This window comes from Cupressus sempervirens, chromosome 9, assembly GCF_028749045.1.
Source record: "Cupressus sempervirens isolate cs-2001-9-10 chromosome 9, ASM2874904v1, whole genome shotgun sequence".
Classification (NCBI taxonomy): Eukaryota; Viridiplantae; Streptophyta; class Pinopsida; order Cupressales; family Cupressaceae; genus Cupressus; species Cupressus sempervirens.
In genome coordinates, this window is record NC_143126.1 from 700941932 (window position 1) to 701014020 (window position 72089).

Below are 72089 nucleotides of genomic sequence, written 5' to 3' on the forward strand. Positions count from 1 at the left end.
ACACACATACTTCACAAAACTTTGCATGAGAGCACAACACAAATACAATCAACACCCTTCCATGGCTTGCACAATGATTCTCCACTGGAATCATAAAATGTTGGGTGAAGGTGGGCTCTTCAAAGAGGAGAAATTCTAACAACATAAATAACATATTGCTAATGCATTTTGCCTCTCAAGGCCACCATAACATAAACAACATATTGCCATTGCATTAGCCTCTCAAGGCCTTCAAAACAAATCATCTCTTCCTCATCCAGAAAACCTCCTTGTACCTCCCAAACAACAAGATTCATGGCCTTAATGGAGCCCATACTCCATGATAATAGCAAATCCTCATCATGAGGTAAATTTTTTTTCTCAACTGCAATGTCAAACCCAACTTATGCCCTTCACCCAAAGCTTCTCTTCCCTCCCAAGGGTGAGTGAAGCCTTCACACCCATAATCACAATCAACACTTACATTCAAACAAGAAACAAGAACAAAACAAATGAAGATCAAACAAGGCAAAACTAGGGAAAAATCTCCAAGAGCACAAGACACATTCACCTCTCTACAACACAATGACAAAACTCATAATACAAATTTCACAATGCAATGCATACTCCATTGATAACTCTTCACACTTGTAGATTTTCTTATCCATGCTAAAGAAAAGAAATAAAAGAACATGTTTGAGTCACCAACCTTGGTCCAAGCTAGGGTAAGGATAGTTATAGTAGAGCTCCCTTAAACTCCCTCCAAAACTTAGTTGTCTCTAAAATTAGAGAGTGGGTGAACAACCCACTAACTTGCCACTCCCCCTCTAAAAAGACTTTCCACTAACCCTTTTTTAGTAAGAACATCAAGCCTCCCTATCCTACATTTTTGCTTCTCCAAAATAAGAAGGTTAACCAAGTGGGGTTGTGAGGGTTCTATCATGGAAAAACTCAAATTTCGACTTGGTCCACGTTGGCTTTGTTTAAGGGGTTCCCAAAGCTAGGAAAACATTAAAATAATTAAATTTAGGAACCTAACATACTATACTACCATTTGGGTGGCTTTTTAACAATAAAATAACACTTTAGGATCCCATTTAGGTCCCCTAAACTTGCTATCAAGTTTGAATTCAAATTTCAACATGATGGTGACCCATCCTAACACCCTCTCCCAAATGGGTGTACTTAAGAATTAATTGAAAGGAAGGAAAAGGACCAAGATTGAGTGACCTTGTGACCAACACTCCAGGTGACATGTCATCAACACATAGACTATACAAGTGTCAAGTGACACATAAAAATACACTACATTTTTCTTGACATGCCCTTCATGCATCTAGGTTATGATTAAACATATCTACAAGCAAGCAACCATACAATTATGAAGAAAAATACTTTCACAACGAGGCTTTTGAATCTTCCAAAGATTCGCCTTGGTATTACTATTTTCACAAGATTTGGAACTTGTTTCCCCCAAGAATTTCCATGGTTCCACTTTCTGCACAATAAACTCGAGCATCAATAGTCCAAGAAGTCATATAACATATATAACGTAAATGCACATAGTGATAACCATAATTTAGGTAAATTTTCCTTTCCTATTTATTCTCATTTAAATCATCCAAAATGTTAGAATATCAAATTTGCATGTCATAAACCATTAAATAATCATCAAAATCAAAATATCATTTATCTATGTATCATAAATCATCATGATCACCTTTCTGCATTTCATAATCCTTTACCTCATGAAGCATCATAATCAAATTAACATTTTTCTATAAACCAAAAATCATCAAAATTAAATTAACATTTAGCATCGCATCAAAAAAAATTCTAATGGTATCATGTCATAAAACTACATCCATATGTTTTCAAACATTTCTTACACAATAACAGGTCCTAAGTGCATGTAATGATGTAAAACACTACTACTAAAATATCAAAATGCGTAGATAAAATAATCCACTTTCCATCAAGTCTCAAATATTTGTCAAAATATCAAGGTCTCAAGTAAAGTGTAAATAAAACATCCATGCTATGACGGGTTGGGGTGAGGCCTCACATTTATATCCAAAAAATATCCAAAAAAATGATATATTCCCCCCCAAAAAATTGCAATAAGATCCAAGTGGTGAAAACTTAGAAATAGGTGCTACTTGAGGCCTTTGTACCCTATTTCTTAGCATGTGTCCTTGACACTTAACCTTTCTCTATCATGCCTTGTCCTTGTTTCCTTGGTTTGGAATTGGTCTTTGTCTTTGTCTAGGGGCATAACTATGTTAGCTTTGGTCTCTTGAATACATTAGTCTTTAGGATACCTCACAAATGGTGTTTTTCAACACCACCCCAACTGTATTTTTCAATACAACCTCTAACATAGAGTGTTTTTCAACACTTATTGGTTTGGTCTCACCCAATTTTGTCATGTGATCTTAACTACTTGCAAGAATTTGATCCATATCCTCGAACTTAGTATCAGTTAACACACTTAAATTTTTAAAACACAAATACTTAATGTTTGAGCTATGCCATGATCTTTTTTTTGTGTGCTGATTGTTATTAATTTTCGTTGAGTGTTCTTGTCTAACAAGTCTCTCTAGTATGCATAGCTAGAGGACTTGGGGCATGGGGCATGTTCTTATTTGCTTTCTACTTGTGGATGTGGTCTTAAAACTCTAGAGTGTCTCTTGTTGTCCCCTTGAAACACTTAGGAGATTTGAGGCATCATCCTTGACTGTTTTTGCATAGCCATTCTTATGGTCATCCTGACATCTATGTCTTGATGTGAGTATGGTTTTGCTACATTAAATTGGGTAAGCTAACATCAAAGTCATCTTGACCTTTATGTCTTTGATGCTTATGTTAGAATCTTTCCACATTCTAGTCTGATATAAATCACTTTCATATCTTCATAGTTATGCTTGTGACTAGTGATGATTGTGTGATTTTTTGATGTCTGTTAATAATGGCCCAATGATGAAAAGAAGTTCCTTCACATTCTTTAATGAATGATGAACATAAATCCTATGTTATAGTTGCTCTATTGCAAGTACATCTTTGCATTTTCATGTAGCTTGCATTGTTAGACTTCATGTTACTTTGCATTTTTAGGTTGCATTATGAGTTTAGGAGGGTTTTCCTTCATCTTTCTTGTGGACTTTTAATCAACTATGGTCATGTCTTGATCTTTATTTCCTTATTTTCTTTCATGATCTCAATCAAAATTTTTTATCTTAAATAGTTGATTGATTTTGAGGCAAATTCTCTTTCTTCTTTCCATTTCTTTCTACCTCTTCCAAACTTCTATCTTCTATTTTCTTTCACCTCACTTCTTTTCTTCTAATTCAACTCTGGGGCATAATGTTTCATGCTTGATTTTATGATCCTTATATTTTTCATCTTACATCAAGAACCCTATCTTTAGTTTGATTTGATCAAATTTATCAATTTTTTGTTTCTCCTCTAGTTCATTTTGATTTCAATCATGAGGGGGCAACACCTATCAAACTTCAATCCTTGATTTAGCCTTATCAATTTATGTTCTACCTGAGATAACCTTGTCTTTGTCAAGACAAAATTGTTATCAAAAATTTGTATTCTTTGTCTTGATGTGTTCCTAAGTTGACCACACATCTATGTTGTTTTGTGACCCCAAATCAACCATACACTTCAACTGCATTCTTTGACTACATGTGTTTTCAAAATGATTACACATTAGTCAAAGAGGGGAAATGTATGCATCCTAAAATGGTCACCTAAACTATGGGCCCCATTCTTCAATTTATCAATTTATCAATTTTTCGAATCAATTTATCAATTTGCTAAATCAATGTATTACAATATTTTATTTAATCAATTCAAATCATTTTTCTTGATCAAATTGCAATTGATTTAATTATTTCAATATTTCCTAAGGTTTGATCATCTTATTCTAAGTCTTATTTAATTAAAAGAAAACTTCACTTTTAATTAAATAAAATAGCTCCTATTTAATCTATTTAATTAAAAGAACTTGCTCCCTTTTAATTGAATAATTTTCTCACTTAAATATCTATTTTCAATGAAAAAATTGAAAAAAAATTAAATAAAATTAAATAAATAATTTTTTTTCTACACTTAAATGCACATATTTCTAAGTGGGATTCTTTAAATTCCTCCTACTTTCTTGTCAAACACTCCTCATTTCTCATTGGTGGAATTTTGTCTCACATGGATCAAGCCTTATTATCCCACATTGGTTGTGAGAATCCTTCCACCTTCACAATTGACTATATAAGGAGCTCTCTCCTTCTCATTTCAGATGGAGATAAAAGTTTGTTTCTATAGTATTGTTAAGCTGCAGGTTTGAAGAGTGATTTTGGAGGAGTTTGAGCCTTAGGATTTGGACATTGGAGTTTCATTGCAATTTCTCTTTTCTTGTCTTCTCTCATGCATCCATGGCTTCCATCATCATTGTTTCATCCTTGCATTTTCATATTAGCTTAGAGTCATATTTGCTTTCATATATTTATTTTGCATTGTTATTTCCTTTCATAGATTATATTTACTTTCTTGCATTGCTTTGCATTGTTATCATTTAGATTAGATTGTATCTTCATTTGCATGCATATTTTGATCTTTGAATTTCTTGTTTTATGGTGTACTTGCATGGGCACAAACTAGGTCAAACTGAGGGCCTCCATTACAAACCCTTGCACTCCATGAATTGAGAGCTACGAGTCACTATTTGAGATCTCATTCTTGAGCAATCTTTGATATAATGACTCATAGAAGTTTGTCAACATTTTAGCACACACAGAGTAGAGCAAGAATGGTTAACAAGCTAAGATAGAAACTTGAGTTACACCCTAAAATGGCAAGAGAATAAGTGTGCACCCAAAATGGTAAATAAGGTTGTGAAAACATTGTTTATAGGGATACCAAATAAACTAACAACCCCTACAATGACCGTGGGTAAGTTGAGTGGGGCCACGTTTAATTTTGTGACCCCACATTCCTAATGCCTTTAATTTGATTATGAGTTGAAATGTAAGCTTGGTCACTTTATTTTATGTACTTTATTAATTTGAAGTTAGATTTTTTAGTAATTGATTTTAGAATGAATTACTGCTGATCTTCCTAGAGTATAGTTCAGAGTGATTTTTATGACCACTTTTGACCTATCTGAATATAGCAACTTCTAGCAAGTAAATCATTATTAGTGAAAAGATGAAGCCATAACTTTAAACAATTAAATCCCATACAAGAACAACTAAGAAGCATCTAAAAAATTTGACATATTTTGCTCTTTGAATTGAACAGGAAGTTTGCTAATGGGGTATCTTCCTCTCCCCTAGTCATATTTTTTTAGCCAACATGCTATTTGTGTGAACTTTATTACTGGAAATTAAATTTCTGATAGAAAATTTGCAAGAGTTTGGCTGGAAAATTTAAAATTCTTCTTGTTAATTATTTATCAGCCAATATTGATCTCCCTCCACTTTTAACTCTTGTTTTGATATTTATTAGTTGTTATCTCCGCTTTTAACTATTGTTTTTCTTTTTCTATTTATTAGTTGTGATATCCACATTTGCTCATGTTGCGATCTATTCAATTAATTTTTGATTTTTAAAATTGATTTAGATTTTAGTTTTTAAATTATTTTAATTTATATTTTATATTTGTTTAATTTTTTCTTTAAATATTATTTTTTAGTTTCTATAATTTATTTAGTCAATGGAATATTTATTAGAATTTTTTTTTTAATATTTCTTTTATTAAATTTTCATAATAGAATTTTTGATGAGTTTCTTTAAATAATTTTTTTTTCATATTTAATAAATTTTATTTAAATAAATAATATTTATTAATCTATTTAAAAGATTTTAGTAAAAATTAAAAATTATTAATAATCTAATTTGTTCATATAAAGTTATAATTTAAATATCCACTTTTTACTATTGTTTTTCTTTTCTTATTTATTTAAAAAATAATTACTTGTAATTTCCATAGTCGATTATGTTGTGATCTCTATCTATTAAACTTTTGATTTTTTAAATTGATTTAAGTTTTAGTTTTTAAATTACTTTAAATTATTATTTTTTATATTAGTTTTTTTTTCTCTAAATATTGTTTTTCAGTTTCTACAATTCATTTAGTTAATAGAATATTTGTTAGAGATGTTGCTATTTTTCATTTAAATTTTTTTTTTTTTTTATTGATTCTTTGTAATAAAATTTTTGATAGGTTTTTTTTAAATGATTATTTTTTCATATTTGATAAATTGAATTTAATTGTAAAATATTAAAATTATTGAACACATTTCTTAAGCAATATTCGAATTTCCTAAATATTGTAAATTTTATATCTATGTTTTAATCTTCAATTTTTATATTTTTATATTTTTATTTTAAAAAACTTATAACGTTTGTTCTACAACTTGAGTTGGCCTAGTGGTGGAGAACTTATACTCTTGAAAGAGAGGTCACAAGTTCAAATCCCACTAGGGTGTAGGGTATGTACGCCTCAGTTTGTAACGCCAAACGCCTTTCGAAAAAGAGTACGAGGTAGTCCCATATCACTGTCACCATATGTAAACCTCGAAAAAAGTACGAGGTAGTCCCATATCATTGTCACCATATATATGTAAACCAAAAAACTATCGCATAGTGTCATAGAATATAAAATCCACTCACTCACTCACTTATTCCTTATCGGCGCACTCATTCCTGTAGAAAGACGTGTGCAACTGCTAGTTAAAAGGTGATGTCATCAATTACATGTATAACTCAGGTCAATAGACCTACATTGAATTATATCACGTCAATAGACCTCGATTAAATCATATTCCGAAATTCCGCAACACACTTGCGCACTTCCCAGGAGGGAATCTCAGGCAGGTTAATTTAGTATTTTCAACGCAACCACATCAAATCTCCAACTGGCCTGAACCACTGCTGACGACAGGTAATGTTCATATTTGCAGTAATGAGTAGTACCCAGATGGACGTTTTGCTTTAACATGGTTTATAATTACCTTCTAATACTAGGCAAGTCTATGCACTTCTCTATTTGGGTCAATCTCTATAATATGTTCGAGCAAGAAATGAAAATCAGACGGAATTCTTGAATGGGTGCACTGAATTCTTGAACAAGCTGTCATAATACTTTAACACTTGTGTTTCTAATTGAAGCATGAGAACTGGACCTCCTCGAATTTGGAATGTTGAATTACTCTATTTCAATCTCTTCGTGTATATAGCCTAGAACAACATTCTTAACTCCATTTTACAGAGTATACATTTCTTTTTTTGCGCTTTGGGCCATCACAACAATAATTATACCTGAATTATACCATTATTGCCACACAGGGTTTTGAACTTGGGCCCATCACAGCTTTAAGTGCGTCATCTTACCGTTAGTAAAAAAACTCAATTCGTCTCCTGGATACCATATTTGAAAAATTCTATTATGTATCGATTTGTAGAGTGTAGCAAAATACAATTCACACAGTGCACCTAACTCGTGGACTTACATTGGGGAACATGATTATTTAATGCCAATGATTGACATGCTCCATAGGCATTATGTTTATTTAATTTCATTTCTCAAACCCTGTAATGCATTGCGTTGGAAAGAGCATCAACCCTTGTGACTTTATCAGGGGATTAGTTTAAGTCAAATTTTGAATCTGGGCCACCGAACTGGTAAGTGCTATAGTTTACTGGTAGACTAGCTGGACCGACTACATGAATACCATGTTCTTTGTTTATTTGAGATCCACTTATTGCGTGACCTTGGAGAAGGTATTGAACCTGCTGCTTTGCAAGCAAGTGTAACATCTTACGAGTAGATTAATACCCAACAAACTTCATGGGTTTTATATTAGCTTAGCTTTAATACTATGTGTTATAACCAGTTCTTCACCAAATTTTGCAAGCAATCATGTAGAAGAATCGCTGAGAATCAACTATAATGGACAAGGCTTATCAGTCTAAAGCTACGAGTTAAATCCTCAGCAGCCCTTCCGCTGTTCTGAGTAGTATTTATGCACGATAGATCTGAGCATATGAAAGGAGCCAAAATATACATTGAGTGCTTGTATTGCCTTATGATGTATTTGTTGTTTCTATAACATTATTTCTTTTTCAATATTGGATTTAACCTAAACTTCAACTCCATTACCTTCTCGTGTTTGTTGCAGTGCAGTCTTATTCAAGGAATGAAATTATAACAGTGTACCTGCTGGCTAGGAATTTCTTGTTCAAGAGAAACAGATTTGTTGTTTCTATAACATTATTTCTTTTTGAATATTGGATTCAATCTAAATTTCAACTCCATTACCTTCTCGTGTTTGTTGCAGTGCAGTCCTATTCAAGGAATGAAATTATAACAGTGTACCTGCTGGCTAGGAATTTCTTGTTCAAGAGAAACAGATTTGAGAAAACATAATAAGAAAATTCAATTGAGAAGTAGTAAGTGTGGCAGAGTTTCTGCATTGAAATAAATTAACAGAACAGCGGAAGAGTTCTGATACATGTGATACTTGATAGAAAAGCTTGCAAACGTAAATTGCATGACAGAATTTTAAATCCCAGAGAGCTCCCTCAGAACATAATTACTAAGAGTATCATATATTGGTGCATTGCCTGGTAGTTTTGAAGTGCAGAGAAAACGAGAGTTTTTCATAACCAGAGGAGTGTCAAAGTGGATGTTTTGCAATTACACAAGATCTGATTTGTTGGTTGACTCCCTGTCAGGATGCAATTTGTACTTATTGTTTTGGTATATTGATGTCAAGGATTTGGCAAATCTTTCATGTTCATAGACAATAATTCCAATTGGCACAAATTTTATTTTGCACAAGAAAGGTTTCAACTGCAGGAACATTGTAAATGCATAGATGATGAGCATGGCCTATAATCTATTGAATGGCTGGATGGATCCCAATTGGATTGAAAGTATTATGATAAGAAGCCACCATTAAGTTCATGAGGGATCTGAATAGACTTAGTATGACACTTTTTCCTTAACAAGAGGCTCAAAGAAATGATTTCAGTGTGTGCTTTTATGGCTACATTGACAAAAACTCAAATGATATAATGCTACCTCTCCAAAGTTGGCCTTTCTTCATCAGATTACTTTTGTTTTAGAAAGGAGAAGCTAATCACAGGTCTTGGAGTGGATTTGAATATAGCCAGTTTCCTCATCCATGATCCATATCACCGTGAAGGACAGTGTTTGGCTGGAGGAAAGAAAATCTGCAGGTTTGCTGAGAGTGTATTATTTTTGCCATTAAAGATTTCTTGTGTTTCCATGCCCAAGTTCAACAATCTGTATGTAAAACTAATATTCAAAACTCTGCTATGATTATATTTCCAATTTGTTCACATATATGGAAGGTTGGGGCAACGTGCATGTATAAGCTAGTTTTCTATGCTCCATTAATATGTTTTCATCTCTTACAATTCTCAAGGCCAAGGCCCAATATCAATTAGGATTTTTTTTCCTTCTTGTGCATAATTTTATTTTGTAGTTCACTGCTGTTGATATTGACTTTAGACCTGCCATTTTTTTGTTGTTTTACCTCCTGATATAATATAATATAATATAATATCTTGACATGTAGTGGCTTGGAAACGGTTCAATTAATTAAGCCTAATGGAGGGTCAAACTAAGTAATTGAACTGTCATGTTCTGTCTAGGTTTAAATGATAAAGGATAATTACTAGGTAACATTGGGCCTACTCCCTTTTTTGATAGGTAAGAGGCCGAAGCCAAGATTAATTATTATTTTGTATTTGTTATTATTAGTATTATTTATTAAGCTTGAGTAGACTTGAACCCAAGACCTCCCAGATAAGAGGCTCGCAATTTACCGTTGTGCTGTAGGCTCTTGCCTTTGGGCCTACTCCCTTTGATTATGAGAATAAAAAGCTAATTTTGCTTGCGGACCCCATTATTATCAAGACAAAAGCCATACAAAAGACTAACACAGCAATCTACAGACTAAACCAAAAAAACCCAGCAATTAAATACTAATAGCAGTGCTTATAAAAAGGGCATTAATATCTATATAGAGCAGCAGTTAATAACTTTCAGGCTGACCTAGGTATAGCCAACTTCAAGGTTAATTAATAAATAAGTGATTAAAAATCATGATTTATAGAGTTGTGTTTCATTTGAAGGGATGCAAATTACTTAGCATTTAAAGGGGGCGACTACCAAAAATATGCCACATTAAGGACATGACTCTTCCACCACAAGGAAGAGATGTATAATTCAAAAGGAATAGCATTCAAACATCATCAAACTCAAGCAGATCTGATTTAATGCAGCCTTTCTCAGGTATCTGAATATAATGTATAAATTGATCCCGAAGAAATCATCCTGCAGCAAAGCCATTGATTTTGACAAGTCTGCAGTGACCTCTTCCTTAAAGCAATTAAATTTCATGTGTAAATTGATCAGCAACAGAAGGAAACGCATGTTCAACGGAGATAATTGATCAGGACAACAGATACACATTAATAAGCAGCAGAGACAATAATGCACACAGCAGAAGGATTTATCAATAATCTCTTTATTATTGTGTTATGAAAGAATATATTTAAGTAGGCATTTATAACTATATATAGATGGGAATACATACCATTTGTATCTGATTATGTACAAATACTTGAATTTAATTTCTACAGATTGTCTCTATGGAATTTCGCAATCATTGGTATTGTTGAGGGAAGTAAGGGAGTGCAAGGAGGGAGAAGGGCGAAGGACTCCCATTAGGTACGGTACCTCACAAAGACAGTTAAAGACCATTGGTTAAAGACCACGAGGCCATCTCATGATGATGGTTAAGGACCACTGGTTAAGGACTGCATGAGACCAAGGAGGATAAGGTCCTACCTTGGGCCTAGGGTTGAGGGTCATGGACACCCTATTGCAGCTCCCCTAGTAGCTCACGTTGATCAATTGTTGAAGTGAGTCAATCATAAAAGGCAAGAAGTTGACATGATGGAGGAGAAAGGTGTAAAGTCCTCTCTAGGTATGCCACCTCAAGGTGATGGTTAAGAACCATGTCAAGCCAAAGAGGATAAGGTCCTATTGTTAGGCCTACGGTAGAGGACACTTGGGCACCTCATCATGTCTTCCATCACAACCCTTGTCATGATTGCCTCTATATAATGATTGGAATTTGTTGTGCAGATTCATGTGTATATTTCCTAACCCTAGAATTGGATATATTTTATTAGTTATATCTACATTATAGTCTTATCTGGTTGTAGGTTTCCAAAATAGACATATCTCATCTTATTCTTGAGTAAGGATTATATTTCTAACTACATTCTGCTCTTTGTTTCATTTGGACTTATGAGTATAGGGAAAATTATATGGTGATCCCATAAAGAGATGTTAACTATAGAATAAATATCTAGTTCATGCATGATTGGAAAGTTGTTGGTGCATTGGTTAGGCCACTTGATATCACCAAAATCTTGTTATGTCCGTAATGACACCTAAGTGTTGTCTAGTGCACGCCTTTATCTCTCAACTTGATTTGGTGTTACCTTGAATGAGAATCAAATTTGGAAGAGTACCTCGCTCCACGAAGTTCATCAATTCACTAATGAATCCTTGGTATGGGGTAGCGATTCTTGAGAGTTCTTCAATTAAGTGCTCTATAGTCTATACACATCCTCACAGTTTCATCTTTTTCTTGACCAATACTTGGATGATGCAAAAGAGTTGTGTTCTAAAGTTTTACACCATTGACCTGTTGAAAATGGGGACCCTTTCTTTCCCAACTTGCTCCTGTAGAATTGATGTCGAGAGGAGTAAGATCAGTAAAGCTCCTAATGTTTGACGATGAAATAGTTTGAATAGTAAAATGATTCCCCAAAAGAGGGTGGAATTCACTCTCTCATGAGGATAAAATCCTTGAGATCACTCAATTTTGTCCAACATATGCTCATGCTTTCCCATTCGCACCATGATAACATTTAGGTTGAGGAGTCATTTCAAAGAAGTATAAAAGTGAATTGAGTGGATGAAAGATGATTTGGATGAGGCCAAATATGAGTAAGTTTGGTATTTAAATTTATCCTTTGTGGAGGGCGGATTCCGCCCTTCCAAAGGATTTTATCCTCCCCTTGCCCTAAATTTTGTCATGAGTATATTTTTTAAATAAACAAAGGTGAATGAAGGTTTGAATTAGAGGAGTGGACAACCTAATAATGATCAACCAATGTAAGATATGAGGAAAACAAAATGAGGGGTGAATGATAGTCAATGAGGAAATTTGGTAATCTTGTCTCCTGATTGGATTCTGCCAAGAGTAGAGTGTAACATTACCATTTTTACTAAGCTGAAGGTAGAGAACATATCCTAAGATTATAACTGAATATCATAAAGTAGTTGAAAATCCATTCCATCATATAGAAAGGAAACTATTAGCTGAATTCATTATACAAGATATATAATCATAATTTAAGCAATGACTATATCCATTTCATATGAAAGACAACTAATTTAACTTCCATAGCGAGCTTCTACAATTACATTTTGAAAGAAACTGATTTTCAATTATACATTTCAAGTAACATAAAAAGTAATGTACAAGTAAAAGATTTAGAATTTATACATGGAACGTAATAACTGTCGATGTGTTGTGCAAACCGCGGCATTTGGTGAAGAGGAGAAGCATTGCCATAGGTTTAACCTCCCAACCGTGGACCTTAACATATCCCCACGCAATCTCTTACGAGAAAGGCCCTCCTTACCCCGGGTTTAGGCTTGGGGCACCATAGTCCGACCATTTGAGCATTCTGGTGTTAAGAGTGTCAGCTAAGCAACAACCAAGGTTGTAGAATTCCTCCACCAACCTCCCCTCTATCAGCTAGCACTCTGACCTCTCAAGTGATCAATTGAGGCAAGCATGCCTCTAATCTACCTTGGCCAAGGATTTAGGTGAGCAAATGGACAACCCAATCACCATCGCTTGACTTGACAACTGAATATACCTTGGATAATCATGAGCTGACATGGACTGAATAGTTCCTTTTAAATGTTCATGCACTTTAGTTACTGATTTACAATTTATTTTGCAGGGATACCTCTCCTCTTCACCCATCTATACTTGACTCTGCTGGTCATGGGTGCTTCCTAGGAGATTGCTGGTAACTATGTGATTCTTATCATTCAGAATTCGTGTATTCCAATCTGATTCTTGTCTCAACTGGTATATGGTAAATACCAGTGTACAAGTTAGATATGTATACTTTGTGCAAAGTGATGGGATTGTCCTTATGCAAATCGTACAATGTTATGCATTTAACAGAATTTGTGCATTCAATCTTAAGGGAATCTGAATGGATCAAACTCTACAGGTCTGCACCCGACATGCATAGATAAGAAACATATAATGTATAAAAATGAGGAGGATTGTGTTACAAATGTAAATGGCGGAGTATTTTTATTGATTAAACAGAGATCAAAACGAACAAAATATATAAAAGGAGATTAGAATAGAATAGAAACATTCTATTCTACACTACACCTAAATATTAGAAACATTCTAATATTTACAATAAACTACAATAGCAAGCATTAAAGATTATTCTAATACCCCCCCATAATGCTCAATCTATTTACTACACCAATAGATCCCTTGAATTTAACAAACTTGTCAAGACCAAGGGGTTTTGTGAAAATATCTGCTGGTTGCTTTGAGGTAGGGACATAGAGTAACTGAATAGATCCATCTTCTACTAACTGTCGGATATAATGGCAATGAAGCTCTATGTGCTTGGTTCATTCATGAAACACTGGGTTTTTGGCAAGTTTGAGTACTGCCTGATTGTCTGAAAACAAAGAAGTTGAACCTGCTTGAGAAATATGCATATCTGCAAGCATTTGATAGAGCCAAACTACTTCACAAGCTGCCTTGACAGCTCCTCTATATTCTGCTTCTGTAGAGGAGAGTGCATGTGCTTGTTGCTTCTTACTGGTCCAGGTAATTGCTGCAGATCCGATACTGAACACATAACTAGAAGTAGATTTCCTGTCATCAACTGAGCTGGCCCAATCAGAATCGGTGAATCCACTGAGCTGAGGAGTAGTACTCCTTGTGTAAAGAAGACCATAATCTGAAGTACCCTGTACATAGCGTAACACACGTTTTGCTGCAATCCAATGATCAGTCTTGGGGTTCGCCATGAACCGAGAGATGTAGCTAACTGCAAAACTAAGATAAGGTCTAGTAGTAGTAAGATAGATGAGACTACCTACTAGCTGCCTGAAGAGTGTTTCATCTACAGGAGGAGAATCAGATTGTGGGGACAATTTCAGACTAGTCTCCATAGGGGTGGAGGCAAGTTTGCAATCCTGCATTCGAAACCTATCAAGCAAATTTCTGGCATACTTGGACTGAGACAAAAAAATACTATTGTCAGTCTGCCAAACCTCAATACCTAAACAATAATGAAGCAATCCAAGATCGGTCATATCCAAAGTTCTGCATAGATCCTGTTTGATATTTGAAATCAAATGTTCTGAACTCCCAGTAATGATCAGATCATCTATGTAGACGACAAGAAAAAGAATTTCATTACCAGAGTGTTTAATATACAGATTACTATCTAACGGGCTGCGTTGAAATCCCTGAGTAACCAAGTACTGATCAATCTTTATGTACCAAGCCCTAGGAGCTTGTTTAAGACCATAGATGGCCTTCTAGAGTTTACATACTTTTGGTTTTGAACCGGCAACCTTAAAACCTGGGGGCTGCGTCATGTAGACTTCTTCCTATAATTCACCATTGAGAAAAGCATTCTTCACATCCATCTGATGAACTTTCCAACCATAGTGAGCTGCAATGGCAAGAAGAATGCGAATAGTGCTCATCTTGGCTGTTGGAGCAAATGTCTCCTCATAGTTAATGCCTTCACGCTAGGTGAATCCTCGAGTAACAAGTCTGGCTTTGTATTTCTCCAAGGTACCATCTGCATGGTACTTGACCTTATAGACCCATTTACAGCTGATGGGTTTCTTCCCAAGAGGAAGATTTGAAAGAACCTAGGTATGGTTCTTTTGAAGACTTTGAAGCTCAGCATCCATTGCATGTTCCCATTCTGGAATTCCTTTGGCCTCTGCATATGTCTAGGGCTCAAGGATACTATGGATGTTAGCCATAAGAGCTATATTGACTGTGTTGTGCTGAATGCTCTTATTTCTGGAGGTTCTACCCTCAATGAGTTCATCAAGACAAAGATCACTAATGGTTATAGCCCACCATTTTGGCCGAAGAGTTGAGGAGCCAATATCAAATGCTGTCGGAATAGCTGTATGAGGAGCAGGAGCAGGGGCTGTATTATCAGGAGGTGGCTGAGGTGGTGTATCAGTAGCATCAGATGACTCATGTAAAATAGAAGAACCCAAGTCAAAGATTGCTAAAGACTGAATCTCAGAATGCGGTGGAGAGTTAGAGAGCGGAAATGGTCCGAGTTCCTCATCAAACACAACATCACGACTAAAGATTAAACGATCAGTATTTACATCAATTAGCCTGTAGGCCTTATGTGTGTGACTATATCCTGTAAACATAAGTTTTGGGCTTTTGGAATCCAACTTAGTGCGTTTGGCATCAGGAATCCATACATATGCCAGAGAGCCAAAAACTTTCAAATGGTTGATCCTAGGTTTGCGACCAAACTAGGCTTCCTCAGGAGTCTTATGATTAATGGCAAGGGTGGGTGACCGGTTAAGAAGATAGACCGCTGTGGATACTACTTCTGCCCAATATTTTTTGGGAACATTTCTATGTTCTAGCATAGCCCTAGCCATTTCTGTGATGGTACGATTTCGACGCTCTACAACACCGTTTTGCTAAGGAGTGTGAGGTGTGGTGAATTGACGTCTAATGCCATGAGTAGTACAAAAGGCAGAGAAAGTAGAAGAACGTAATTCCCCCCCATTATCAGTCCTAAGAGTACGGATGGAGGAACTAGACTCTTTTTCTACTAGAGCTTTAAATTGCTGAAATATAGGAAAAGCATCTGATTTTTGGTTAAGAAAATATACCCACATTTCGCGATTGAAATCATCCACAAAGAGTAAGAAGTATTCATAGGACCATATACATTAGCATGGACCAACTGTAGCACTCTAGATGCCCGCCATGATTCGCCATTCTTAAATAGTGTCCTATGTTGCTTCCCTGCTTGGCAAGCTCCGTAAACGTGATGGTTCTGGGTCTGGATGTTAGGTAGGGCATGGACTAAATTATCCTGAGCAAGTTTTGCTAGATATTGCATGTTCAGATGACTATATCGCTGATGCTAGAGGCTGCTAAGAGCAGATGATTTGGCGATGAAGGCATGCTCAAGAGAATCTCCTGAATCTATAAGTCTATAAATACCATGATCCTCAAGACCAATAGCAAGGGTAGTGCGAGAAGCACGATCAATAATCGAACACTTATTTCCACTGAAGATGACATCCAACTGAGGAGAGTGCTTCATAATCTGAGTAACAAACAAAAGATTATGTTTCATGCCAGGAACATAACATACACTGAGAAACATGAGATTTCTTCCTCCAGACTGAATCTGAACATTGCCTTTGCCGACAATATTGTATTCTTCGCCGCCTCCAAAGATTACTAAATCAAAATAGGGAGTGAATTCAACAAACCAATCACGCCTGAGTAAAATGTCGGGAGGCACCAAAATCGATGTACCAGGTAGAAGATTTCGCATGATTTGTAGGTATGCTGGCCATAAAGGCATGATAGATAGATTCTTTCTGCTCTGAGTGCTGGGCAACATTGGCTTGCTGTTGAATTGAGTCTGACTTCTGATGCTACTGATACAGATGTTCATAACGTGTGAATATCTCAAATAGCACAAACTTCGAGGTGAGAAAATTAAAGACCCAGAAAATTTGGAGAACCTAGAAAAGAGCTCAAAAAACCCAGAAATAAAATGTCGAAATTCGGATTTGCTGGCACAAAAATCGAGGCACGAAAAACAAGACACCCATAAAAAATTGATGAAGACCCATTTGAGATCTTGAGAAACCCATGAAGAATATGAGATCAAATTTTTTTTGAGGTTAAAAACTAGGGTTTCGAAGAAAACCCTAGTCGACAGTTATGGAGGACGAATTAGCAGAGAAAATGGCCGATTTTAGTTGTAGAATGGGGGCATTTTTTTTTATTACTGAGACGGCAAAGGTAACATAAAAAAAAATGATTTACCTTAAAACTGCGAGTTTTTCGATTGAAAAATTGTGTTTTAGGAGCTCGCGATTTGCAGTGGCATTGAGAAAATGACAGATTTATATTTCAGACGCTCATAGCAGAGGATGAGACACGATTTGGAGCCGAAAATAGACGTAGTTCCGACGTATTTCAGACGCTCAGAGGAAGAGACGTGATTTAGCAGATTTGAAATAAAACACAAACCTTTTTCCATGAATTCGCAGACTTTTTATTCTGAAACCCTAGTGTTCTGATACCATGTTACAAATGTGAATGGTGGAGTATTTTTATTGATTAAACAGAGATCAAAACGAACAATATATACAAAAGGAGATTAGAATAGAATAGAAACATTCTATTCTACACTACACCTAAATATTAGAAACATTCTAATATTTACAATAAACTACAACAATGAGCATTAAAGATTATTCTAATAGACTAATGCTTATCAGCATTCTTATTACATCTTGAGCCTTGGTTATGAGCCAAATACGTAACCAAGCTCGTGATCACACATTATCATAATAATTCTTCATTTTGTAGTGGAATTCAAAAAGAAAGATTTGCATTGTAAAAGGAATAGCATCAGAAATATGAAAAAGATTTGCGAAAAAGGTTTCATGACCTGAGGTGCAACTCAATCTGTTGTCGTGATCTTGTGGCACAACTCCATGCAATATCACTATCACAAGTGTGTTCAACACTGCCCTTCAAGTATGGTAATATGGTTTGAAATACTGATGGCAGAATTATAGAGAGGGAAAAGCTTTGGTCTAGAGTAATCGCATGCCAAGAAGAAAAATGAAAGATCATCCTCTGTTCTCAGTTGCGGGGAGAGAAAGATAAAGCCTCTCTTGGCTTCTCCGGTTACAAGAAAAAAAGCTCGATCAAGGCCAAAGCATCAGTTACAAGAATTTTATAATTTCAAACTAAAAAAGATTAATGCCGCTATGAAGGTGGCAAACGTTCATCAACATGAAGCCATGATTGGAACGTAAATATTATACTTTCTAATGGTTTATATCAATATATAAACACATTATGTCATCATGGTATTGCATTCTACCTATATATATATAGATTTACGTGCATGATTTTGAGAGAACGTATAATTTTTTATCATTGTATTGCTCGTGCACTCAGACATATACATATACATATATATATATACATGTAAGTGCAACTTATAGATGTTAGCAAAATAATGTGGTGTCACTTTATATATATATATATATATATATATATATATATATATATAAAGTGACAATTGTTAACCATTTCACAGTCTCACAAGTAAAAGAAAGGTAATAGTTTCTCAAGATATAAAATGTATAATATTTCCCTTGTTATAAAAACCGACTGAGTAGCTCATGACTGTCTAAGGTATACTCCGTTGCCTAGTTGTTAAATCCTTCACTAAAGTAGTTAGAACCCATACTTGATGGTCTAACAATGGATTGAATTGGTGCCCCATTCCTTAAATCTTGTTTAGCAATGCTTCCCCCCTTCATCTGCTCTTGCAACCAAAAATGCATAATTCCACAATAATATATGTTCCTCCATTTAGATTGAAATATCAAGAAAACACAATCATTGATAACTATTATAACGGCTATCCACCACTAACATTTATGATAAAAATATAAGCATTCATTTTTTTAGTCGAAATAATAGAAATCAACTAACAAGTGATTTTGACATAAATCAATTTGGTTAACCATAATTTCTATCTCACAAGATCATGATATCCGAGAGTTTTTAACTAACCATTGTAACAACTATAAGATTATTTTAAAAGATAAAAAATTTGGGATGTAACATAGAGGATTTTATCCTTCCAATGGGCAAGATTTTGCCCCTTTAAAATGGTGACATACATTTTAGAGAGTGAATTTGGAGTGCCAGAGATATGAGCTAGGGTTCCTCTATACACACTCATTTCCGCTTCCCCCTCTCCATTTAGATGTTGCACTCTTCAAGTTTCAAGCACCCCAATCAAAGAGTGGATGATGACATGATTAGATTGACAATCCAAGATTGATTTGATGCATATTGAAGTCACAACAAATACTGGTGTTTGAGGCAAGTTTTTGAGTTGAGCATTTTAATGTTGTTGGGAAATTGGTGGCGAGAAGAGGGTCCTTTGAGGGTGATAGAATCCGCCACCCCTAGAGGATTTATATGATCCTCCAAATTCTATCATTTTTGCCCCTATGCAAAGAAGATCGGTGATGCAAAACCTAGAGAAAAACAACAATGGCAAGGGGGATCATTTTGGTCTTGTTGGAAAATAAGTTAAATAATGAAGCAAGAGGATTCATTTGATCGTCTACACATGCATATATCCACCACAGTATTGCAGAATATGGGAGGCAATGCACATCATGAGACATTCTTTGCAGAGAGTCGATTTTGTCCCTCCATGAGGATTTTTATTTCTCTCTAACACAATCTCCACTCTATTGTTGGAAATAATCAAGACTAGCTAGGTTACTGAGAGGGGAGGGGTGAATCAGTAACTTCAAAAAATTTTAACAGATCCGGCACGTAATCAACATAATCCATTCACCATTAAATCATCTAATCTACTGCATGCATGAGAAACTGAAAGATAAACATTCATAGCACATGGACACAATATTTGGTGACCCAGAAACCTTCCAAATAGAAAGTAAAACTGGGGTGGGGATGATACCCACAAAACTTTAATACTGCAGTATAAAGTTAGCCTGTTAAGGTTTACAATGATCACTTTTGTTGATCTGCCTTGTTAGGAGCAATTAGGACTGCTAGGTCCACCTTGTTAGAGGTTTTACAAACATACAATGACGTATGCACTCTGTTAGGAGATTTAGAGAAAAGATTGTTAAGTCTACCTTGTTAAAGGATTTGAATCTAATTCACGTATTAAGATGAAACAATAGATTTGACTTACAACTTGATTGCTGATTAGATCCTTGAAATGCTGATCACCTCTTGTGATAGATGTTACTTGACTGCTCCTTATAGACCTTGCTGAATATTCTGCTCTGCTGATTTGCATTCGCTCTTCTCAAAACATTACTTCACATCATCATACATCAGGTATGATATAATACATTACATATATACCACTCCAATTCTCATATTTACAAGGTCGGCCAAAACACAAGTTAACACAAATATTACTGAGTCGGCCCAAATGTAGAAACTCGGGTTCTGAATAGTTGACTTGGTGACCTTCGGATACTTGGCGTCTATTGCATTACTCAGCATCGTCATGCATTCGGTAGAAGTAGAGGCTCGGTCCATACTAGTCACTCAATGTAGCTTCAAACTCGGTGAACATTGGAGACTCGGTAGATATCGTGTAATTCGCTAAGAACTGAACACTATGTTTACCTTGCTTGCACTCGATAAACACTGCTCATCCCATCACTCGGTTGATATTGGCTTCACATGACAGCAGCTGATGACTCGGTAAATACTGCAAAGCTCAGTAACCACTAACTGCTCGGTGATAACTGCTGCATTACTGAACTCACTAGTAACCATTGGAATGCTCGGTATGAACTACTGAACTGCTGAACTTACTTGGCAACCACTGAATGCTCCGTAACCATTGGAGACTGAGTGATGAACTCAGTAACCATACATAATTATGAATAAGTGTTGTCACTAATGGCAAACATAACTTAATGCCAACATCTACCTCTAACATCTCGCATACATGACAAAGGCAAGGCAAGTTGGGATTATGCAAGCATGGGTGGATTCCGCCTTCTTAGGAGGATTCATTTAATCCACTATTATCTCCACAGTTTTCCCCCTACTTGAGTCAACCTCCATGCTCGATGAGTCAAGATTTTTAAGACAATTAACATTGTAAAAGGATATCATCCTTCTTGCTCAAGTTGGCCTATAGTCCCAACATGATTAATTATGTATGCAATTTATTGGTTTTGAATTGCCAAGTCATCACATACAAAATATTGCACCTTTTAACCTATCAAATGCCTATATAAGGAGGCATCGTAAAACATTTAAACATCAAATTAAAACATTTTTCTTCCTTCATAATAAACTTGCAAACTTCTTACTAGTTGGGTTGTGAATTAGTCTTCCAAGGCGGTGATCATTGCCTCCATTTAGCAGCGAATTGGGCTTGATAAGTAGCAGTTTCATCATCTAAGAGAGTGAAGTGAATTGTAGGTGAGGATTTAGATTATGGGGATTGTAATAGGTAAGAGGGAAAGAAGAATCTAAGATTTGTAATCAAAATCCTTGGGAACAAGTTGAATATTGATTTGGTGTTTTCATATATTCAAGTAGAATCTAATTTGCATAAGGGGATAATTCATCAAAATTTGATTTGAAGAATGCAAACTCAATTTTGATTCGGATACTCATTAATTAGTTGACTATGCTTTGCCTTGAAAGTAATTGAGATGTGACAATTACAAATTGAATTGGTTGGGAGCCACATGAGGAATTGAAATATTGTTGAAGAGGAAATAATGAATAATATTTGGATCCCCTTCTTTCCAAAAAGATTATAAATTTAGATTGTTGGAGTGGGTCAGATTGGAATTCGATTTGAAATCTCACTTAGAGCTAGCAAGGGTTTAGGTAATAAAAGTAGTTTATCTCATTGCCATAGATCAAATTGTTGAACCTTTTCGAATTTTCATCAATTCAGTTTTTTCTCATCATCCCACAAACATAATGTGCTTTTGTTCTTGTTTTCCAAGGTCATTCTCGAAGGAGAAGGGCTTGGCCGGAGGAGGAAGACGACAACGACTGTGTCTATTTGGGGATGACCTCATTGCCCAAATGCAACGACACTAGCAACGACACTAGCAACAAATCGACCAGCTCATTACTATGCATGTAAGCCTTTTTCCCCCTTGTAATACAGATCTCCAATAACTAACATGTTTAGGTAAATTTGTGTGAGTGGGATTTTGATTTGGGTGTTTTGTTTACAGAATGAAAAAATTCAAAATGCAATGGAGAAGCGGCAGACACAACAAAATCCTTGTTGTGACGCTGGAAGAGGCGATTCTGAGAAGTTTGAAGGGAAATGAAGTCGAGATGGAGAAGGTGAGTCAAAAGAATGTGAAATTGGAGGAACGCCTTAAATAGCTGAGCGTGGAGTCTCAGATATGGAAAAATGCTGCCAAGAATAATGAAAGCATTTTGAATACTCTGAGGCTAATTTGAAACAGGTATTAGTACAAACAAGAGAACAAAGAAGATAAAGGCGCGGTGACAACCAGGTTGAAGATGCTCAATATTGCTGAAGAGGTTGCCAGATAACGGCTTGGCGGGAGGAGGAAGATGGAAAGGTGATGACCAAGAACTTCAAGGTCTCAAGTGCCAGCTATAGGAGGCATGCCTCAAGCTTTAAGGATTCAAAGTGGTAAGGAGATTTCAAGCTATCAACATGCAAACCCAAATGGAGACCAAGATGGTTCAAGATAAATTAAGATTCAAAAGTGGGAGAGAATTTCCACTCTAGAAATCCAAGTTTATATTAAGGGAGCACACCACATGAAGAACCAACAGTAAAAATTATCAATTACTTTGACAAGAAATCCAAGTTTATATTAAGGGAGACTTAAAAGAAATTTGGGCCACTAACCTCTTGCTAATGGTAGGAGTGCCTTGTGTGGTAAGACGATGATTAAATGCACTTAACTTTAATTGGTATTGAATCTTTAGTTGGCAAAAATCATTTCTGTGTTCCTTAGAAGCTTTTAGTAGATGGGTGTAGTCCTTGATCAAGCTGCATCTAGTAGAGTCCAAGTCATCCATGATTCCTTGCATTCATAGTAGAAGTTGAAGTAGAAATAGAAGTTTAAGTTGAAGTTGGAGTGGACATCGTGAAGCCAAATCTTTTGAAGTGAAAGAGTTGATTTCCATTGAATAAATAGTGTAGGTCCTCCAAGTGATTACCAGTAAATCGCATTTCACTAAGTGTGTATCCACAAATTTAAAGGAACCTTGAAGCCATTTCATGATCTTACTTTGCAAGCTTAGCATGGGAGATGACCTTATATCAAGAGAGGATTGAGTATTTGATGTTTCATTCCGAATCATTGAGTGTTTGATTTTGCATGCTGTAGTGGAACAAAGCACACTTCAATAGGTTGGAGCTATGCCTTATATGCCCCATACTCAAAAGTTCCTTGATTTTTTAATAGTCTCCTCCTTATACACTTTCGGATGAGGATATTGAGTGATCATTACTAGTGTTTCTCCTTCCACAAGTTTGATTATACTACGCAAAATAGATTAGACATCCACATTGTTGGGTCCCTCACTCTTTTACGGACATGTATTGGTAATGAAGCACTCAGCTGCCCATGCTATGTGATCCTAATGAAGAGCTCATATCATCCTCTTAGATGAAACTTCCATTTGTCCCTTATTAGATAAGCTATGTAGGACTATCTTCTTCTCATTGTGTTGAAAGGAGAGATCCATGGTTCAATAACTTTTCTCATACTTGTCAATTAAGTACAATCATTGGACTCCTAGAACTTCTTCCTCATCCATGCTGATTACATAAAATTTGTTCTCTCATTTTATACACCCCCATCGTCAACTCCATTTGGGGAACCTTCTTAGCACATAGAAGAATTATTCCACTTGTAACTTTTACATCAAACCAATCAATATACCCCATCTTCAAAATCAACATGTTCATCACATCTTTACAATTGTAATTATAAGTAGCCCCACTATCAATAAGGATAGTTACCTTTTTTGCCTTCAAAACTCCTCTAAGATGGAAGACATTATATTGTGGTGCTCCTAATAGTGTTGCAAGTGTACCTTCTAAATGACCTCCCCCTTGGTGTACACCCCCCACATCTTCTACCTCTTTTCCAATTTTGATAAAATTTTCTTCTTACTAATAATTAACAACAACTATTGGACTCCTAGAACCACTTCCAACTCAATACTGATTCCACAAAATTTGTACTCATTTTATGCACCCCCGTTGTCTAGAGAACCTTCTTAGTGCATGGAAGAATTATTCCACCTGCAACTTTTACATCAAAACAATCAATATCCCCCATCTTCAATCCCATCTTATTCACCACTTAATCGTTGTTCTTAGAAGTCTGCCTTAAAAATCAAAGTCTGTATAACCTAAATTTTTTACCATCATATTCTCTCAAACCAATTACATCAATACCCAATACAACTGTCCCAAAACCATAAATCGATACCACATAAACCATTGCTCATAAGTTTGATTTGAAAATTAGAGACAATGGACTGTAACTCGATATTAACTTTTATCAGTTTTAAACACCCAAAAAATACTATCATAGCATGCATCAGTTATAATAGCCCAAGATAGAAATATCTGGCATGGAATCGATTCTTATTCCGTATAGTTTTTATTACCAAACCCATGTCATTGAAGAGTAATCAATTAATTAACAAAGTCGATACTATGGATTTCAGACCAATATACTTCATGCCAAATTTTACATCAGTCAAATCGATTCATACAACAGTCCAAGAATCCGAATGATTGATTGATGATTAATTAAGAACCAATTTTTAAATGCAACTTATTAATAGGAAAACTCGATGCATTTCAGATAGAAATCGCAACAGACTGAAACATTCATAACCAAATCTTGATAACAATTAAAACTTGAATGGAAGTATTTGTAGACCGTCATTGTCATTCCATAAATTCACGACATTGAAGAAAACAGAAACACAAAACTGAAAATAAAACTGTAAGTCTACTACTTCTAAATTTTAAAGTATTAGAAAATACAAACAGTCTTGGCTATTGATAGGCAAAGGACCCATAAAGATTTTCAAATTTCACTCCATCCTCTATTCTATCTGATTTCTCTCTATCGATCATGCCCTTTCTAATTAATTTGGGCAGTTACAAATGACCATTCATATTCCTGTCAGTTGCATGACTCTTTGGATTCCTTTCTATTTGGTAAAACAAGATTTCAGTTACATCTGACACAACTTTATAAATTTTTCAAGTTTATGATTTTAAATACATATGGATTTATGCAGACTTACTTGTTAATAAAATAATCTTATCACATACTGAATAACCTTTTGGGTTCATTGGCGTCCTGTAGCTGAGGTGCTTGTGCACCACACTACTCAATTTCAAAAGTTTCCATGTCTCATGGAAATGTGCTGGAATGAAATCTGCAAACATAAACCTCTGCCTTATCATCTTCAACTCACTTTGATGTTGCTACCACTTCCATCTCTTCAAAGTTCAAACAGATCTCTCATCACTGAAATTTGTAACGGCTTCCTTCGAGGTGCTGAACTAATCCAGAATCCACTCCTCCAGTGCTGCATCTCACATACACAAACCACAACTCTGCCTCACCTGGGAGTTCCTTGTATGCCTCTCTCCCTAAGACTTTTTGCAAACATCTTGGACCTCCTTCTCAGGCCCTCTTGATAGACCTCCATGTCCACCTCTTGCAGCGAGTGAACAAACACCTGCAACCATGAAACTCAATAACAAGAATCAATTCTCATAAACTTTCTTCTTCCCCAATCTTTGCTGAGCTCTAATACCAAAAATGATGCAGAGACAATCAACACTGCAACTCTCCTAAAGGAATTAAACACTCAAGGGACTCAACAGTGGATTCATTTCTACATCACAATTATAAACTTCAGAGTAAACTCAAATCTGCATATCAAAACTATATAGACTCTCATAACTTTGACAAGAAGAGGTAAACATTCAATCAAAACTCATAGTGTTACTGAAATTCATCTTCCTGTAGGAAGCCCAAGCATTTCAATTTGAATAACTGAGAATATTACACATTGACAATCAAAGTCTATATAACCCAAAATTTTAACCATCCTATTCTCTCAAACCAATTACATCAATACCCAATACAACTGTCCCAAAACCATAAATCTATACCACATAAACCAATGCTCATAAGTTTGATTTGAAAATTAGAGACCACGGACTGTAACTTGATATCAACTTTTATCTGTTTTCAAACACCCAAAGAATACTATCATAGCATGCATCGGTTATTATCAAGGTTACCGGGAGATGGGGAGACTTGGAGGTCTCCAGTACTGGTACAGCTATTTTTCAAACAGGAGACAAGGGTACTTTTGGAGACGTAAATTGTTTTTTAATATAATTTTAAAATTCCTAAGAATTACCATAGATTCATAACACAATGCTTTGAAAACAAGAATAATGAACATTGAAAAGTTATAAATGCTAACATTTAATATTAGAAGTTTGCACATTTCATATCTCTCAGTCATATCTGATTTCTAAATATTGCATATGCTCATCATCATATCAGATTAATAATGGCTGAGATTATCATTAGATTCATTACATGTTGAAACTTGAAATTCAAAAATATATAGTTTGATGCTAAATTGCTGATATGCAAACAAGAAACTGAACTGTAAACAAAAATTAGAATCTATCTAGCATCTAGTATGATGGTAATACTATGTTGTAAATTTTTTTTTAAGGTGGAGACACGAGGGGGACTCCAATTTTTTCGTTTTGGAGACGCAGAGACTTTCGGAGACTCCGTCATGAAGTCTCCCACCCTTTTCAAATTCTCTGGAGGCCTCAGAAGTCTTGGAGACGCATCTCGGGAGGGGGGGGGGGGGGGGGGGGGTGTGTCTCCCGGTAACACTAGTTATAATTGCCCAAAATGGAAAAATTTAGCATGGAATCGATTCCTATTCCATATAGTGTCTATTACCAAACCCACGTGACTGAAGAGTAATTAATTAATTAACAAAGTTGATACTACGAGTATGGATTGCAGACCAATATACTTATGCCAAATTTTACATCGGTCAAATCAATTCATACAATAGTATCCAAGAATCCAAATAATCGATTCATGATTGATTAAGAACCAATTTTTAGATGCAACTTATTAATAGACAAACTCGATGCATTTCAGATTGAAATCACAACAGACTGAAACATTCATAACTGATTCTCGATAACAATCAAAACCTGAACCTTCGCAAAATCTGAAACTGGAAGTATTTGTTGACCATCATTGTCATTCCATAAACCGATCGCATTGAAGAAAATAGAAACACAAAAGAACTGAACATCAAATTGTAACTCTACTGCTTCTAAATTTCAAAGTATTAGAAATTATAAATGGTCTTGGCTATTGATAACCAGAGGACCCATAAAGATTTTCAAATTTCACTCCATCCTCTGTTCTATCTGATTTCTCCCTATCGATCATGCCCTTCATAATTAATTTGGACAGTTACAAATGACTGTTCATAACTTCATATTCCTGTCAGTTGCATGACTCTTTGGTAAAACAAGATTCCATTTCCATCTAGCACAACTTTATAAATTGTTCAAGTTTATGATTTTAAATGCATATGGGTTTAAAGTTTAAACAGACTTACATGTTAATGAAATAACTTTATCACATAATGAATAACCTTTTGGGCTCATTGGCTTCCTCTAGCTTTTAAACTTCCTGTAGCTGAGGTGCTTCTTTGAACATTGGGTTCACTGAAAAGTATGTGTCTGGTTTCTGTAGCCAGGTTCTTGTTGATGTACTACAAGTCCCATCAAAATTTGGGGATTGTAATCTTTCCTAAGGGTGTTGAATGTCTTTTCTTTCTTCATTCTTCATCCTCCTATGCCCACCTTTTGTTTTCATCTCATAGAATTCTATGAAGATTATATCATTAGAAACAAGAATGCTGAAGGTGTTGTATCCATCATGAAGCCTATTCATCTCATTTACTTGGTCAGGTTGCTCCTCTTGTATACCTTCTTTTCTGCAAGAATTTGGCCCTTAAGGACCTGGTGTTAACTAAAGCTCTCTCCCCTTTGGCATAAGTATTTTTCCCATCAGAAATTCTTCCTTCAGCCCTTTTATGTGTGCAGGTTTGTAAAGCCTCCATTGCTAGTAAAAATCTCTTAGTAATTGGACCAATTCCTTCACAGTTTCAGACATGCTATTATGGAACTCCTTGGCCCTTTTAAAGAATGCTTTGACATTGTCATTTTCCTTGTCTCCCATGGCAGTTCCCCCCTTCTTCTCATGCAACTGGTAATGTTGCTATCTTTCAATCATAATTTCTCTCTGGCTGGCAGGATTTGGACTCTAATACAACTAAAACAACTCTAGGGATTATTATTTGTCTTCACTAGAATTTAGATCAGTATTACAAAGAGAACAACAAACACCAATCAATCAGCCTGAAGAAGATTTATGCGGATCGGATTTGCACATTGTTGGGTCCCTCACTCTTTGACGGACATGTATTAGTATTGAAGCATTCAGCTTCCCATGCTACTTGATCCTTGTGAAAAACTCACATCATCCTCTTAGTTGAAACTTCCATTTGTCCCTTATTAGATAATATGTAGGACTATCTTCTTCTCGTTGTGTTGAAAGAACTCCATGGCTCAATAACTTTGCTCATACTAACAATCAAGTTCAACCATTGGACTCTGAGAACCACTTCCACACCCATGCTGATTACATAAAATTTGTTCTCTCATTTTATGCACATCCACCTTCTTAGTGCATGGAAGAATTATTCCACTTGCAACTTTTAAATCGAACCAATCAATATACCCCCATCTTCAATCCCAACCTTTTCACGACATCTTCATAATTGTAATTATAAATACCCACTGCCAATAGGTTAGCTTTTTTGCCTTAAAGACTCCTCTAAGACAGAAGGCATACTTTTGTGGTGCTCCTAATAGTGTTGCAAGTGTACCTCCTAATTTACCTCACCCTTGGTGTATACATCCCACTTTTTTACCTCTTTTCCAAGTTCGTAAGCTTTGCTCATAATTATCAATTAAGTACAGCCATTGGACTCCTAGAACCACTTCCACATCAATACTGAATACATAAAATTCGTTCTCTCATTTTATACACCCCTGTTGTCAACTTTATCTGGGAAACCTTCATGGTCCATGGAAAATAATTCCACTAGCAACTTTTATCATATAGCTCAAAATATTTTACCTAATCAAATGATAAAAATGTATTTTTTTTGAATAAAAATTGTTAAATAAATAGCACCTCTACTGAACTAACTAGCCCCACTATCATTAAGGATAGTCACCTCTTTTCTTTTCAAGACTCCTTTAAGACGTAAGGCATTATATTGTGGTACTCCTAATAGTGTTGCAAGTGTACCTTCTAAATGACCTTCCCCTTGGGGTACATGCCCCATGTCTTCCACTTCGTTTCCAGGTTAATTCTCATCATGTTTTGTATCTTCGTATGAAACTCTTAAGAAATACAGATCAGAGATAGAGTATTGATAATAATTCTGATATAAATCCAACTCTTTACTATATTGCACAGTTCTGTAACTGTACTGATTTATACATATTAATATTCAGAAGACTGCAATTATGTATTTATGACATCACTGTAAGTATTAATATTAATGTGGAATGTATATTATCTTAGATGTCGCTAAAGGTACTGATATGACTGTGTGATTGATATGTTCCCTTCAGTGATATTATTACCACATATATATATATTGTGAATGGTCATACCTACATAGGGGCATGACTCTACGCGGCTTATGCCACGTAGGGTCATGACTTATCATAAAATAAGTTTAGTTAGAGCCCGATCACAATTAATAACAAGGCCCAATCAATTGGTGCTTAAAACAAATACACCACGGGGAATATGATGTGAAATGGTCTGTCATGAACAGATAGTGATTAAGTAAATCATATTATATTTTGATCAGTCAGTGTATATATATATATATATAGTTTATATGCAAGCATACATATATATATTTATTATACATTCACTAATTATGATTTAGTGTATGTTTCAATCCGACTGAAGCTACATCATTAACATTCCCTCTTAGCTAGGGAGGATTGAATCATCACAATTATCTCATAATGCTGTCTTGAGAATGACATGATTTGGATGTCATCATAGATGACATCATTCAATTTGTTTCCCATATATTTTCTTGGTATGTGCATTGGCATCAAGTCCATGATGCCTACCAGGAAAATATTTTCTCTATGCCATATCCTGGAATAGAATAGGTGTTATCTGATCTCTGGGACATCAACTGAATGTAATCCATCAGATTAAAAATAGGCTATCATGATCTCCGGGACAGCAACTGAATGCAGTCCACATGAATAGTAATTTGGTTGTCATGATTTCTGGGACAGCCACTTAATATAGTCCATCACAACAAGTGTGTTATCATGATATCCGGGACAGCAACTTAATGTAGTCCATCATGATAATAGGTCAAGCCATTGTTAAGATCACCACCTTACAAAAACAACCTCAACAAAAATGAAAGATCGTTACCTTTCATGACATTTTACACATACATAGAATGATTCGCATGATATTAAAATATAATTATATATTGAATTCAAACATAACTAATACTCCATCTCACAAAATACAATTACATTTTGATCATACCAAGTTTTCTTTTGAATTGCTCCACTTTAAGATTTGAGAGAGGTTTGGCGAGTATGTTAGCAATTTGCTCATTAGTGTTCATGTATTCCAACTTTATGACACTGGATTAACTTATATTTTTATGCAACTTTGATTGTTGCAGTGTATAAATGTAGGTTTCAAGGATTTTCCAAATAGTCCAGCTAGTAACTTTCTCAACCGAACTGCTTCTCGAGCTCCTATAGATGCTGCAATATATTTGGCTTTTGTAGAACTCTGGGCAACTGAGAATTGCTTCCTATTGAACCAAGATATCATTGCAGACCCTAGGCTGAAACATCCTATGGTACTTTTACAATCAACAGAATTGTCGGCCCAATCTAAATCTGAATACCCTTGAAGTTGTATTTCAACATTGTCATACTTAAGACTGAACCCAATGTTTCCATGTAGATATCTCAAATTGTGTTTAGTTGCCATAAGATGAATTTTATTGGGTTCACAGATGAATTGACTCAATGCATTTGTTGCATTACAAATGTCAGCACGAGTATTCAACAAATACACAAGTGAACCAATTATCTGTCTATAGCGTGTACGATTTGTGGATTCAGACTTGGATGCATCACTTCTAAGCTTGTGAAGATTTGTCTTCATTGCTGTAGATATGGGTTTACAGTCCAAATTTGTTTAAGATGTCAATAGTATATTTGCCCTTGATTTAGGAAAATATAATTCTCTTTTTGCCATACTTCTAGTCCCGGAGAATAGTATAAGAGACCTAGGTCTTTCATATCAAATTCAGATGCAAGGTGCTGTTTACATTTTGTAATGAGATGATCTTCCCCTGTTATTAGTAAATCATCAACATAGAGAACAAGTATTAACATGTCACCATTTGATACGTTGAAGTATATATTTGAGTCTGCTTCAGTTTTGTATTATCCTAGTTTGGCAAGGTAACTATCTATCATTTCATACCATGCCCTAGAGGCTTGTTTAAGGCCATAGAGAGCTTTCTTCAATTTGCACACATGAGAGTTCTTGTCATGGATGACAAAGTCTTTTGGTTACTCTAGATATACTTATTCATCAATAACACCATTTAAGAATGCAATCTTCACTTCCATTTGATGTATCTTCCACCCTTTGGAAGTAGCAATGACAATTATTGTTCTTACGGAGGTATATCGGGCAATAGGGGAGAATGTTTCTTCATAGTCAATTCCAACCTTTTGAAAGAACCCTCTTGCAATGAATCCAACCTTGTGCTTTTCAATACTTTCATTTGGTGCACGTTAATTTTGAATAGCCCTTTAGAGGAGACAACCGATTTTTTCTTAGGTTTAGGTATAATGTCGTAGACATCATTTTTCAAGATAGATTAGTATTCCTCAATCGTAGCATCTTTCTAGGGTTGGCATGTTAAGGCTTCTTCAACATTTGATGGTTCAGACTTGATGAGTTCACTTATAAGTGCAACATAGCATGAGTGACTTCTTGTTTTCTCTCTTTGTCTAAATACTTTTTTAGGAGCTACATTATTTTCTTCGATCATCTTTCTTGCCCATAGTGTCTTTTTCAGTTAGACGAAATTTCAACATTTTAAGGATTTGTTTGTATGGGTTCGTGATCTTCTAAACAAGTCTCTCTCTGAAGCTCAACTGTATGGTTTTCATCTAATTTTGTGCTTGGCTCATCATTTGGTTCTTTAATATTTTTTAGAAATCTTATATGCAACATCTTAAAAATTAACATCTCTGCTGATTTCAATTGTTCTTTGTTGTGGAATATACTTTGCAGGCTTTAGAGGATTGACTATAACCAACAAATATTCCTTTATTTCCTGAAGGTTCTAGTTTGGACCTCTTTTCTTTGGGAACATGAATATATATATGGAAACCAAAAATTCATAAGTGACTTAAGTTTGGTTTGTTTCTTGTGAAGCCTTCTTCAGGTGCTATATCCTCTATAATTGAATGAGGGCATTTGTTTTGAATGTACATTGTCGTGTTTGAGGCTTCAACCTAGAATGCTATGTGAAGGTTTTGATTGTGCATCATGGTTTAGCGGTTTAATAATGGTCTTGTTTTTCCTTTCTGCTACCCTATTCTACTGCAGATTATAAGGTATTGTATACTCCCTCTTAATCCCTACAGAAGTGTAGAATTATGTAAAACTTTCAGAAAAGTATTCTTGCCCATTGTCTAATCTTAGAGTCTTAATTTTATTTCCAGTTTGATTTTCAACTAATGGTTTAAGCTCTTTATATTTCAATAATACATCATTTGATTCTTTAAGCTTTAGAAAATAAATCCATTTTTCTTTGGAATAGTCATTGACAAAAATTATGTAATACAAGAATCCCCCTAGTGAGGGTACTACCATTGGACCACACAAATTGGTGTGAATAAGTTCAAGTACAGCTTTTTAATATATGTTCACTACATGGAAAAGATCCTTTAGAGTTCTATCCTAAAGCACATCCCTTGCAAGTTCCAACATGTTTAGATATTAATTTAGGCAAAGCTTGTCACAATCTTCTCTATAGAGAGTAGTGCACGAAAATGGAGGTGTCCTAACCTTCTATGCCAAATTTCACTAGATTTGGAAATTTCATGATTTAATGCTTGGTTTTGAGTATTACAAAGTTTATATAAACTTCCATCTCTAAATCCTATAGTAAATGCATTATTAATGTTAGGATTCTTAGGCCAAGATAGAACTTTATCTTCTAGAAAAGTGACTTGGTACCCTTGGTCTTCTAGGGCAGAAATGGAGACCAAATTCCTCTAAATGCCTGACACAAATAATACACCTGTTAGTTGTAAGGTAACTCCAGTTTTCAATTGTATTGAATAGGTCCCAATTCCTTTCATTGGATAGGTGGAGTTATCCCCTATTGTGACTACTTTAGTTGAGTGTCCTTCAAAGGTTTCAAACTACTCTTTGAATCCAATTATATGTCTAGATGCACCACTATCGTTATCCAGGTATTCTTGGTCGTGTTTAGCTCACTTGACAAGGCTAAGAAGAATACTGAATTTTCAGCTTCATTTTCAGCAATAGAGGCATGAGTTTTGTTTCTCTCCGGCAATACATGTGAGCGTGTTCGAATTTATCGCATTTGTAGCATTTTATTTTAGACATATCTCTCCTCTTGATGGTTTGTTTAGGATTACTTTTCCCTCTTTTTTGTTTGAAATTTTTCTTCCTTTTATTGTTTGTGTTTGTATGTAGGGCTTGTATTTCTCCCTCTTTATTTCGACTGATTCCTCTCGAAATGAATCTTGATTCTACCTGAGTGTAGTCATTCTTGAGTTGATCAAATTTAGGGATTTCAAGACATGCACCGATCCCTTGAATAAAGGATTCCCAAGAAATTGGTAATCTATTTAGGGCCATCAAGGACAATTCCTTTTCGTCTACATGATTTCCAATAGTTCATAGTTGATAGTTAATCTTTTAGTTCTATAATGCACGTAGAATATGACATAATTGTTTCCTCTTTATTCATCTTAATATGAAGGAGTTGATATTTCAAGGTGAGAACCCTGCTAGCATTATTAATTTCATACGTGTTTGAAGGAGTCACACATTTGATATGTAGTTTCCATTTTTGATATAGCTGGAAGTATATGATCCTTCACTGCATCTATAATGATTTTCATGGCTTTGTTGTTATGCTTTTTCCATATGGTTTTATTGGATTCATTGTTTGGCATGGTTTTGTTCTCTTCCACATAGGATTCAATTTTGAGTTCTTGAAGAATGATCATTATTCTAATTCTCCATGATATGAAGTTTGACTCACCTTCTAGTCTATCTACAGAAAAAATGTTAATGACTGAAATGATAATTAAAAAAGTATACTAACAAATAATGATTGAAAATAAAATTACTAGGAAGATACAATGATAGACAAACATCTCAACCGTTGCACGTGCGATAGGTTTATAATGGAGGTGAAGGCAGTGTGCAAAGACTATCCTGAGGATAGTGAGCCAATAGGAAAGGAATGTTCCAAATTGTTGGGACAAGCGTGTGTTGCTAAAACATTTGGCCGGGTTTCATGAGAGAGCTCGTCAGGCATATGGAGAGGCTAAGATGGATGACGTTAGGTGTTGGTTTGTGCGATGAGGACAATGAGGAGATCGCCTTCGTATTTGCTTCACAAAACCACAATTTCGCTAAGGGTAACTGCAAAAATGAATGGTGGTTGGATGCCTAGACCGATATGAGTGGCAACTAGAGATAAGAAGAATCATATAATTATTCATGTTAGGTAGTAGTTCAAACTTCAGATACTTACTCCTACTCCAGCGGATTTGTGGAGCGGAAAGCAAAAGGGTAATGACAAATATTGTCTTGGGGTTTAGGGTTAAGATGACTATGCTTTCCAGGGACTGGACGTGTTTTGGAAAGCAATGCAATGTAGTGTGTATTGATGGAAAAGGATGTCACCCTTTATTCTCACTAGCCAAGTCTTACAAGGGGAATAACTACAAAACTCCTCATTGGAGGGGGGAAATCCAACTTGACAGCAAGGGTAGAATGGAGTTGGGTGGGTGAAACCAGATAACAACATACTGCAGAAATATTAATAAAATGACAAGATAAAATCAAAATTTCTATTATAGAAACCTACACAAATTGTGTAATACAAACCTTAAGATAAAAAGAATTAGATTTTAAATCTGCAAATAACATATTAGATTTCTAAGAACTGCAAGAAATGTGATAAATAATTTGCAACCAAGATTCTTGTGAGCATAAAGCTCTAACCTTGTGTTTTGACAACATTGGTTAGGTTTTTTCTTAAAAGCAAGGAAACTATCTAGCAGCAAGCCTTCTAGAGATGGTTAGTACAAAAGATTTAAAGCAAAATAACTGCAAACTCTCTAGCGATAAATCTTCCAAAGAGGGTTAGAAATGAAAAAACAAAATAGATCAAGCAACTTGCAACACAAATGAGTTAATGAAATTAGTTCCAAGCCTCTTCGTAAAATTTGTTTCCAAAACAAGGTGAGCTCCTCAAATTGGCAACCTCCATCAACTTTCACTCAAACAAGGATTAGTAAGCAAGCTCTAATACCATGAAAGGAAAAATGAAAGAGCAAGGAAATATCAAAATCCAAGAGAGTTAGATAATGAAGAAAAATACTACCTTGAGAATAGCATAAACTTGGAGAAATCACCCGAAGAGCCTACAAGGAGACAAGAGACTGAAAGGGCAAAAGCAAAGAAAAATCCCTACTGAATTGTTATGAATGAGGCAAAGCCTAAGAGTGAGAGAGAGGGAGCAAGTAGCTCATTTACAATAGCATCAATAATGTGTTTGAAAAATGAGATATGAGCATCTCTTGAATAGGGATGAAGAGAGGAGTTACAAAAGTAACCCACAAATCTATGAATGCCACAATTCATAATGAGTGTGTGGAAAGTGTCAACATCCTCTTAAAGAGGATAAACTAATTTTCTCAGTAAAGGAATTACAAAAATGTATCATATCCTCACACTTGTACAAAAAGGACTACAATATGACTACAAAAAGGAAAACAAGTTGTAGGGATTTTTGGAATCTCCCTTATTTAATACAACCAAGGAATGAATATTTTTCTAACAATACAAAACATAAAATATTAATAAGTTTTAATTAATTAAAAGTGCCACATTAAGCTGGACCTAATCATCAAAATATAAATATAAATAATTTAATTAATTAGCCCTTATCAAGGCCAACTTTCCAAAATATTTTGATGATCACATAATCAATAATTGATAGCACCCCTAGGTTTAGCTTAAGTGAATAAAGTAGTAAGGCACCTAATTAAATGATTAATTAGGTGACATCTTGGTTCCTAATTACTCTTAATACAAATGTGTAAAATATATATATATTTTTTTACCTGATATTGGACCACTAAGCATCGTCAAAAATCCTTTCTCTCATCTTGTATCCTTCTATTAGCTTTGATTGAGTCCATTTCTTCCGCTCTTCACAAACCACCATATATTTTAGAGCATCTTGCACCTTCAACATTTTTTGTAGCAAAATAAAATAGCTAGCATATCTAGTCTCAATGGGTTTGAGGAATTTACAAGTGATATTTGATGGTTATATACAAACTTTTATGTCTTTTGCTTTGACCATCATTATATTCACCTACTCTATTCATCCAATGTTTTTGGAAGTATTGTCTAAAGCATGTACACAACATGGATTTTAAAAAAATGTGTTTGTTAGCAATCTTAACCATTGGACTAGCTAACTTACAAATATGAACTCGATGTGTCACAACTTGCACGACATTATAAGAATAGATCTAAGAATTTGACACACCTTGCTTGGTGGATCCTCTGTGTAAACTCCTCGAAGGTATTTTGATCTCCTTCCTTTGATTTGGCTTGGTGAACTTTCTTTGTTCACTTCCTCCTTGTGAACTTTCTTTGTTTGCTTCCTCCTCGTGCTTGCGAATCAGTCTGTTGTTACTCTCTTGTTCATAACCGTTTCGGTCTCCCTTCATAGATCTCTGCTCAACACAATTACTACAACAATGACGACGACATCATCAAAATGAAGTCTGAGTGAACTTAAATCACTCTCACTGTTCATAGATAGAAACCCTAAAATTATCTCAAACTATGAATTTGAAATTTAAATTGCATAATGAGCATGGTCACAAGATACCCATGACTACCTATCCATAGGTGTATATACATAAAGGCATGCCTATCTATCTGCAAGTCTACTTGTAGGCCTAAGTCCTTAAGCGCTTCTGTCGCATCCACTGCTTCTCTCTATGTGCATTTCATGTCCCTTTTAGACCTCTAGTTTCGTCACATCGATGGTGACTAGGGCGCGAGCATCAAACTTCCTTGTCTGTCTCCTTTCCTTTGTCGAGACCAGTACGCTAGTCTATAGGTGGTTGCACTTGCAACGCTTCAATCTTCTTATTGGCAGTTGCCAATCAATGACAATAGTCAACTCTTCATCACTTGATGCTTTGAGTACTTTGTTCACCATTTTGCTTGGTTAATCATGCCAATGTAGTTTAGGCCAACATATTGTGGACAACTATACATCCCTTTGGGGTGTAAAATAGTCAAAACGTACAACACATACTCCACATTCTGCATAAAGGGCTCAATAAACAAATTTAAGTTAATAGATAGGGTAGAAATGCCATAGCTAATGTGCACCATCTGTACTTCTCCATGCTCACAAGGTTCGACTTTCATCAATGAATTTATAATGTTCATTGTAAGTGAGAACCTTCTTGACTAAGATATTATTTTCTTCCACCATGTCTTAATTATATTGCACATAAATTTTCTCTATCCTTGCGAGCAACATAGGATTCATTGATAAATTGATTGCATTTTGACTATCACAATCAATCCTCACAGCATCATATATTAGGCCAACATATTAACATAATCTTTATAGCCACACATCTCTTTACAAGTGTGACTATTTGCCATGTCTTTAGCTTCAGTAGTCTAAAGAGAAACAGTAACTTGCCCGATTCATCTAACTCGCAACTCTGCCAAATAGGTTAAACACAACCACTAGTGGGTATTCTATGCCATTGTCTCCAGCCTGGTTCACAACCACAAAACCTTTAATCTCCAATGTTTTTGCCAAATCAAGTTTTCCCATAATACTATGGAGTGCCACAAAGACAGTTGAGGACTTCCTTTAGTGTAGTCTAGTGCTCATTTCCTACTACTTGAGCAATATTTGGTCTTGTGTAGACCATTGCATATATATTTCTTCCAGCATCACTAGAATATGTAATATGACTCGTGTCTATCTCATCATGTATTTAGATACTGTTCCACAAACAATTTCATACCCATAGGAATAGGAACACTCATTGACTTATAATTGTGCATCTTGAATTGTTGCTATATAAAGTTAGTATATTTGTTTTTTATTCTACCAATGTTTCCTATTAATACCCAAAACAAACTTAGAAGCCTCTGGATACTTCATTTCAAAGTGTAGCGCAAGTCCAAAAATGAGCCTGCTAGTGCTTTTGAAATTGTTTTTGATGCTTGTGTCTTCTGTTTTTTCTTGGTTTATAATTTTTAAGAGATGCAACTTGAATTGTGTTAACCATATCCAATACATTTCCTAAAATTCAGGTAGTATGGGGTCCATATGCATGTTTTATTGAATTTGGATATGCGCTCAATATAGTAGACATGTTTTGGCGAGAAGTGGGTAGGGTATCAAGTGACAGAGAAAATTGAACATGCTTTTAATGATCTCTTGATATTAATGTGTCAAGTAATTTGACTTATTCAGATTCCAATTTACACTTTCAGCTGTGCTATTGACTTTTTCCATATTATAGCAGAACATGTGTGAGCAAAATATCTGGATTGTCTACGTCAGGATTTTGTTGAAGAAAGTTTTTGTTGCAAGCTTATGCATTCATTGTCATCTTGTCTGGGAGTGTGCAGGGTATCTAGAGGAAGAAGATGTCAAGACCTGTGGCGTTAGTGTTTATATTATTGATACTGATAATGACATCTCAATTTGAATGGAAACAAGAGCTTGTGAATGAATCAGAGCCAATTACAGCACTTACTAAACATCAACAGATTTTAAATAAGCAGGAACTTATCAAGGAGCAGGTAAATTTACTCGAGTTCAAAATCATCTTCCTTTTATTTCAGGTTAGATAATTCTTTAGATAATACATTTATGCACTATTTGTAAGCTAATATTCAGATCATATTTCAGTTATGGAAACTTACTGGTTTTATGATTGTGTGCTAATCATTGTACTTCCCATCCTTTCTCAATCACATGCATGCTCAGTTGCTCTCCAGAGGAAGAAAATTAAGCCATATTTTTCCTCATCAGGGCTGAAAGCTTGAATTCCCCATAATGGCTTTCTTTTGTTAATGGTGGGTGTGCATTGTTGCATATTACTTTGAAATTTGCATGTGTGCTGAGGGCATAAATTCCGATATTCTGTGTCCATTGTAACTGGAGTCTCCTTTGACTGGGACATGGGACAGGCACTTTCCAGATCGCCTTGTTAGTGATGGAGTACTTTTGAATGGGATCTTTTCATAGTCCACATGATGTTCCTAAATGATCCCCCCCAGATCTAGAAGCTAATTTGGGAGCCATTCTTCAATGCAATAGTTATGCATATTTAAGTGTAGATTGAGAATTTCAGGTTGGAGTGTGAGCTTTGAGGCTGCTGTGTACTCTCCAATGTCCCGATTCTGCTAAATCATGTCCATACTTGAACTACACTTGGAAGATCATCTGCCAGGTTAACGTTAAGGGACAAGGATTTCAAGGCAGCAGCTTTGTTGGAGAGCAACAATCTTTCCTGAAAGATCTCTTTTTCCATCGCAGTTGAAAAGATAACCATGAAGTAACCCTTCACCATCATCCACATGTCTACCACTATAGTTGTTTCCTCTAATCAATTACCCAAGCTTAGAGTCTCTTGGGCCCTGGGTAGAATATTATCTCTTGGAGAAAACAGATTTTGTTTTCTATTTTGTCAAATAGGAAATGGAATCCAGGAGGGTCATCTGTTTTAAGGTACCATCAATTTTTCTTTTGAGTAGGGAAACATGGTTTATGAATGATCTTTTGGTCATGGAAGCGAGGGAATTGAAGAAGTCTGTGAGAAGAGGGATTTATCTTCTCTTTGAATGCTGCATTGCAAAAGTTGGGAATGTGAGAAATTGGGCCAGTCAATGTATCCTCAGAGCGGATAGGCAGACTGCTTCAGTCACCAAAAAGTCAGAATCTTTGTAGAGATTTGAGAGCTGCAGCAAGGGAAGTGGTTGCTGTATATTAGCAGATCACAGGGGAAGGAGTTTGGTTATAGCAGGAGACCACAGCAGGATGGAAAAATCCGGCTTAGATTCTTAGATCATAACTGAGCTGCAAAGAGAATGTTACAATCTAGAGTTGCCGTTGCACCAAAAGATTGACCTGTCAATGCCTGATACAACCACTAGACTTATAGAACACAGAAAACAGTTAAGCCATGTCACGAATCTCGAAGGGGAACGTTGGCAGCTAGTCCAACAATCCCCCCCTCAGTGTTACCTGAAAAGATTCAAACCTTTGACGAAGCTTTGATATCACTTGTTACAATCTAGAGTTGCCATTGCACCAAAAGATCGGCCTATCAATGCCTAATACAACCACTACACTTATAGAACACAGAAGGCGGTTAAGCCATGTCACGAATCTTGAAGGGGAACGTTGGCGGTTAGTCCAACAGAGAAATGGTAAGGTTTTCTCATGAAAGTGTGAGACCCAGGGTTTCTAAGGGTTTCATGGATATAGTATCGTTGCCTAGAGTGTTATTCATATTGCCTAAAAGTTGTTCTGTTCAAGACTGTACCCAAATGATTGCTATAATGAGCCCTACTGGCTCACTCCTGACTGCGCTATAGAAGTAATACTCTTTTCCTTTCTTTTTGAAAGTTTGTGATTTTTGTATTTATTTGGATTAAATGATTTTCAGATTTTGAGAAGAAATAAAAACAATACATAGAAATAAATGGCAATCCACACTCTTATTTATAATTTTGCAAATATATACAATGAATTACAGTTGTATGAAATGCACATTTATTAAATATCTGAAATGCAAGGAACCTGTATGCACGCTGGGTCTCAGTAAGAGAAGGCATCGATCAAGATTAAACCCCAATATTGACATGGACCTCTAGGAATGTAGTCGCAGACCTGCAAAGGTGTAATGCTGGCCAAACTTGTACTAGCGATTTCTCAAAAACAGATCATAGCCATGGAAATCTGAACATTGCTCCTCTAAGTATAAATGCATCCCCTGATGCTTGACGCCAATCACTTGTATTGCCCCAAGCTATTTCTACCTTTGAATTACCAAAAACACTAGTCGTTTGAACCTCTTTTGAGTAGAATTGATCTTCAGCACACACTATCGACTTCCAATGACAGATTTGAATATTTTTAATGCTCAAAATTTCAAACACTAGTACCAAACCGATTCAGTAATGGAATAACCAGATCTGACACGATTCACCTTTAACAAGAATGGCTCAAAGTGCAAACAAAGACATGGCATCCAGCCAATAAATTTCTTCAAAACCCTCAAGACCAAATTCTCCACAAAATGCAAACAAAAGATATCCAAGAATGATTTTATTTGCAAAAGCTATTGCTTTTATAATAATAAAACAAATTTTTCTTATCACTCCAACTGTTACCTTCATGAAGATCCTTTGCACTTAAATGCCCTTTGCTTATTACTTGGGCACATATTTGAATAATATAATTTAATAACTTCTTTTGGCTCCAAAAATGACATTTTCATCAATATTGTTTCCTATGTCCAAGATTTAAAACTTTTCAACCCAGTTCCAACAAGCTATGATGCTAAGGTGGCCAATATACAATACCGACAAAAATAACAACCTTATCTTATTTAATTAAATAATAATCATACCATCATGCAGAAATTACTGAAGAAGCATCAAAATCAAAACCTATGAGCACATGAGTGACCCTAATGAAGAAAGACAATGAATGAACCGAACAAGCCTCACTAAAATTACTCCCTCTCGAAGATTCTTGGAGCCCAAATCAGAAGGTGAAAAACAAATTGAGAGCATCATTCAACTCCTCTTGTTGGTTTTGGAGGATCTCTGCAAATGTACTAAGCACTTTCTGGTATGGTCTGCGTGTTCCAAATGGCAGCAACCTCTAATTTAAATGAGCAAAGGCTATGAAGAGACACGTCCCTCAATGGGCCATGTCTATTTAATTATTAGATATTAACAAATACCAATATCTTATCTAACTACACACACACACACAGATATATCACACACATAAAAATCTCATACATATATATATCACATATATATAACTTCAGTTTAGTCTCATGAGTTTATCCAATCGAAGCTATCAAACATTAATGTCACTAACTCATCTGAGCTCATCAGAACCATCCGTTGACATACTATAATTAGTAAGTCCCACCAAATGGAGCCATAACCCTCAATAAGGTTCTCTAATCGCCTATATTAGCTTGCAAGGACCTAGTAATAGGCTTAATCCATTCACTATCATGGTTATGCTAAAAAGGTGACATAATAGTCCTCCCTCCCCAAGATTGTTTTTCGTCAAGCAATCAAAGGAATCAAAGAAACTCAATGATCCACCTAGATCCTAAAGATAAATATGTATAATGTCCCTGACGTTACCTACAAACTCTTGTGATGATAACACTATCCAAAAAGCTATCCAGAACATACTATCACCATACCAGCAGTAGTGACTCACCCAATCTATAGTCTCAATCCTATCTCCACCTAGATCCCAGTAGAGACGAAAATCACATCAATCCATAACGAGGAAAAGGATATCTAATAACATCTGCTAGATCAAAACTCCCTATAATGCAAATATCCATCCTCTGCAAAACCATCATGGACATGCTGACTCTACAAGTAGCCTCCTGCTAACTTGCAACAACTAACCCATCAACTGCATATGGCACAATCCCATCCCATAAAAGATGGTATGAATTTGGAGCCAACCCACACCTGCGTAAAACCAATTCCTCTACTTGTGGGTCAAAAGAGAAATAACGAGCACTCCTCATTGTGTCGTTGCGATAAAATGCCGCAATCTTTGTCAGAGGCTCATCATCCTCAAACCGAGAACCAAGAGATGATTCCAATCTCTTTCTTTGAACAACTGGTTGGATAGGATCCCAAGTAACTCTTTCAACAAACCTAAGCACAAAATCCGTATGGCGAAACATTGTAGTCAAAGTCTAAAATTGATTTCACCAAAACATGAATACCATTAGAACCCTGGATGAAAGTACCCTCCAACGCTCTAAATGCTCCATCTTGTAATTCTAGATTCTTAATCAAATACCTCATAAATGACTCTATGTAGTAGAAATCATATGAAGAAGCATCAACTGGCTCCCCTGCAACCCATAGCTTATCCCCTTGAAACTATGGCACTACTACCTATCTATTGCTATCAGCTATATGGGTTGAAGTAGTAGATTTTCTTCTAGTAGAAGGAAACAAATTCCCATGAGAGCTCATCTTGAAATCAAATGATGCCTTGCCCCAATCCTGTGAAGAAGAGGGAGTATTGTCAGGAATTGGCACACAACTCTCTAAAGAATCCACTATTGTCACATCAAGACTCTCAGTATGCCGTTCCGTATCATGTGTTAGGTTACTAACTACTGGGGGACCTAGTATAATGGGAAACTCTCTGCAGTCTTCCACTGATGCACTAATTTCATCTATAGCTACTGCACTCATTTCAAGGATGGATGTAATTGTATCCTCATCACATCCATCATCCCTATTCATGGAAGTCAACACACCACCAACTATGACTATATGTAGTTGAACTAAATCTGGGGTTGGCGTAAATTCCAACTCCATTACTGCCTCTTTCAACTGAGTTGTGACTCCCAGATAGCCAACTAGGTGGTCTCCAACACCCTAGAAGCCATCTTATGCTCATGGGTGAGCTCAAGCACCTCATCTTTCCCTAACAATGCCTCATAACAAGTGCTACTCAACTCAAGAAGGTAATTCTTATTAGGCCCAGCTACCAATTGTAAATATTATGCTTCAAGATCCTGACAACCTCTCAAAGTAAATGAATCTTTGCTAGGGAAATGCAACTACCACCATGCTCATCTGACATAGGAGAATATTAACCAAATACAACTAACATTTGTTAAATAGCATCATAATGCTCAAGAGGTGAATAAAATATCACTATTGCTCATCTTCAGCTATTTGGTCATATGATGTCTCTGCATACCGTGGCTCCTATGTAAGCTCTCTGACTCACTAATTGCATTGTGATAGGAAAATGTTTCTCACTGCATGATCACTAATATCATGTGTGCTAGTGACTTGGCATATGTCCATCAACGTGGTACTACTACTAGATACCTCTACAAACATTTCATCTAAAGTGAAGCTGCTGCTATGTCCAACTCCTTGCAAATCTTTGCTTCCTCCTCAAATGTAATTCCCCATAAAAAATGATCCTAGGACCTATCATCATCCCATGATTACTCCAAGTCATCACTTGATGTCTGACATGATAATTGAGACTCGCTGCAACATGAAACATCCTCACATCAAAGGTGTCCATTACACTAGTAACCACATCATCTAATTGAGACTCCTCTACTATCTCATGTTGTTGTAGACATGACTTAATGTCAACATGTAAATCAACATCACTATGGCATGGATCTACATCGTGTAACTCCTCAACACTCAAATTGCGAGTGTTATCACCAAGTGACTCCATGCCCTTGCCTTCTACACATGAGAAGACTATTGTCCCCAACACTATGATTGCTGCCATAAAAATTAGAACTATCAGTGCGCATATCCTCTTCGCAGTCTTCAAAAACAACAGTCTCATCAGGAAATCTAGACTAGCAGTGGTATCAAGTTATCAACTGTATCTTTTGCACTTACGCAACATCATCAACATGCTCACATAAGGGACCGTTGTCTTGAAATCAGACCCTGTATTACCCATATTCCCACCACTACTGATGTAAGATTGTCGTCAAAGGGAGTTAGCAAGTCCTCAACATTTTCCACATCATCAACTTTGGAATCCTTAAACTGCGGGAACTCAATGATGTTGTCATCTAATGAAACAGGCACATCTGCATGTCCTTGTGTAGAATCCGCAACATCATAACTGCAGATAGGACTAGTGGCTGCCTCACTTAGCACTGGATCATGTTCACCATGATCACTAGCTGTTGAAAACTCATTGTGAAGACTCCTGGATGTCATCTTTGTGAAAATCTCTTGTTTCTCTTCCTACATTCTTTGTGAAGAGGACTTATTGAAAAAGGAAACCTTAAACTTAGCTGCCTTGTTAACTGTCATTGGATCTAAAAGTCTTGCATTTAGCCTTTTCTGTGTTTGCCTCAATTTCTTCATTTCATTTACTAGGGCACTTGTTTGTTTCTTGAAACGTGACACTCTTCTCAATTGGCTCCCATATTTATTGGATTTTTTGAATATGTCCATGATTAAAATTACCTTGTGAGAGTGCTGATCACTCACAAAACAAGTGTGGGAACTCAAAATTTTCAACCCCGCAAGATGGCAAGAAACTGCTTTGATACCAATGTAATGAGCCCTACTGGTTCACTTCTGACTATGTTGTAGAATTAATACTATTTTCCATTCTTTTTGAAAGTTTGTGTTTTTTTGTATTTTTTTGGATTATATGTGTTTCAGCTTAGTTACCGATTCAAGTTCCACTCAAAATATAGGGTTGAAGAATTGGTTTTCCGGTATGACAAAATTTTGGAAAGGCTTTTGGGTTCGTTCATACAAAAACATGTAAAAATTATATATATACATATTTATGAAGCCTAGAAGCATAGAGTATCATAAAATCATATGATTTAATCATTTAAACGACAAAAACACCATAGGCATAAACTTTAAACATTTTAGTTGTAATCATAGCATCATGAATCAAGATTATACCATCATATATTTCAATTTTCAAGTTCAACATCAAAGATTCAAAACATTAAAATTAAATCATGATCCATGAATCATAGCAGCAAGTTCAAGTATCATTGTTTCAAGTTCAAGTTTCAACTAATCATAATGTATAAAATTTTAGTATTCATCATCATCATCATCATCATCTTCTTCTTCTTCTCCTCCTCCTCCTCCTCGTAGTCCTTCCACATTAGTTGACTTAGCAATAGCGCTAAGGCTAATAGGATCAGCACCATAAAAAATAGTATGGGCACTAAAATCTTCGAAGTCTTCAATTGTAAGCCAAGAAGTAGGAACATCCAAGTCCGCCAACTATGTTCGTCATATACATTGACAAACTTGAAGAATGGTTAGACATGCAAAATGGTGAAGGTATCCAATTAGGTGAGTTTATGATATGGCTGCTCCTATATACGGACGATCTCATTTTGGTTACGAAATTTGCATATGGTTTGCAAGAACATTTACTATCGCTCGAGCGCTTTTGCAATATGGTTGGTATGCAAGTTAATATCAATAAAACTAAAGTTATGATCTTTTCAAAAAGCAAAAAACGTCAACATAAATTCTATTTTGAGAGCAGCGTTCTCAAGGAGGTAGCGTAATATAAATACCCTAGGACTGACTACAACAAAAATCCAAGCTGGGATGGTTGTAGAAAGAAAAGGGTTTTGAGAGGTTGGAAGGCACTTTATGCTTTGCAAAATAGGTGTTGTGATGTTGAGGCTTGGGATTGGAAAACCAATCAAACTCTGTTCGGGCTTCTTGTGCTACTAGTGGTTCTTTATGGCTGTGAAATATGGGCCAACAACATTTCAGACTTACAATGGAGACAAATTGAGATAATACAAAAGCGCTAGATTACCAACAAGTTTAAAATCAAATGCATGGTCCCCTATGATATCATGCTTTGTGAAGTGGGAGCGATATCTATTGAGGCTCATGCTGTGGCCCACCTCATTAGCTATCTTAAAAAAATTGAAAAGATGGAGGCAACTAGATGGCCTAAAATGATCTTTTGAGGATACTTTGTTTAAACGTAAAAGGACTTGGATGCAGCAAAACATCAAGTAGATGAGCAAATGGGATATGCAATTCAACATGTGTCCCGCCAACAATAAAGAAATAAAAGCTTTTGTTATGAGGAAATTTCATAAGAGAAATTGGGGAAAGGGTCTTGGTAGAAAAAAGGCTTACTACATCAGCGAGTTCAACCCCACATATGATTGTCGTCAAAAGGAGTATATAGAGGCCATAATACTGTGGAGAGCTAAGACACTCATTGCACAACTAAGGACCAACTCCCATCAACATCGATGCGAGACCGGGTGGTGGAAGCGATCAAAAGAACTCTAGGAAGAGAGAATCTGCTTGTTTTGCAATTCCGAGACGGTGGAAACCGAACAATGCTTCATTTCGGAATGCGAGGCATACAGGGACATCAATGAAAAATTTGCAGATATCCTGTCCGACAACCCATGGTACAACCTATTCAACAAAGAGAACATTGAGAAGTTTAATGGTCCCATCATCAGCCTTCACAAAAAGCAAACTGAATTAACAAAGTCGGTGTAGTGGGTATAGCGTCCCATAGGCTATTTCTCAGCCTTGTGGACGTTAAAATCTCATCTATCTATCTATCTACATCCCACCTCTTTGTATCCCTTTCTTTGTATTCTTTAGTCTTGTGCGAGACGAGACGAGACACAAATTGTAATGCACAAACACCAAATTCTCTGCTCTTTTTAATTGCAACCTATTGCGCATCACTGAATGGATGAAAGAATGTGTGCAACAATTTCTCTCTAAAGCGGATGAACTAACAATCTATGAAGACATGACGTGTAAAAAATTTAAATAAATTTAAAGTTATGTATCTTGAATCTTAGAATTTCTAGTAATTTATGAAAACAAAGGAAACTAATAACAATTTTATAAAAATTGAACTTACTTGTGATATCACTTTGATTGCAGAAGTTGCAACATTTGGAATCTTTGGCCATGGACCACTAACTATGAGCATCCTTCCTAGATCAATGACAAAGAACATCATTACTAAAAGAAATTTGCATCCACAAACTGTATGAACTCAGCCGTAATCAAATCGCGCATTTCATCATCAAGATAGAGTCTTTCAAATGTTGCCTTGTATCCATCAGACGCTTTTATGTCTCTATAGGGTGGTAGCCTTTTTGGTAGATAAGTATATTGGGTGCTATAGTATTTGGGCAACAATGCATAGGCAAGCAAATGTAGAGGAGTGGTCATTTTGTTTCATCTTTCTATAATAATTGCTCGCAACTGTTTGAAGAAGGTCTCTTGAGGATCTTGTTCCTTTTCATTTACAATTTGCTTGATCTTCTCAAGCATTAAGTCTATGCCATCATAGATCTCTCCACGGCAGGGCCTATCCATGTTTGTGTAATGGGCGCAGTGAGATTAATGAGATATTCCACACATTCCCACGAATTTTCATCCAATATCCTCTTCCTTATTTTGGTTGCCCTCTTAGTGTTACTTTGCCTTTATATAGCCCAATTGTTGCTGATTACCATCTTGGTAAGTGCCTCTTTCACTTGCATAAGTTGTCTCAAGATGATTATATTTGATGCAAAACGTGTCTCAGCAACCTGTAACAAAAATAGAGCAAAAACAATACAAATTGTTTGATACATACTTGATAAAAGAATACATCTCATTACATAATTAGAAATTGTAAGATACTATTTTTTGAAAAATTAACTAACTTGAGTTAAAGTTTACTTACCTTCAATACCTCCAAAGGTGAGAACATTCTAAATATCCCTCGAGTCATGTGGTGGTTTGTGATGAACATCTAGATGTCCTCAGCTTCTACATACACCTCCTTGATCTGCTGAATACTCTTCCCAATCTTGTGTAGCATAAGATTGAATGAAAGAATTGCACAAGGTGTCCAAAAAATATGTTGGTATCTCTCTTCAATTGACAAACCAACAACTCTACAATTCTCTACATTGTCCGTTATGAGTTGGACAACATTTCTTGCACCCACTTGTTCAATGGCCTCGATTAGGACATTAGCAATAAATGGCCCATCTTTTACTTGCCCCTCACAATCCATTGCTTTAAAAAACATTGCCCCTTTAGGGGACACCGCCAAAACACTAATCAATGAATGATTTCTAGCATCTTTCCACCCGTCTAAAATAATTGTTACTCTGTCTCAATCCATGAATCCTTGATGGGCTTCAATTGCTCATCAATCAAGTTGACCTCATCATCCAACAAGGTGGTTCGTACTCTCTCAAAACTGGGACCTGAATACCCTGCAGGTGCTTTATTAGCACTTCTCAACATCTGCTTGAAACATGGAGAGTGAACAAGATTAAAAGACAACCCATTTGCATACGAGCATCTTTCCGCATCAATGTTGGCTATTTCCCTACTTTGATTTTGAAATGTAGTTTCAAGTGGTCCCTCCATAGTTACATCGCCTTGGGGGACGAGGGAACAAGGGACAAGTTTCTGGGATGGGGGGATGGCAAGGGGATGGCGGGGGGACGATGACAGGGGACTAGAGGGGTTGTTTTTCTTATTTTTATTGCCATCAATGCCATTTTGTCTAAATTCCTCTCTCTCTCCAGCTCACTCATGCTCTACAATATATTTTAATACTAATGAGTTTGGCATAAGTGCATTTTTTTCTTGGACATTTCTTCACTCCTCTACTAGAGTATCCACACAGATGACCCACCACATGATAATATGAACTGTTTCTTTCTACATCACAACCTCGACATTTCCAACGGAAGCCACCACTTATTGGAAGAGGTTGTATAATATCCACATATTTCCATAAAAGAGAATAAGATGTGGGTTCTATTCTTTGCGGGATATTGGCATTTCCTACCAAAGAAGATGTAGATCCCTTTAAAGCTCCTTTTCCTATGATAAGAAATTGTATACATATTGACATATTGTTATTGAGAATAAATTTTTAGGGAATATAATGGCTAGATCTTATTGGCAATGAAAGACAATTGAAAATAATAAAAAGATTAAATTAAACATTGAAAACAAAAGCAAAATAGAACAAGAACTTACCTCTTCCTGCCATTGTATGCTTGCAAAGATGTAGTAATGAGATTCAAACACTTTAATATAGCTGACAATCCAATCTTCCAAATCCTCCTTGCACAAACTTACTTTTGCTCAATCACCTATTTGCACACCACAAATGATGTTAGAAGCCAAAATAACCTATTTACATTCACTTTTTAGGGCTGTGAAACTCAAAACATTATCAAATTTGTTATAAAAAATGACTTAAAAGCCATCCAATGCCGCACATTCACCCGGGTTTGCCTCAAATTCAATCTGGGCAATGAAATTCACTCAGGTTCGAGTTTCTAGACTGTGGGTTCGAACCACCCCCTGGGAATTGGAACCCTGACCAAATTTTGGAACCAGTATTTCGAACTGGTTCGAACCCAAGCAGGGTTCTCTAGGCAAAACCACTAACCTAGGTAACTAAGTTTTTTAGATTTTCAGAAGAAATAAAAACAATGCATAGAAATAAATGGCAATCCACACTCTTATGTACAATTTTCCAAAAATATACAATGAATTGTAGTTGTGTGACATTTATTAAATATCTGAAATGCAAGGAACCTAGTATGCATGTTGTGTCTCAATAAGAGAAGGTATTGATCAAGAATAAACCCAATATTGGCGTGGGTCTCGCAGACCTGCAAAGGTGTAACACTGGCCAAACTTGCACTAGCAATGTCTCAAAAACAGATTGCAGCCATGGATATCTGAACGCTGCTCCGCATAAATGCAGCCCTTGATGATTGATGCCAATCACTTTTACTAACCCAAAAAATGCTATTTATGCCTTTGAATTACCAAATACACTAGCCATCTCAACCTCTTTTGAGTAGAATTGATCTTCAGCACACACTGTCGACTCCCAGCAGCAGATTTGAAGGTTTTCTATGCTCAAAAATTTAACTCTAATACTAAACTGATTCAGTATTGGAACAACCAAACATGTTACGATTCACCATTTTCAAGAATGGCTCAAAGTGCAAACAAAGACATGGCATCCAACCATGAAATTTCTTCAAAACCCTCAAGACCAACTTTTCCATAAAATGCAAACAAAAGATATCCAAGAATGATTTCATTTACAACAAGCCACTGTTTATATAATAATAAAACAAATCTTCCTTATCACTCCAACAATTAGCTTCATGAAGACCCTTTTTACTTAAATGACCTTTGCTTTATACTTAGGCTCCTATTTGAATAATATAATTTATTAACTATGTTGGTTTTGGAAATGATCTTTTCATCAATATCATAATATTTTGACACACAATTTCATTGTTTCCTATGATTTAAGATTTAAAACTTTTCAACTCAGTTCCAACGAGCTATGACACTAAGGCAACCAATATACAGTACTAGGAAAAATACCATCCTTAGCGTATTTAATTAAATAATAATCATAATTCACCTGTCTTGCAAAAATGACTGAAGAAGCATCAAAATCCAAATCTAAGAGCACACGAGTGATTCCGATGAAGAAAGATGATGGATGAACCTGACAAGGTGACTTACTAAATTTAGATGCTTCCTCCAATATTCTTGGAGTTTAAACCGGAAGCCAAAAATAAAACTTGAGAGCATTATTCAACTCTAACTCTTTTGAGCTCATTAGAACCATCCATTGACTTACTACAAATGGAGCCATAACCCTCAACGGGGTCCTCTAATCACCAATATTAGCTTACAAAGACCCACTAATAAGCTAAATCCATCCGCTATCATGGTCATTCTAAAAGGGAACATTACAGTTGCTTGAAGTGATAGATTTTGCAAAACAATAGAAGCACCTCAAGGGTTTTTATATTTTGTACCAATTTCCAAGAGGTTTTCTGATTTGCCATTCTATGTTCTACTACACTCCATTTCTGGTTTGATAAGAACTTTAGGTTTGTTATTTTATGTGCTTGTCATATGTTGTATTATGGTGTTTTGTCAAATTTAATTTTTATTGTTGGTTTGTACTCAAGAAGGTAACTGCAACACTTGGGTGTCACTTTAGAACTGTATTGCAGAAGATTCTTGTCAGTAAAGTACAATGAAAACTGATTGAGGGATGACCTTCCTCTGATTTAAGAACATTATTTTTTTTCATGTTCAATAATTAATTATTTAAGTTTTAGCAAGTATAGTTCTCATTATGATTGGGGAAGTTGAGTTCTCTTTGGGTTGCCATGGTAGAAAGTGTGTTGTCTTCTCAGCATGTTCCTTCTGTGGACACAGTCATCAGACTACATCTGTGTATGTAGTTTTTTGTTCAAGACATGAAATCTCACTAGAAATATTTGCTATGGGGTTTGGTGCATTGGAAAGGTACAGTTTACTCCTGATCTTGCTGATTAGATGAAAAACCATTATTATGAAATTTTAACAAAAAATAAGGCAAATGGAAAGAAATCACTTGCAAGCTTTCTTAAATGGGGTCTGATAAAAACTTGTTTTGGGCTTGGATATTGCCCTGAAAAACAATGATACTTTGAAGTGTAAATATACAAATGAAGATTCATGAATATTTATTATTTATGTCTTTGTTAACAGAAATTGATCTAGTGACTATGTGAACATAATGGCATGGCTGTATATATGCAAAAATGAATCTACCAACAGGGCTGAGATGTCACAATGTCACTTCCTCACAATTTTCTAACAAACTAGACACATTATATGGTCTATGTACAAACGAAAAAGAACAGAGGGTTGAATGAGTAACTGGAATTTGGGAATTAATTTAAGAGATTCATGGGCTCTGTTCCAAGAATTTCTGGGACAAGGTGGTCCTGCATTTTTGGAATGGTCAGAAATTGTAGGCCTTTTGCAAGGGAAAGGTAGCGATGAAGTTCAAAAAATATGAAAACTTTAAAAATATCGAAAATTTCAAATATTCATATGATAAATTTATAATAAAACATATTCATTATTTAACCACATCATGAAACATTAGAGCCAAATTGAGAATTCATGTTTTAACTTCAAATTTTAATGAAACTTCAATGTCGAAAACAAAATTTTAACATCATTTTATTTTAGTTTTTATTAACAATATGCATATACAACAAAATGAAAATGCCAAAATGCTACATTTGCAAAATAACAAAATCTAAACTGCTAGATCTATGGCTACTGTGCCTCTTACCTTATTTTCTCTAATGTAAATTTAGACTATGAATCTGAGTCACTGATAATAGAGGATCTAACTCATGTAATGGAACCCCATCCAATCCCTTTTGTGTCTCCTTATTATCAGTTTTGTGGCATCTTTGTAATGAATATCTCACTGTGCAGTTAAACTTTGTTGATACTCAGGACTCTGTCAATCCTAAAATTACTGAAATCAGGCTTACTGTACCAGTACACTGTTCTAGCCGATATCTCCAGTTTTGTTCCTTAGAGCTTTTCCTGTATTGCAAAGTAGCTGATGCTATTCCAGACATAGATTGATATGATGTTGTCGATGGTTCTGAATGAACCACATAACCTGAAACCACCAAAATCTTAATTGCAAATCATATGTTCAACAAATAACTATCCTGTCACCAGTACACTGAACACTCAGTAACTTTAACTGTTCAGTCCAATTCACTTTTGGTATGGCTGATCCATCTCTTCCATTATGCTGCGTTTCCAGCAATGAGAACACCACTTCAACACTTTGTACCCTCTGATTCAATCATCTTCGTCATAATGCCAACACAAACTTCACTCATCTAGAGTTTTCACCTACATTGGAGTTTTCATTATGTGTTTGCTCTTTCAGTTTCCTATAATTTCTGCCCACTGAAAATTTTGATAAAGGTTTTTGGACATTTTTTCGAGCACATTTCACTTAAGTGGAGCAAGTATGTTTGAATAGAATATTTAATATCTGTCCTGGTGAAGCATGTTATGGAATATTGGCCTTGTTTACAAATGAATTATGCTGCTGAATTGATGATTACTTTTTAAACACCTTTTCAAAGTATTTGATCTGTATAAAAAATTAATACTGGATAAGCTGTACTTCGACACTTCAACACTTTGTATGCTGTGTTTCCAGCAATGAGAACACCACTTCAACACTTTGTACCCTCTGATTCAATCATCTTCGCCTTAATGCCAACACAAACTTCACTCATCTAGAGTTTTCACTTACATTGGAGTTTTCATTATGTGTTTTCTCTTTCATTTTCCTATAATTTCTGCCCACTGAAAATTTTGATAAAGGTTTTTGGACATTTTTCGAGCACATTTCACTTAAGCAGAGCAAGTATGTTTGAATAGAATATTTAATATCTGTCCTGGTGAAGCATGTTGTGGAATATTGGCCTTGTTTACAAATGATTTATCCTGCTGAATTGATGAGTACTTTTTAAACACCTTTTCAAAGTATTTGATCTTTCTATCTTAAAAATTGATATTGGATAAGCTGTACTTCGAAACTTGTTTGCAGCTGCTGCCTATTTTTTCAAAATATGCTTTATAACCGTTAGCTGGTGATAAATTGTTTCAAATTTTTAATAGAAGAAAAACCATGTTCAGAGAGGAAATGAAACACCCAGCAATTGATTAACAGATTGACATGAGCTTAATTCAATTGAAGTTTGATTGGGTGCAAATCTATGTTTTTTCCAATTAGTCAATTGGTAAGTAATATTCCTTTGCTTCTCTGGTTTTCTAGACACTTCTCTGAACTATTTAGTGTTTTCTATGTAAGACATGAGTGTTCTTTACTTATGTAATTATAAGCTTCCTTAGTCTCTGCATGGGATCCACATTACCTGAGAAATGTGAGAAATTTATCCAGTATATCGATGACTTGGCTGTTATTTATAGTGAGGTTCTTTCAGAAGAAAATAACTTGTGATTTTTATTTACATGTTTTTGGTTCAGATAATTTTGTCTCAAGAAAAGAAGATACATGAACTAAATGAGCTCGTGAAGATCTTGCAACAACAATTGACAGATTGCGAAGTAGTCAATATTCAGAACAGAACTGAAAGTATTGTTGACTTTGATAAGTGGCACCAACTAAGGAAGCAAGATATACCGGAAGACTAAAGAGTGGCTTTATATGCAGGCAGAAATTTGTGTGGCTGTTTCTTCGAGAATTTGACTGCTACATGTAGGGTTTCTTGGGTCAGCATTCTGATAATTGTATTGTTGCCGGTTCTTCAAAAAATGAGCATCAGAGATGATGCAAATCACCAACGAACATGGTTAACTTTCAATACCTCGTCTGTACCCTTACAAAAGTCCATATCTATACTATAATAACTTGGTTGATATTAATTTGGACAAAAACAAGGTGTTTTTTTTTGTTTTGTTTAATTATCCCTTATTTGGGTCACCAACTTCAGACCGTGCTGTCTAGAACAACATTTTATTGTTTCTGGTGCATGGCATAATTCTAACTTCATTCTTTTGGTGGTTTATCATTCTAGTAATATCAACCCTCAACATTTGCCGAAAATGTCCATTGCAACTGCCATGTGTAATCTTTTGATGTCTATTGTAATGGCACGAATGGATTTGTAGACAGTAACCTACAGTGGGCAGAGATGTGGATGCTCTCTGACATAATGTGGTAGTGATAGAAGCAAAAACTAGAACATTGAAGCACAAATTTATGTTGTGAGTGAATGCCAAACGTTCAACTCTTTTATCTGAAGAAGTTTTTTTGAAATTATATTGTCTAAGTGAAATTTTATGATTAGGCATTACCTGGACTTTTCGTTAAGCTTACATTTAAAATTGTCTACTGTAATTAGCTTCAAAGTTTTTGGTATTCCGACCGAACAATATAAGGAGTCTTAAATTGATCATTCTATTCATACACCTTGGTGACATTTCTTGAGGATTACTGACAGCCTAGGGATGCATTGCATAATGGTACCAAGAATGCTGTGAAGTTGCAAATAGTATACCACTATTAGAGTTCTACTCAACTGAGTTGAATTTGTTAGATAGTTTTGGTGCCTTTTCTGCAGATTATAGATTTTGTATTTGAGTGTTAGTATTTTATATTCCTATACACGCAAGTTCTATTGAGTGCTAATATTTGTTTTTGGCTATTAAGTTTATTAGGTAACTCTTACTGTTGGGTGTATAATTGTGTCTCTATAAGATTCTTGTCAGTTATATGACAGGACAGAATTGTACGAGATAGGCGTTTTTGATTTAAAGCATTCAATTTCTTCTTATTTGTATACAAGCAAATATTTAGGGAATCTCAAACGCACTACACTTCTGCAACTCTAGTTTCTTTTGGGTTTCTGGGTTTGCAGTGTACACATGTTAAGTTCTTTTCCTTCTCTAGGCATATTACAGCATTCTAACTGCCCAGCATCCTATGCTTGCATATCTTCTACACAACATGAGATCTTGATAGCAATATGTGTTAGAGGTTTTCAATTTGCAGACCAAGTTTCATGGATATTCACAAAATCCATTTCTATTGTGGAAAGTTCTGTAGTTTGTTGAAATATATTGGGGACTTCATGTTAGACATTTATATGGTTGTCCAATATGCTCAATATGCGTTGATTCATAAATCCATATTTTGAATACCTTTTGATGCAGGAGCATCCTATGGGTCAAGCGGTCTTGCTGCACCCAAAAAGGTGTGCCTTTGTTTTGTTGTGCATAGCAGATCAGCTGTTATGTTTGTCTTTCTTTTATGTGCAACATTAATGTTTGATGTTGTATGTGTCGGTTTTGGAGCTTAAAAAATGTATTTAGGCAACATAAACCACACAGGCACATAGGCTAAAGCAAAGTGTTAGCTCTCAAATAGAATGTGAGCCTGTGTGGAACTCTGCAAATAGAGCATGTTATTTGGATTTCGTGTGTTGCCTCACATGTTTAATAATGCCATCCAGGGTGCAATCGATACCTTTCAGATGGATTTGCAACGGAACCATATGGAGGCTGGCAGGTGGAAAACAATAAATGTCTTGTTTGTTATTTAAAATTATGCAGGTTGTCAGACATGTGCAAGTGGCACAGATGTATCTTGGGAATGATCAGGAAATCAATAGATGCCAAATTGGAATTTGGAGCACGATGAAATCTTGGAACTTTATTTACAGACTAATTTTTCTGGACTCTAGCACTGGCACTTGGTAAGATCAAACAACACTGTAGCAGCATAAGTACAGACATTTTTCTTTCTGGGAGGTTTGTGAGTTTGTGTTATTGTCAAGGCCGAGCATAATGATCATATGTATACTTGGGCTTAAAACAAGGGGATAGGTCACGACACAGTCTCTTCCAGTAGGATGAATATCTATTCATTGGGTATATTAGATTGTTGAGTTCTGTACATTTTGGAGTGCTCAGTAGTGCACAACTTAAATGTTACACATGTTTGCAGTTAAATTGTGTATGGATATCAATTGTTCTTGAGTTGAGACCCTCACATCATGAGGGATGGGACTGGGATCATGTGGTGGTCAAATTTGGCAGAACGAATACCCCCAATCATTAACTCATTAGATGTTGAGTTGGTAGAAGTTCTTTTGTGAATTATATAAATTCCTCCATTAAAAATAGAAAAGAAAGTGTATTAATTACATACCAATCTATAAGGTGATAATGTAATGCGTAGCTACCGATGAACCATTTTTAACACATTTAAACAATGTGTAGATTTATGTATAATAGGTGTTATACCTATTTTATTGCAAATGTGCATGACATTTAAGCCCATCTGGCCTGCAGGTGGTGTAATGCTTTTTAAATATAAAAGAGATTGTGCTCGCCAAAATTTTCATTATTTTTATTTGCTCTTGTGCTTTGTATAATTCTACACTAGTGAGCTGGTTATTTAGTTGTCTGCTAGTTTTTTGCATCACCTTTTTAAAGAGGTTTGAATTTCATATAATAATAATAAAGCATAAAACTTTTAAGAAAATTTTGTTGATATTATATGGCTAGAGGTCATTGTGTCAAATCATTCTTTATGCAAGAGAATGTAATGATACGTAGTTTAATAGAAGATAATATTTGTTTATAAGGAAGGAAATACATGGTGATCTAACAATTGACGGGCATAAGCAAAATTTAACTTTGACTTATCAATATGGTGTGAACTTTCTGATACTTCGCAGAAAAGGGAATATTTGTATGAACTATTTAGGCATTCGGGTTTAGTTGATGTTATGACATCAAGTTATGTGTAGTTATTTGGGTTTGAGACGCTTCATCTATAGTGTGGTTGAGTTGTGCTATTAGTATAAAACAAAGAGATGCATCTAATGGAGTTGTTTGTTGTCACTTTTCATGCTACAATTTCAATGCATTTTCAAATTAAAAAAATATTAAGATTGAGTTGCACAATAAAGAAGGGTCTAATATTGGCTGTGGAGTGATGCGCGAAGGAAATTTAGAGAGCTCGTGTGTGCTTCGTTGATTCCTAGTTTGGGCCTCCACACACAATTTGGACTTCACTTGTGCTTCATTAATTACTAGTTTGGACCTCTACACATTGCCTGTGAAGTCCGTACGTACCTTGTCAATTCCTAGACTAGGCTGACATGCACCATCCATAGACTGAATGTGTCTCATTGATTCCCGATTTAGACCTCCATTTTGTTTTGTGTGAATGGACTTTATGCGAGATTTGTTAATTGAAAGTTTGAACCATTGTTTAGTGTGTCTAAATCTTGTGCGAGTTTTGTTTGTGCCAGTTTGGGTCGCACAATCTTATGTGTGCTTTATTTAATGCTAATTTGTGCCTACATATGATGTGTATAGACTTGCTTGTATTTCGCTCAATGCTAAGGAGGACCTTCACACTCTCTATAAACCAATGCATTTTTTTTCTTTGCTGGTTTGGGTTTCCGCACATTGTGTATAGACCTTATGTCTATTAGTTTACTATTAATCGGGCCTCTATACACTTTATACAACATTAAGCTTGTGTGATTTATTTGTTTCTAATTTAGGTTTATACACATTTTGCAAGCCTTGTACTTGGTTTGTTCATTATTAGTCTGGGATTTAATCCACTATATTTATGCTCATGATGTAATCATTACTAATTTGTCTCCATGCATGGGCTTCTATGCACTTCATTACTACATGCAGACCTTATATGCATAATTTGTTACTGCTTCAGGTTTCCACACACTTTGCAAACCTCGTGCTTGGTTTGTTCATTATGAATGTGGGACTTAATGAACTACATATACACTCACGCTTTATTCATTACTAGTTTGTGTCTACACGTGTGGGGCTCTGTGCACCTCATCTTTACATGCAAAGCTTGTGGGCTTTGTTTCTTACTAATTTAGGTTTCCACACATTTTGCAAACCTCATGCTTGGTTGGTTCATTACGAATGGAGGACTTAATCCACTACATATAGGATCATGCTTCACTCATTACTAGTTTGTGTCTACATGCATGGGCGTCTATAAACTCCACCACAACATGCAAATCTTGTGTGCTTCATTTGTTACTAATTTAGGTTCCCACACATTTTGCAAACCTCATGCATGGTTTGTTCATTATGAATGTGGGGGTTAGTCCGCTACATACAAGCTCATTCATTACTAGTTTGTGCTTGCTCTGAAAGATCTTTTTCGCAATGAGGTACTTGTTAATTTTGAATCAATACAAGAGATCATTTGGAGATAGAGATGACATATAGGGATCAATAAGCTCATCAAGTAGGATGGATCAAAAGAAAGTGGATGAATCAATTCAATAGGTAAGGGGCTCATTATTATCTTAAATAGGAGCACCAAGATCTTGCAAAGTAGGATCATCTGCAGAATCAAGAGGATTATAAGGAGGTGAAGGGACACTTTGATCTTAACATGAAATAGGGTCATTGGATTGATTGGAAATGGTGCTTTGCTTTTTTATTTGAATAGGATATGTTGGGACTCAAAATTGAAGCCTTGATTTTTGAGTACCATTGAAAAAATCAAGCCCTATAAGCACTTTTTAATGCATATGTATTTGACTGTCTTTTCAAGGCCTAATAGGTGTTTAATGTTTCTAATACCTTGCATTCAGTATATCCACTCACCCCATGAAGATAAATTGATATTCTGAGTCATTCCGTGAAGTTCCATTTTGAGCAATGTCCAAATCTGCATTTTTGCCTATGTCAAATAGCGATAGGAGGCCTATTTTGCAATTGAATATCTCGTACTTAGTAATGTTTTATGACTTGCTGCTTTGGGAGTGTTTAGTGTCCATACTAGAGAGCCTATGTTTCAGATTTTGAGTTGTTTGGATATGTTTTAACTAGGTTTTGAATCCCTCAAAGTTGGCCATTTATTGTTGTCATGTTGGTGCAAATTGTTCAAAATTTTATGAAGCCCTGTTTGACTTTTTATAACTTTGACTCAGTTGACCAAAATGAAAAAATTCCTTTTGCATTACATTCTAGAGGTTAGAGACTTGCAATGTTTCAATTTTCAAATCTTGACGAATCCGTTTGATTAGTTTTCAAATGCGGTTCCAAATGCAATTTATGATGTTTTATTGGTGTCAGTAAATGTAGATTGGTAGGTCCCCCTATTCGGGATGTCATATCTCTAAATCTGTGATAGGTGAGATTGAATAGATTGTAACATTGCATTCTACTCTAAAAATACTTTAAGTGTGCCAATTTTCAAATCTTGACGAATCTGTCTTCACACTTTTCTAGGTTCATTCCATTTGCGAAAAATGCTTTTATGCCAGTGTTTCCAATCTGCAAAATTCGAGTAGCCCACTTTGACCCCTCACCATTTTTGCCTTGTTATTCGTCATAAGCCCTAATCGTAGATTTATATTGTCCTCATGACAGTGAACCCATTCCCTAGCTTCCGTGCCCCCAAGTGTCATTACCCAATTTTCAAAGCCAAATCCCAACACGTTTTATGGTTTTCTGACATGTTTATCTTGCAAGCAGTTTTGAGGAGGCAACTTTGATAGTCAATATCTTTTGACTAAGAATTTGTCATGAGATGAGATTCGACAGGGTAAGAGTATGCGAAATAGAGAATCAATATTGTTATTTTCAGAGCCCGGTCAGTTGTTTTTATCAGTTTTTGAAGTCAATCAAAGGACCTCTTGACATAAAGTTGACAAGTTGCAGAAAAAGGTGAACTGAGTTTTAAAAGTTGAGCCAACAGTGGTTGAATGGCTTTCAGTCAAATGTCAGATGATTGGTAGATTAATTTGACAGTTCGATTGTTTGAAAATGATTTTTTTATAGTCGGACCCATTTTGGGCTTGATTATTCTAGCAAACTACGAAAGTCTATGTGTGAGAGATGGTTTAAAATATTATTAGACTTCTTTTGTATGTAATTTCAAAATTCATAATTTTATTCTATACTTGAATCTACTCATGAAAGGAGTTCTCATAGCATTTTTTTTTTGGTGCGATGAGTAAATGGGGAGTAGCAGAGCTCCTTACAATTAATTGTTGGGTCAATGTTGATGCTAAGAAGGTTGATGAGTTTCAGGAACAACCTTCTCATGCCGTTATCTCCCTCTAGCAGCAGACCCGACCTTGCAATCCCAAATGACCAATCTTGTATGACAGAGCACACACTATAATAATTGGGAGCAGTCCATGGCTGATTGATTTGCTAGCTCTCCTCTAACCCACAACAACTTATTGGAGGGCAACCCATAAAATTTGAGAGTGGTCGGCTTATGGATAAAGCTTTTTCGAATCAACCATGGAAATCCCACAAAGAACCATAGTGAGAAGATAACGTCATCAACTCCTTTTTAAAAGAATGAGGAGGGCAAAGTACTTCTGTAGGAGAGTAGAGGAGCAGACCTGCAATGGGAAATGCCCCTGGTAGAGAGGCAAGGTGACACCCATGTGGTTAAGGGGGTTGAAGAAAAAAGGTAGGAGCTGATCGATCCTTCCTCTCAGGGTAAGTGAAGCTGGATGAAGATCACATTCCCATCCATAAGCAGCTTGGAAGGAGGCTGTCAGGACCTTGCTGGCCACTTTAAATTTCATAGAGAAGTGGATGTGAATTGTTGTGGAGGTCTGTATTTTTAAAAAGGGAAACTGGTTCTTTTTTAGTCCCACATTGCTTGTTTGGGGTGACACTTTGTTTTTTAAATACCATTTAGCTCAATATGATAGTGTTTAATAAGACACAAAGCTTTTCAAGCGTCAAACTTGTGCAGGTCCCACCTAGCCGGCCGGAGACGTGACTAAACAAATTTTGACCAAACACGCATGCCAAAGAGATGACGTCAATGATGACGTAGAACTTGAGAACCAACTAGCAACTGACACATGGCACAAAATGATGAATCGAGTAGTGACATGGCAGTCATATTTCAATGATGCACAGGATGGCGACATGTGGTAGATCGGATGATGGTCGCCATGTTGCCAAGGAAAAGTTGTCCGACCAATAACCATGTGACATGGCAATCGAGTGATGTGGTGGTGACGTGGTGAACTGAGGTGGACCGATGACTAGATGCTGAGGTGGCAGAAGATGACACGTGTCACATGGTCACTATGTCGCGATGACATGGCATGATTCTGACTCTTCATGCAACATGGTGACTAGTGATGTGGCGCCTAGGTGGGTATGTTAGCTGATTGTGCAACAATCTAGCCAATCAGGTGATGACATTTGTCAAAGGGCCGATCAACTAGGTTTGACCCAGAGTGAAAATTGGAGGGAAAATTCAACAGGTTTAAATTTATTATTATTATTATTATTTGTTCTCCTCTTTTGAACGTGTAAGGTAAATTTTGAATGAAATTTTTTTTAAATTTATAGTTGAAACTTGAGGAAAAATCAAATATTTGCCCAAGTGTTGTCTAAAGAACCTTGACTTGAGCCTAGTTTTCAAAGTAAGATCTTGAAAGTTTTCGATAAGTGAATATAGGAGTATTATATATCACCGAAACTGGGAGAAGACAAACTTTCCATTTCTGGAGTTTTTTCTCACGCAAGAGGTCACTAGTTCAAGTTATGCAAGGATTTGTCTCAGGTACCTAGTTTTCAGTTTCATTCAATTGGGGCAATCTAGATTGATTTCTAGTGAAATGGTAAACTACGTGAATGTAAAAAGGTAGTTATGGGCGAGTTTGGTCATATCTAAGGTAGTTAAATGGAGGTTCTATCAACATTCCAGATGCATCTTAGATATTTTAGTAGCAGGATGGTTTTTATCATTAAGGAAAATATATTTTTGGTTTGTTACAAAACAATGATGAAAACCAAATCATATCTCATGGATAGAGAGATGAGAGAGGTTTTACAATAGCAAAGAATGGAGATTCAAGTGGACACATGTCTTTTCCAGATTAGATTCGAGATTCCATTCTTCCTCTATATCTTTCTCTTTCTCATCCATTGTAAGGATTGGCAATTTTCAGTGTGAGACCACCTTATTGGTTCCAAAACTGTGATTCCACCATATTCTTTAGCATATTTTCTCTTGTATGAACAATAGTAGTGAAGATAATATAGCTAGTTCTGATCTGTTAGGCTTTTCTATGTTTTAATTTCATGCATATGAATGTATAGTTTCAAGGAAATGAATACAAATGAGCAAAAATCTCTTTAGTTTCATTCTGATTCCCATCTCCTTCCTCTGTCATCTGCAATATTTTGTGTTTAAGAAAAAAGAGCTTAAACTCATTTACAATCCATTAAGATTGTATGTTTGGATAGGTTTTCTATTGGAATAAAGAGCCAAGTAAATGCTTATCTACCTTGACACGGTTGCAAGTTTCACCAGGAGGATATTGCATAAGTATGACAATTTTTATGAAGATAGATATCTATTTACAAGGTGAATGGATATATCAAATATCTGAATATATATCTTAGGTATCCATGTGTATGTTTTGACTTAGCTTATGCCCAATGGATAAGACATTGATCAACTACAAGATCAACTTGTTCTTATTGTTGCATACTTGGGTTTTTGCTGAAATCAACATCATTAATCAAATATCTTTCCCTTTAATGTTGAAGAACTGAAAAGGATGCCCTCACTTAGCTTAGCAATTTCTTTGGCCATGTTATTAGCTATTCCATGTTTGAGATCTCTGCATAAGTGTTAGAATATTTAGGGTTTTTATGTGCTTTGTCAAGATTCAAGTGTATGTTTTAGCACTAGTACCATATAAGTGAATCTGAGGTACACCCGCCTAGGTTTTGTAGAGCCTGAAGTAGAAGAAGGGTCTAGCCTTATAGTTGGCCCAGTGTCTAAAAGGGTATGTTGAAGATGGGAAGTAGCTGCCTCTAGATGTATCTTGTTCTCATCGGGGTATTTTGAAACCATAGCGTTTCAAAACACCAATAGGATCATTAGAAAAGTTGGGAGGACTAACATGATCTTGCTTGGTAATTAGATTAGGAAAGGAATTTGGAATGGTACTTTTATCTTGAGATGGAAGGGGATCATCTTGGATGAAATGGAAAGGCATGAAAGAATCATCCTAAAATTCTATGGAACTGGGATCTTGGTCAAAATTTGGATGGATTGGGAGAATCCTTCTATCTTGATCTTGATTTCTTTTAGGACTTTTATTTTCTTATACTTTGGATTATCTTCTTGACATTGATTCTCATATAAGGATGGGATAGGATTTTATATATGCATGAAAGATTATTGGAGTGACATGATGGTGAAATATTTTGAATGGGGCTCTTTGGAGTAGGTATGATTGGAGTTGGAGTACATGGCGGCATAAGATATAAAGATATGAATCATGGGAGAGACTTGCATAAAGATTTGGACTAGCTTAGACTTTTATTGTAGATAGCCCTTAAGGGTCAACATGGAAGGAACAATTATTAGATTTATTTTTTAATGGAGATGGTATGGATTGTTGCAAGGCTTTAGGACATGAAACAATTATAGGAGAAATGGAAGCTACTAGCCCACTGCCAGACATAGCTATATAATTTTGATTGAGCTTGGGAAGAGTGTTGTAACATATGATCAATTTCTCATTAGTTAAAATATTGAGAATTTCTTCACTACTTGTGTATCTATTAATTGAAACAATGCTATACCACAAAATAATCTTAATATCTAATGATCCAAAAAAAGCACATCGAAGTATGAAGAATCTTAAATCCATAGAGTAATACCTTTCTTTTACCTTTTCTCTAGCATGAATTCATTGTTCTTCTCCTTCATTAGATTTTAATAAGACAATGTGATCTCAAACTAGCTACCTTCCAAAATGACTTAAAACATTTGAAGAGTTGCGAATTATGCAACTAGAATGTTAAAATGATCAACAATGATTATTATAAACTATATGATAATGATAAAATATATGATTGCTATTATATGTAATTAATAAAAGCTAAATGCATGGAGTATTAAGCAAAAGGTGCAATTACAAAATGCTAAATGATCTAATTTTCCAAAATACAAGATTACTAAAAATTTCACTAGTCCAAAATGAAGGAATGAGGGCTTCTTTTATAATCATTGGCTCATCTTGATCTCACATAGCATAATCCAATGACTAGAATTAAACCCTAGAAGAATGGAGGGTCCAAAATAACTTTGTTGAGTGGGTAGAGAAGAAGTTGAGATTAGTTGAATTGGATAGAGAAGGCAAGGGAGACGTTTCTCCTACAATGGAAAGATGGAGGGTTATTTGGGAGGGAGAGATACTTGTAATGATCAAAGAGAATGATGAAAGAGGGCTTGAAGTTGTAGGACTCTTAGGACAAGTGTCCTTTGAGTTGCATTTAACCAAGTGAGGTAGAAGAACAATTACCTAAAGGGTAGGAAAGGTGGCAATGTCTTGGTCCTATAAGGTCACATAGCCTTCTTCCCTAATGAATATGTATTATTTGCCAAAGATAAATAACTAAATTATAATTTAAATTGATTTCATTAGCCATTCCTAAGGTGGATGGTGAATTGGAATAGGGTACCTATCCATATGATGACAAGTAATTAAACAATTTTTAGAAACCTTTTAATAGTGAAATTTAAGAGACTCGGGCTTAGAAGAATATTATAAGTAAATTTACTAAATAAACTAAATAATTTATTTACCAATAGTAGGACTATTAATAAAATAATTAATTTTATAATTAATTCACTAATCAATATTTAATTAATTTTCTCAATTAATTTTTAGATGCATACATTTTACCACTCTTTGAAATGGTGGGGTTGTTACATAATTTCAAAGAAAAATTTAGTCTCGGGTTCATGCATTTTCCCTAGGTAAAGCCATGTGCATGCTCTCTTCAAATATATATTTAGATTTTTTGGGGTCGACTGATCTCATGACAACAAAATAGTTTGACTAAAAGAAGAATGAGTAAAAAATGAGCCAACAAAAAGGTAGATTTACACTCCTAGTCAGACATGTCCAATTAGGGTTTACATGACATTAAATAGTTGGAAAAGGGTTCAAAGAGTCTCTATTTGCACACTTGGCATTGGTTGATTGGTGGGGAGAGAAGAATAACAAGTAGAGCATGTGAGTTAAGAAATCGTGGTGTTTTTTATGTGTGGGCATATGTTCAAACACATCTACTGATTCCAGAGACCCCTCATATATGGGGAACATTATGTACTCCTTTACTATTGTCAATCTTGTGCATTTATTATTTTTTCCATAGGGAAAATTTTATGTTAGAAGAATGAAAAACTAGTTAGTTCTCTGTAGTTTTCCATTTTTGTTTCACATTCAATTCGATTATGTGCATGTGTGTAACATTTCTGCATTTGTATAGTCTTTACGTGCATTCATGAAATTTGCACAATCATTGCTATTTCATATGCATGAATTGGTTGATGCATATTTGTAATTCTAGTATGTTGTTTAATTTATTTGGTGCATCCATAAGTTTTTTTTAGGCAAAAGTGGGCGAGCCACTATAATAAAATATTAATAAAGTTGTTTCAAAGGCTCAACTAGGAAAGAAATAGGAAGAAAACCTGACATTGTGCTCAATACAAAAAAAATGATTCATCAAATATTACATGCTAAGTATAGTTCATAGGTGCAAAAGAGCAGTCGATTTACATTATGGACTATATACTACCTCCAAACATATAACTAAGCAAAGAACCAAAATAAAAAAATCTGTTCTTCAACCTTTCATTCTTCCATCATGACATAGTCCTGAGTGACCTGCAATGTGTGAACATCTTAACCTGCATCTGATATCCAACTAGTACTATTGGCAACCAGAATGTGAGTCCCACCCTGAACATGTAGCTGAATCCCCACCTAAATCTCTTAGTGATGACACAATTGAATCCCAACCACTGCAGTGTTCAACTAGCATTTCTTGAGACCATCCCATCCCAACCATTACATTGCTTTGAGGATGCCCAAAACCCTCATGCCTGCATTCTAGATGAGGATCATGCCAAACACTCCACTCTGACACAGAGCATCAACCAACCTAATTGAAGACAATTGTTGTGAGCATTGGCTATATAGGGCATTTGAAAACCTTAGCAAGTCCAAAATAGCATACCCTATTTTTTTGACTCAGTCTTCCAACTAAAATCTAAGAGCCTGCATCGTGACCTGCATTGTAGAGTTCATATGTGAAGGGCTTTGTTTTTTGATGGCTCTTTTAAGTACTTCATATGCAACCAAAACTTCATGTTTTTGCAATAGTTGGGAACATGAGAACAAGCTGCCCACTAAAACTTTCCTTACCCATAAATCATAATGTTGCATGGTGATTTTAAGCTTGTTATTAGAAAAAACAGGAGGCCTAATGACCTTAGTGGCTAATGATAGAAAAAGTTGGGGTGATTGCATTATATCCATAGCATTGGATAGAAAGATTGATACCATGTTTGAAGGGTACAAGAAATGCTTCAAAGATGGACAAAGAATTTCCTCCCCAATTACCTACTTTAGTGCTTGACGGATGAAGGGAAAGTGGATGAAAAACATCATTTCTAGGGATGCATCATCAACTTGCACTGGTAGCACATTTTCTTTAGGGCTTGGTGGAATCCATATTCGATAATTCTTTGGCAAGATCGACCTATGCAATCTATGGCAAGTCTCGCACATATCATAGACATCCACAAGCATTGACATTTTTATAGATTGTTACTAAAATGTAACAAGAAGATTATTTTATAAGTGGAGAGTGTACTTGGGCAATTAGGAAACAATGTTTTTTGATATGCAAAATCAATGCCAGTAATTGTGAATAATGAAGTGGCACAAAATAGATAGTTTGGCACATGAGAAGTGGGAAGTTCCATGTGAAATCTTTGTAATGATTATGCTCCAATGTCACTGCAAAGCATACTTATAATTCTATGTGTGAGTACTACCACATATCACCCAAAAAATGACGTGGGAAAAAAAGGATCCAATGTTGTCACTTCAATGAGCTTGGCATTTCCAATCATCACCACATTGTGGTTGTGCTAAGGGATTTCATAATGAAAGCCCTCCTTATCTGGCACAATCAATCTTTTAAGATCATCATGCTGATCAATCACATTCATTGGATTCAGAGAAGATGTCACCAATCCATCACATCCCATAAGTTTGAGAGAAAATCTAGAACTTTATTTCCTTCCCAGAGCATGTGTGAAATACACACCTCTTGATACTAATCTAATAGCCATCGAATTTGATTTAGAATATATTTAAGTTGCCAAGAGTGTGTCCGCCTATTGATGCAAGCATTAATGATGATCAAAGAGTCTTGCAATATGCAAGTGACAATGATTTCCATATTTAGCTAGAATTAGTCTTGTGAAAAGAGCCTATGTGTCAACAATGTTATTAGTACCAACAAGTAAAGGTGAGGTAGTGAAAGAAATTATATTTCCTTAGCAGTCTCAAATACATGTCCCCAAACCTAATATTCCTAGATTTCCTCTTGATGCTCCATCAAAATTGAGCTTCATACAACCTTCTATAGGTGGACGCCAATGAACATTAGACTGATCTACTGGCGTTATGGCTGACTTACTAGCACCCCACGGAGATGGGATAAATAATTTTTTCCATTCCTACATCACCCTACCATCCCATGGAGTGACAATAGGGTTAAATTTGCATCTGCTTAAACTCTCATTAGTCACTTCTGAAATTGATCTTTCAATGCCTTCTAGAACCTTGTCAATAGGAGAAATTTCTTTCCTAAATATAAGTTTATTTCTTTACCACTAGATGGCCCATATGACTAGAGCCAGGACACATTTCCATAAGTTAGAAAATAGAGGATTTAGGTAAAGAATTGGCCATGCTTGGAAAAGATCCCATATATTATCCTAAAGTGGAGTACTATAGATTAATTTTTTCAAAACGAAGGTCCAACATTCATGAGCAAAAGTGCACGTCACAAGAAGATGATCCGCCGATTCTTGGCATGCATTACATATTAGATAATTGAATGGTGGGGCAATATGCAATATAACCAATCTATCACTTGTCAATATTTTATATTTAGTTGCAAGCCATGCAAAACAAACTACCTTTGGTAAAATAACATGATTCCAACAAAATGAAAAATGCTTTAGATGGAACTTTGTCCAATCCTATTTGTTGTAGTAGTTTATAACCCTCTTTAATTGAGTAGTTACCATATTTAGTTGGGGCCCATATTAATTTGTATTCCCTACCTAGGAAAAATACATGTTTATTTGTCAAGATGTTGTGAAGAGACTCTTTTTCTAGTTGTGCCAATGGTAATTGATCCAGATCCTTCTAGATGACTTTTCCTGAGAAAATGTTGCCTGCTGATACATAATGACTAACTTGTGTTCCTCATTGAGCTTCTGACACTGCTATGAGATCTTCTAAAGAATGACAATTAGATAATGGACGTTGACCATTCCATGAATCTCTCTAGAACTTAAACATATTTTCACTATTAACTTTCCATGTGACGTGTTTAAGGAGAATGCCTCTTGAGGATATCATAAAGTCCCAAATGACCGAGCCCTTTGGGGGGTCCAACATTGACAAGATTCTTGATGGGTCATTATTATCCAAATAGTTTTTTTGCATAATTTGACACAATGTGGATTGATGTTTACTATACATTTTCCATACTAATCTACCATCGAAAGCCTTATTTCTTTTTGTTAAGTCATGTAGACTCGCTCCTCCAACTGCAGGAATGTGTGGAGGGGTATTTTCTTTACCTCATTCATATTTCCTGTCCAAAGGAAACCTCTGATCATCTTTTGAATTTGTAGTAGAATTGACAGAGGGGCCTTAAGAACAACTAGATAATAATTTGGAATTGCTGAAAGCACCGACTTGATAAGAAGGATTCTTCCTGATAATGATAGCCATCTAGCTTTCCAAGCCACTATTCTACTTTGTATACATTGAAGGACTGAAGACCAATAACTTGTTTTATTTGATCCCATGAAGAATTGTATATCCAAATATGTACATGGTAAAAATTCCACTGAAAATCCCAATATCTAAACTATCTTATCAGATATTACTTTTTAAGTGTTGAAAAGGTATATTTTTAACTTTTGCACATTTATTTTCTGCCCTAATACATCATAATAGAGTTGTAGAGAATGCTTTATTTGTCGAGCCTCTTGGACTTGTGATAGACCAAATAATAGGGTTTCATCAGAAAATAAGGAGTGTGTGACAGAGATATTTGTGCCATTGATATGCGCACCTTGCCACTTACCTAGCCCATGTTGAAATTTGATTGTTCTACTAAATGCTTCAGCCATGATGATGAACAATACTTAAGATAAAGGATCCCCTTGTCTAACTCCTTGTGTTGAAGAAAAGAATCCCACTGGTTTACCATTTACTATAACTGAAAACCAAGCTTTTAATGTACAAGCTTTTATCCAATTACACTAGCCTTTTAAAAATCCCATTTTAAGTAAGACTTGAAATAAGAACTTCTAGTAGACTCTATCATAAGATTTCATCATATCTAATTTGATCACAAAATTTGAAGTTTAATTAGTGTTGATAGAATGAAGGACCTCATGAGCCACCAATGCCCCTTGCATGGTTTGGATACCTAGGGCAAAATCACCCTGCTCAGTTGAAATAATGGAGGGAATGAGGTGCTACATCCTTAAATAAATAGCCTTGGTTATGATCTTGCATATTAAATTGCATAAGGATATTGGCCTAAAATCAACAAATGTTTTTGGATCCTTAACTTTTGGTATTATTTTAATATTCGTGGTGTTGAAATACTTGAGCATATTCTTGCTTTTCATTGACTCCTCAACTACAACTAATAAGTCCCAACCAATATTATCCTAGTAGGTTTGGAAAAAGAGTGCAGTAAATCCATTTGGGCCCAAAGCTTTATCTGGGGGGAAAGAAAAACCACATTTCAAATTTCTTGGATAGTAAAGGGGGCCATAAGCATGACATTCTCTCAAGGTGACAACACATTGGGAATAGATTATAAGATCTCATTCACTTGGGAATCTGAAGGTGAAGGGGATGTGGCTAGGGTGAGGAGGTTCTTCAAATTTTTAACCCCATCTTCTTGAATTTATTATGCATTTGAAATAAGATTCCTCGTAATTGCATCCTTGATTTCAAAGATTGTCGTAGCAACTCTCTTTTGTTTAGCTAAAGCATGGAAATATTTTGTATTTTTACCACCTTGTTGTAACTACAATTCTCTTGATTTTTGTCTCCACTATACTACTTCTCTATAACATAGTTAATCCCATTCTTGTTGAAGAATTTTATATTTTACATAGGTATCTTCATTCATGCCATTTTGAATGATGTTGTTATAGACTTCATCTAATTGCAATTTCACCTCTTCTTTTTGTGTAAATACATTC

The 72089-nt window shown here is 35.6% G+C and overlaps 2 protein-coding genes across 12 annotated transcripts; one reads left to right on the forward strand and one right to left on the reverse strand.

The window, feature by feature from the left end:
* Nucleotides 1–6745: 6745 nt before the first annotated feature.
* Nucleotides 6746–58106, forward strand: LOC149540656 (uncharacterized). Of its 11 annotated transcripts, none has more exons than XM_089801746.1 (5): nucleotides 6746–6928; nucleotides 8325–9228; nucleotides 39155–39328; nucleotides 56906–56946; nucleotides 57205–58106. In XM_089801746.1, exons 3-5 carry the CDS (start codon nucleotides 39173–39175, stop codon nucleotides 57272–57274), a joined length of 267 nt encoding a protein of 88 aa, XP_089657872.1. In that variant the 5' UTR covers nucleotides 6746–6928; nucleotides 8325–9228; nucleotides 39155–39172; the 3' UTR covers nucleotides 57275–58106. The 11 variants fall into 11 exon arrangements, with proteins under 11 accessions (XP_089657872.1, XP_089657869.1, XP_089657866.1 ...); XM_089801748.1 differs by having other exon boundaries at nucleotides 6793–6928; nucleotides 8330–9228; XM_089801747.1 differs by having other exon boundaries at nucleotides 6798–6928; nucleotides 8166–9228.
* On the reverse strand, nucleotides 30815–31339 carry LOC149540657 (secreted RxLR effector protein 161-like). The gene has a single exon (XM_089802725.1). The coding sequence runs from the start codon at nucleotides 31337–31339 to the stop codon at nucleotides 30815–30817; it is 525 nt and encodes a 174-aa protein (XP_089658851.1).
* Nucleotides 58107–72089: the final 13983 nt, after the last annotated feature.

Bases quoted from the DNA above. Each gene is read 5' to 3' on its own strand.
- LOC149540657 (XM_089802725.1), bottom strand. From the start codon at position 31,339: ATGAAGACAAATCTTCACAAGCTTAGAAGTGATGCATCCAAGTCTGAA.
- LOC149540656 (XM_089801743.1), top strand. From the start codon at position 39,173: ATGTCAAGACCTGTGGCGTTAGTGTTTATATTATTGATACTGATAATG. The intron at 39,329-55,216 runs GTAAATTTACTC...TTTTTGGTTCAG, and splicing joins AGGAACTTATCAAGGAGCAG to ATAATTTTGTCTCAAGAAAA.